The sequence below is a fragment of the Sebastes fasciatus genome, chromosome 10, assembly GCF_043250625.1.
Source record: "Sebastes fasciatus isolate fSebFas1 chromosome 10, fSebFas1.pri, whole genome shotgun sequence".
Classification (NCBI taxonomy): Eukaryota; Metazoa; Chordata; class Actinopteri; order Perciformes; family Sebastidae; genus Sebastes; species Sebastes fasciatus.
Window position 1 is genome coordinate 7,639,086 of NC_133804.1, and position 71,805 is coordinate 7,710,890.

Here is a 71,805-nt window from a genome sequence, read left to right on the forward strand (position 1 = left end):
AGAGTCCTACTGCTTAATGGCTTTGATGGAGGTTGGATAAATGAAGAGGTAAAGGGAAGGAGGTTGACCAATAAAATTAGAGTGAATGGGGCATTCTGGTGGATTACCACAACGTCCAGCCCGTTCTTATTCCCAACTCATCACATACAGACCCATTGGCATCACTTAGGTTTAGGCAACAAAACTAATTGGTTAGGTTTAGGAAAAGATCATGATTTTGTTTAAAATAAGAATGTTTGTTACGTAACTGAAGTGTTGTATGTAAGTTAAAGTGGCAGTAGGCAGTATGTTTTTGGCATCATTGGGCAAAAATGCCATAATAACCTTTCAGCATATTGTAATCCAAGTGTTCTGAGAGATAACTAGACTTCTGCACCTCCTCATGGCTCTGTTTTCCGGCTTTAAAAAATCTTTGACCAATCACAAGTCATTTCATTGGGAAAGCCTTCCTATTGGCTGTGTTCCGGTCATGTGACCAGAACTTGGCGTTCCTTCAAAAGATTTTACAATAAACTGTGCACTACAAGATGATTCTGAAAACATTTGAGGGGAGAAATAGGCATTAACATAACATAACATTGATTCATATTTGATCAGCGCGGCCAAGTTTGACCCTTTAGTCAGAGTTCGCGAGTGATTGACAGCCGGCTCTCATAGATGGCAGCTGATCAGCTCTGGTTGTTTTCCTCCGGTCTGTGAAATCTTGCAGATGCCGTTAGGAGCACCGGACGACACAGAATCACATGATTATTTTCAGTTTACCCGTTTCATGTACTACTGTCACGATATAGCGACCGTTTTATAAAAACATATTCATATTTGCTCCAATCTCGCCTTCTTCAGCTGTTACATATGTTAACTAATGTAAAATATCTCAACGTTGATTTTTGGTTTCACATGGGACACGAACAACGGTCTTATGGGTGAAAGTCCTATATTTGTGTAGCCAGGTAGTCTGAGACAGTTATGACTATTACAATAACAGCTCCCTCAGTTATAAAGGTTCATTGGCGCTTCCTAGTGGTGTACATGAGAGGGGGAAGTGAGAGCGCATTTCAGCGAGTTTCTTTCCATCTAGTGAGAGACGGACACAAGCACAGTAGCGCCAGCAGGTAGCTTGTGTGCAGAGAGTGGAAAAGAGTTTAACCAGTGTGATTAAAGTAGAAAACTAGTGGTGATAAACGAGGAGAGATTTCTTGACAGTGTGAAAGAGAAGTTACAACAACCACGGAGCCAAAGAACGTATTGCTAAGAGGTGAAAATCAATTGTTCAATTGCAAAATTTGGGACTGAAAGCGACTACCGGACGCCAGTAAAACGTCCACCTAAAAAGTGCCGTACAAAAGTAAAACTAAATTATTTCTATTCTATTGTCATGATACTAATGTTTCTACCGAAACGACCTGTGTTGAACAATAAATATATTATAATAGGCATACTTTTATAACTATTTACTTATTTATTTATTCAACTTTTTTGCCCGGCTGCTTCCCAGAGGAGCATAAAATGAGCGATGGACATAAATGGAAGTTAGAAAAATACATCACACAGATTTTTTGAGATATTATTATATTTATTATTTAGATTCTGTCTCTCACCTTAATTTTCATCACCACCTTATCACTCATGGCTGGCTCTAGATAACCACGTGTGTGCATGGTCTGAAGTATACGTATGCACACTTTTTCAAAACATGTTCTTGTTTGATAAATACCAGATTATGTGTGGTGAATAGTGTATTTTTTGCACGTATGCATAATATTTATTCAACTTTTTTGCCCGGCTGCTTCCCAGAGGAGCATAAAGTGAGCGATGGACATAAATGGAAGTTAGAAAAATACATCACACAGATTTTTTGAGATATTATTATATCTAATAATAATAATAATAAATTATTTCTAGGGTCAGAATATCAATAAATAAAGACTCTAATAATGAATAAATAATATAAAGGCGTTGTGCCAGTAGAGATGGTTCCTGCTCCTCTAATCAGGACTCAGTCCACAGTATAAATACAGACTGCAGGCTGTTATTAACGTGCAGGTGTTTGTTAAGCAGGTAACAGGCTAAACAGAGAAAACACTGCTGCTCTGCCAACGATAATAACTGTGTCTCTTTATTAGTATTAGTGCAGTTCAGACATAAACAGCTGTTAAAGCCGACTGACAGCTGATCCAGTTGTGATCAGCTGCTGCTGTCATCAGAAACGGACGGCGCGCTTCAGAAGAAAAGGACGTCACATTTCTCTAAAAACATATTTCCTCTCTTCCTCTCTCCTCGTGTCTCTTCCTCGCCTCCTCCGCTCGCATCTCCCGTGGGCGGGACTAAGAAGCGAGGAGAGGAGTCGAGGAGAGGAAGGAATCGAAGAGAGGAATCGAGCCGTATAATATCAGAATTGGGAAAGGCCAATAGTCTCCCCCTTTGGTTTAGGTGTTTTAGGTTTCAGTTAATAATGTAATACACTCATTTAAAAAGGTAACATATTGTTAATCATTTGTACCGTACTGTTAAATTAGTGGCTGATGTCTAAAGCAAAACTAACAGCTGGGAGCAGTTCCCATTAACCCTGATGATTATTCAGTTACATGTTTTTAAATGTCACCTCAGTAGTTTCTCGGTTTGTGCCTTAATCAAATTCAGACTGAGTGAGACTGTTTGGACTATGTAATTTACTGTAGACTTCTATTTAAAACCCAACAGATTGGTTCCCAAAATCCAATCAATTCACGCTGAATTCTTCAGTGATTTTCCTCTTGGATTGGTGACTGAATGGATTTCCTGCATTGTGCCGCATGTCAATAACACTCAGAAGCAGAGTCAAGGAAGAGGGGAGGGAAATTAGAAGGCTGCTATTAGTATTTACAGGATTCAACTCGAAGTGACTCTTTATACTCAGCACTACAATTATTTGCTGGACTCTATATAGTATGATGTTCTGACATGTGGCCTTGTGTTAACTTTGAAATCGCTCTGAATATTTCAGCTTTGTAATTTGTCACTCTTGAGTTTGTAAAATGTTGTTTCACTCACATTCTTCACAAGTCCAATTGACCAAGTAGCCAAATCCTGACAGAGTGGCATCCCTCTCAAGTACACTGTGACAGTCATGCTGGTTGTGATTGCCAATGGGAAAAAATAACCAGCTCTGACATCAGTGAAGCAGCTCCAGGCCAAAACACAATACTGAACAGTGGGAGCCTCACATGCAGAATGCAGGAGTCACATTCGAATCATCCGGTGAAAGACCACCACTCATCAGAAGTCCACTTTCTGTATTTTATGACTCGGGTAACGCTTTTAAATTCATTCAGATTATGGACATCTCCAGAACAGTCACCGTGCAAGTGTGACTACACAGGCAGGGAACAGAGACTCAGCTGCAGACACAGACACCGGACGTGAGGTAAGGTAAAAAAAAAACAACTAAGTCTTTACTCAGAAGCAGGAGGTCCTTCACAGGTAATCATTCCAAACTGCAAACTATCACAGGCAAGGAGTAGGCAGACATCCAAAACCCAGGAGATGAAGCAAGAGGTCCAAATACCAAAAAACAACTAAACACTATAGGAAGGCAGGAAAGTGCTGTGCACACAGGGCTGGACAAAGACAGTCTAGGGGAGCAGGGAAAGCAAGGGAGTATATAAACGGAGAGGACTAATGGCAAAATCTGTAGCAGGTGAGTAATTGAGAGAAGGGCTGTATCCGAAACCGCCTACTACATACTACTGAAGGACGCCGTATGCAGTTTGCAACGGTTAAAGCGATGTATTTAGCAGTATATGCCAAATATAGATATAGATATAGATATGTCCATCCGTCCGTTACACTTTCGTTTCCGGAGCAGAACTCTGAAACTATTCAATTTAGGAACTTTAAATTCGATATGATGGTTGAAAGTGTGGTCTAGTTGTGCCTTTTGGGGGTTAGAAGTCCAGGGTGCCTAACATTTTTGAAATTTTTCCCAAAAAACTGTGATTTTTTCTACTTCTATTTCGTTTCCGGAGTAGAACTCAAACTCTTGTCTTCTACTGACTTTATCCTGAGGAAGGTGAGCTAATATCAAGCTAAAATGTGCTCAATCTGACTAATTACACCCTTGCGACAACGTAGTCGGAGGTATATAGCGCTATGCGTGTCCGTCCTTCCGTCTGTCCGTCCATCCGTCCGTCCGTCCATCCTTCCGTCCGTCCTTCTGTCCGTTCACGTGTCACACTTTCGTTTCCGTAACAGAACTCGGAAACTATTTAACTTAGGAACTTCAAATTTGGGATGATGGTTGACAGTGTGGTGTAGTTGTGCCTTTTTAGAGGTTCGAAGTCCAGGGTGCCCAAAATGTAAAAAATGTTGGCCTACCTGAACTTGAGGAAGGTGAGCTAATTACACGCTACATTGTGCTCAATAGACTCATTCCATTAGTTCCTAAAGGGCAAAACCTTTGGCCCTACTTTAGCAGGGGTCAAGCAGTGAGCGGGGGTATGTGAGCCATGCTCACTTTTGCCTTGTTATCATTATTTATTTATTTTTGTATTCTTTATTTATGATCCAATTGATCAAAGAGTAAAGGAAAAGTAAAGGAAAAGATTATCTTGGATAATAGAGATAGCTGTCTTGATGATGAATCTGATGGAAATTGGTTGGGTTTTTTTGCCTGCTTGTATGTTTCTTCCCTATAAGCACTTGGTTTTGTTGTGACGTATAATTGTCAAAACAGGTGGGAGGTAAAGTATTTGTAATTGTCTTCTGTAAATCCTGTGGCTGCCAATAAAAAACAAAAGAAACATAAAAAATGATGGTCAGAGGACATTAAACACACAGTGACATCATTCAGTAATAACAGATTTCTGTGAGTGTCATGTTTTCTTTTTTTATTCCTGTGGAATATCTCTACATACAGTATGCATATGTGCACGTTGGTCAGTGTGTGTGTGTGTGTGTGTGTGTGTGTGTGTGTGTGTGTGAGACCCAGCTGCTGCTGAGCTGCCCTCTCCCGTTCTCCAAGGACATTTGGCCAACAGAGTCAACCCCTTTGTCTCAATGTCTCTCGACCTCCTCTCTCACTCTGCATGTTGTCAGATGTCCTCTCTCTGTCTCTGTATCTTCTATGTCTTTGTCCATTTGTGTCTCTCCGTCTCTGTTTCTACATTTCTGTCTCCTCTGGCGGTCACTCTCTTTCTCCTTGTTTCTTCACCAACTCCCGTTATGTGCCTCCTTCTCTCTTATCTCTCTATCTCTTTGCACCTCAGTGCTCCTCAAGGACTAGCTGTCTGACAGCTTTTGGGATTTATTTTTTTATAGTAGAGCGCTATACTATCATCTCCCCTCATTTCCAAGGCTGGCCTGCCACCTTGTGGCAATACAGACAATATCACTGAAGATTTTCAAATTAGACCAATTTATGTGAAATAATATACACTGCAAGAAGTGGATTATTTTCAGGGTAAAATAAATAGATAAATGAAAAACATCTTGAAGGGAGACAGAGGACACAGAGCTGACTGGCACATTTACCAGTAAGCTTTTTCATACAAAACATATAATAAACATATAAAATATGATGCATTGTTATAGATGAAACTAATCAACAGTATATATTTTATTAGTTAAACTTATAGCTGGAAATGCAGGCACACTCTCCTGTCAGTTCCGCCCACAGTCCCGGCCCACTGGTCCTCCCAGAGCTGCTGCGCCAACCGACCCAGTCCACTCATCGTGTTCTCACAAAATCTCAATATACTATCACAACTTTTTTTTTCTTCTTGAAATTACAACTTTTCTCATAAAATCATGATTTTTTTCTCAAAATATTTTGACTTTGTTCTTACTGTCTCCTACTGTCATCGATGTGGAGCACAACTTTGGGTTTGGGTGGTTCAATGAATGTTGGAGTTGTTTATGGATCATGAAAGCTTAGTGTTGTTTACAGCAGTGTTGTATTGACCTGGAGCTTTTATTACAGTAAGAGAACTTTGTTTATCAGCTCAGTTTGCATTATACCTCTCCCTCTCTCTCTCTCTCTCTTAAATGGCTTTATTGGCATGCATACAAACTGTATGACAATACAAATTACACAATTATAATTAACAATAACAGTGCAAAAGGGATATGGATAAGAATAACATACGATATATGATCATTAATTATTTGTCATGTGAGACAGGGATCTCTCTCTCTCTCTCTCTCTCTCTCTCTCTCTCTCTCATGTCATGTTGGTCCCAAATTACACTTCAGTCGTGCATGATTTACGCTAAAAGAATATTTATATGGGGCAACATCATAATTCAAACAAATACATAAATATAAATACTAAGTAAAGCATAGGAAAACATAATGAAACTATAGAAGCACTCCTGCTGAAATGTGATCCTGTAGCTCAATTACAAGTCAGCAGTATAGCCCACTGCACCACCACCACAGACTGGACTCCCTGGTGACTTGAATGCTGCATGATGCAGGTGAAACAGTTCGCTGATTCATTTCTGTTGCATTAGAGTGGGCCACATGTCCCTCTTTTGTTACGGCTCTTTAATGTGTGGTGCAGAAATTTGGCTCAAACCCTGCTGTTCTTTTGAATCACATGCAAAAGTTGAAATGTTTATCTATATATTGTATTTTTGGTTATGCTGCACATTTAACAATGAAAGAAACAGACTGCAACTGTGATACAGTTTTTTCTTTTCTTTTACAGGTACCAGCATCTGCAGGAAACTGCCGACATGTAGAATATATGTTAGCAGTACAATTACGGCAGGCCCAGGAGCATTGTGCTCTAAAGTCATTTCAAAAGGGAGTATACATGCTTAAACTAAAGTCATCCAACAGCTTGATTTAGATCCCTGGAAGATTGCAACACAATAATTGCAAGCAAAAAGTCTAATAGTGTCATTCCATCTTGTATTTTTACACAATTTTTAATTAATCAAGCACATGTTATGCTTTTGTTTTGGAGGCAACATTGCCTTACTTCCAGGAAGGATCTTACGAGCTTGACACAGTTTATTTACTTATCTCCTTGGTAACCAAACTACATACACAGAAACACAAGTCATATATAGTCCCATAGCTACACATAGAAACACATGCTACACGTCAACCACAGGTATGTTCTAGACCTACATCTGTATGTGTGTTTATGTGTTTTACGTCACGTGTCCTCCTTATTGTGAAGTTTACAGAGTGTTTTCTACACTTTAACACAGGATTATACACTGACTATAGTCAGTTCATGAGTTTATCTTTTATTAAACTCTGGTCACTTCTGAGGCCGTATTAGTGGTGATGTTGCATTAGACATTATATTAGAATGTGTTACTCTCTGTTCCCTTCATGTATGTGGAAATGGGTCAAGAAATCCTTCGACACCTTTCATAATTGATTGCCTGATTTTTTAATGGTGCACAGAAATGTCAGTGTTACATGAGCATTACAGTGTGTGCGTGTGCGTGTGCGTGCGTGCGTGCGTGCGTGCGTGCGTGCGTGTGTGTGTGTGTGTGTGTGTGTGTGTGTGTGTGTGTGTGTGTGTGTGTGTGTGTGTGTGTGTGTGTGTGTGTTTGTGTGTGTGTGTGTGTGTGTGTGGTTCCAGTGTATAAAGATGCCACCAGGTGACGTGAAGAGTGACATGGAGCGTGTGGGTGTCTTTAAAGAGATGAGCTACATCTCTGTAGGAGACAAGTATGCTCCACCCATCAACCGTAAGCATCTGTTTCTTTATCTGCCTAAAAAACATCAGATCAGATTACAGATTAATTCAATTCAATTCAATTCAATTTCATTCACACACACAAAAACAGACATGCTGCTGCTTAGTTTTTGTTTTGAGTCTGTGTGTCTGTGTCATCATGTCTAAATGTGGTCCTGGAGACACACTTTACAGTACTTTAGCTTGTGTTTATAGGTCTGTCTGTCCGTCTGTGGAAAGATTTTATCACCGTACAACTGTGTAAAATGCAGACACAAATCTTTACAGGTCTGTAGTTGAGATCAAAATGAAGGCCGAGTTTAAAGATGGGGGTGGTCCAAGCAAGGGCGCCAGAAGTAGGGGGGTAGGAAGTGGGGAAGGGGCCATTGGCCCCCCCACTTTACGCCCCTGGTCTGATTTGGCATTGTGGCTGGTGTGACCCCGTCACATGATGGTCTCTAGTTTAAATGTAATTTTGAATGGAAGAGGTACAACCCTGTCTCCACCACCCATCTGACCTCCTACCTACACGGATTATTATTAGAAACAAACATAATCCGGGAAAAATTCCCTCGATATGTAATTAACAATGCAGATTTGTTTTATGGGAACGTCATTTTTTGGAGACCAGGCTGCTAGGTACCACCAGGTAAGTAAGTACAGTAAATATGAGTTTGGTGATATGAGTGAACAGACCTTTTGAAGTTGATACAAACATTAAACAGATTATGTATACACATATTACCTACATTCTAGCAACGTTACAGTTTGGTGACACATTTGCATCACTCTATAGAGATCATCATCTAAAATATTGCAGGTTACATGTAAATAATGTGACGTCTTCCTTCCTAATCCAGGTCCGTTCAATGAGTCGGCCTATCGTAGCAAGCAGATGCAGGCGGGTATCGCTAAGCAACGATGTGCTCTGCAGAACGGCTTCTTCGACAAGTCCTTCAAACGGATATTTGAACGTGAAGCACTGAGTGACCCGCTGAAACTGGCCCGACAGAACCGCATCCAGCAGGCCAATAAGAACCTGGCCAAGGCCTTCCTGCCCTGTAACGGGGTCAAGAGGCCGTGAGAGACATACACACACACACACACACACACACACACACACAAACAGTAATATACACAAATATACACACCAAGACTGGAGATAAAATGTAAAATATGTACTTTCCTGTTCTAAAATCATGAGTACTCTCACATCGACTCATTTGTTGTATTTGCAGTGACTCCTCACTGTTCTATCATTTCTCTCTGCCTCCAGCTGCGGTTCAGGTAGTTACTATGGGACTCTGTCAGGACCAGTTGAAGCCATGAGTCCAATGTCAGTCCCCCGGACAGCCCATCGTTCTCCTGGACGCAACGTTGTCACCTCACCTCCCAAGAAAGGCAGTGGTTACAGGTTCATGGCAAGAACTCTTTCTAAAGTAGCTCACAACCATAGCATAATGTAACTTAACTCTGTTCTCTATACTCTGGAACAACTACGATACTAGAGGGCGTAGATGCATTTTTACAAACTGGTAATCAATTATTTGAAGATGATGAATCATCTAACTCCGGTTTTAGGACAGCTTCTTATAACCTGTAAACTCATAAATCAGATCTCAAAGCTCAGATATCTGTTTTAAAATGTAATGTGTAAATAATCCAGAAACAATGAGGAATGTTGTGCAGAAGAAACACTTATATGTTATTTCCATGGCCTTGGAAAGTTCATTCAATATGTGTGAACATGAGCTACTCTCTCTCAAAGCCAGAAACCAGAGAAGCAAGTCTCAAACTTGTGACGTCATTAGGTATAAAGTGTGGCGCTGCTCCACAGACGATGAATGGGAGACCCACAGAATGTTTTTCTTTTTTATACCCAAATTAACTTTTTATTCTATTGTAGTTCATTGTCTATGGAGAAGTTCCACACTTTATACCCTATGACAAGTTTGAGTTTTAGTACTCTAGTTTTGGGATTTGGGAGAGAGTTGTTCATGATTACTAATACCTTTGGACTGTCTTAGACCATAGGAATGATTTTGAAAAAGGGCGTTGTTCCCCTTTAACATTGCACTGAGACCACTGGTGAGGGACTTGACACTCTGAATTTATTTTTTAATTATTAAAACATACTCTGTAACAAGGATGCTATGGCTAACTCATGATGATAACACAATATTTTGTACAGCTGACGTAAATGCCATGTTATCTCCTGCAGCTATCCCAATGTGACACTGTCCAAAATTGAGCTGTATGCTTCAGACCCCTACAACAGAGCCAAAGAAGAACTGGAGGTAACACTTGCGAGACAATTCTGAATTACGGTATTACACCTTTGGGCCTCATAGTCTTATTCAGTTTTGGCCATCATTTCTGTTACTGACGTTACTGTGGCCCAGGTCTCGGCAATTAACTTGCAGAGAGGACAATGTTAATATTAGCCTACTGACAAAATGAAAGCTAAAAAACTACAAAAATATGACCCAAATTATGATAAAGCAGAATTGCCCTTCAATTAGTTGAGCGGCGGTGTGTGTGTGTGTGTGTGTGTGTGTGTGTGTGTGTGTGTGTGTGTGTGTGTGTGCGTGTGTGTGCGTGTGTGTACGTGTGTGTGTGTGTGTGATGCAGAAGGAGACAGCAATCCATCGTTCCAAAGTAAGAGATGGCCCATTCCAACTCAACCTTCATCCCAGAGATTATTTCCAAGGCAATCCGTACCGCAGCGACAAGCCGCGCCCACCATCACACAAGCCCCTCCCAGCTGCACAGAGGGTCTCCGCCGTCCCCTTCAAGCCCTCGTCCCCCAGCAAGAAGGTCATCCCTCTATCTGCTCCACCACATCAGTGTCATTGACCTGCGATCGGTCTGATTGATGTTTTACTGCACATTTTAACAGTCGATCTGTGTGTTTATGTGACTGTATCTTATGTTAGATTGGAGGAATGAAAGCGGGGACGTTTGACACTTATCCCTCACATTCTGCTGATCCGTACGTCATTCGACGTTCCAAACCAACCAATCCAGAGCCAGTCTTCCGTCCCCCTCCTGGTCCTAAGAGCATACCTGTCAGGAGTATCGTCACTATCCATGTTAACAGGTTTGATCCCTGCATGAGCTTCCCTTTCTCTGTTCTCACACGGAGGGCTTTCAGGTGACACCAATCACCCTCTGGACATCATAATGGCTTCTCCTCATTAATAGGAGTCCCAAATTTAAGAAAGCATCATATCAAGTAGGACACAGATGAAGCTTCATTCTGAAGCTGCATTTACTGATGTTTTGAGCACTTGGAAGCAGCAGAAACAGGCTGTTAACACAACACTGACATAAAGTTATGGCAACTTGCGTGTTAGCAAACATGTGACCATTTACACATCCAGCAGACATGCAACATCATTAGCATTCATCTGGAGTTGTGTCCACCTGATTCAGTCCCATATTCGTTCTCTTTTAGCTCTTGTTTTTGGTCTCCACCATCCTGAGGGAAATATCTGTCTCTCTTTAGCTGCTAAATGCTCCACTATGTTCACCAGCTAGTCTCTGACTGTGTCTGTTTGCTGTTTGCTGCTGAGCAGCTGGTGAACAGTGGGTTTATCAGTGTTTTCACTGAAAAGAGCTGCCTGCTGCTGCTGGAAATGAGGTTCATGAGTTGATGATAATTCTCTGTGGGTTTGACATTTCAAGTGACACCTTTTACTTATTACACAATTTGATTATGTTGTTAGTATAGAAATATTGATCAGTGTAGCTTTAACACATAATACTAGTCTATGCTAACTATGTATCTGTCCTCCCGAGAAGAATGACAGCAAAATCCCAAATACATATGTTTATGTTCAAGTGACAACGCCCTCTAGTGGCCGTATGACACTTTGCCATTTTAAGGAGCCAGCATATGATTGAGGGCTGCACAGGAAAAATGCACACATAAAATAGCTTTTCCATCTCAATTTCATATTAAACTACAGAGTTGTCCACCAAAATCGCTAACTTTAGCTAGCGATTTTGCAGAAGCATTGATGACGGAACTTAAGTCCCATGACACTCACCAGGTTTCACTAGTTGCCATGCAACCAGTAACTGTCCACAAGTTGTCATTCCTAACCTGACAGATGCTTGTTAGGGAGGCGCAGTTTGACGAGGTAGCTGAGAAGGCTACTGTATAAAATGTAAGCTATTGAAAGTGAGAGTATCGAAATGGACCACGGATGATTAAAATACTATATATACTGTATGTATATCTCTGAAATCATGTCACATTCGGGTGCCGCCCAAAACATTTTCTGAGGGCCGCCACTGGCCCTCGAGCCGCACTTTAAGGAACTATGTTATAGAGGCACAGAGTCCACATGGGGGTAGTTGAGAGTGGATGGTTGGTTCAACAAAACATCAGACTTTGACATGGGAGTCAACTGTTTCCAGTTTATCATTGACACTCATTGCTGGTTTCTTTAAACCACTACCGCGGTCATTCCCTAACCATAACCAAACGGTTCTTATTGTAACCACGATGATGAGGGTCCACTAACTGTTGTGAGCTTTAATTTAGAGGACTTGTTGGCCGGGCATTATCTCAGATGTGGCTCAAGATATCCTGAAGTTCCTACGGTCTGACTTCAGTGTTATTGTTTTTTGTTCTTGAAATAAATAAATGAATGAATCAAAATAAAATTCAATAAAGTGACATTTGAGAGATTTCCCCAATCTTTAATACATTGACTCTGAAATAACTTTGACATTTGACATAACTTGACATTTTCAAGATATTAGCTGAAATTTGACATCATATTCCATTTCATCTGTACCTTGTCCCCGAGGAGAGCTGTAATACATAAATAGTCATACGTGTGTAAAAAAGTCTGTAAAACTAATTAGATTTTGACAAGAAAAAGACACGCTGAGTTGAATCTTTTTCTAACTTTGTTTCTTCTTCTTTTTCAGGAGTGTACACTCTGCAAACTACACCTCAACCATTCCAACCTTCTGACTACATTACCCATACTGCACCAACACTGGCTATCCTTTTCTCTCCATAGGATATCTTTGTAATGCTCTGGATGTCACACACAGTAACAAACAAGAGCTCAAATAAAGCTGAGAAGAGTTACTTTTGTTTTCCATTCTGTGACAAGGTGCTTTTATTATGAGACTTTATGGAAAGGAAGAATTACTCATGATCAGTGCAGCAGTATGTCTGTGCAAGTTGTTTGCAATGGTCTTTTGAAAAGAACTGGGCAATGACTGTTTGGTCATCCAGGATTTACTGTGTGTTGGTACTTGGTGGCTTGGGGCCCTTCTGTGTGGAGTTTGCATGTTCTCCCCGTGTTAACGTGTTTTTTTTCCGGGTTCTCCGGCTTCCTCTCACAGTCTAAAGACATGCAGGAAGTTGCTCTGACTTGTCCTTCAATTCCTGCTGAATGTTGAGATGTATGAGGTTGGCAAGGGGAATAACCAGGGAGAAATGGAGGAAATTGAAACTGTGGGTCTGTACTGTAATTGAGGTAATCCTGTGCTTTCTGCCTTTGCATCACCAATCCAACTTGTGAAGTGTGTCTCATTATGTTCCCAGCAGTCTGTTAAAACACTCTTGGCAGTATGCGTATCACATTGCCCCTGCAGATTAACCCAGTATGCTATGCCAGCATGAACTTCTCTTCTCCCAGTTCCACCTGCAATGCTGATACAGGAGAATTTTGAATGAGCCACTACAGATTCTCAGGGTTTGAGCTTGAGGTTTGATTCTGCTGCTGACATGTAAGCTTTGCACCCACAGTCAAAGACAGATCTCTTGAGTGTTTTGATAAACAATTTAGGCGAAGTAGTGGAGCTTGTCATTTTACACTGCCAAATGTAGACTACCAGAGAACAAGAAAAAATAATGTGGGAAATCAGAAAGCAATTGGAGTGGAAGAATTGAGTCTAAAAAATGTATTTGACATCGGGTTATTGGAGACTATTCCACTATTTGAAACAAACTGGGCTAATCAGTGTTTTTGCCATAGCTTGAATCCCAATTTACCTCCAAATTTTTCCTGTTTTGTTGTTCAGGGGGAGATAGGCTAGTGGTACAAGAAGTCTACAAAAAATAACGAAATTGATTTGACAGTTAGCTTCAGCAAAACAGAAATGAAGAGCATTATTAAACAGAAAATGAGGGAAAAGAGGCAGAAGCAATGGGAGGAAGAGAGGAAAGGAAGGTGGTTTTACAGAGTTCAAAGGAAAGTGGGAGAAATTATGTGTTTAGGAAGGAACAGGAGAGATTAGAAAATCATATCAAGATTTAGATTAGGACACACTGGACTAAACAGCACACTATTTAAAATAGGTAAACATGACACAGGTAGATGTAATTACTGTGGACAAGAGGAAACGGTGGAGCATGTCATATTGCATTGTGAGAGATATGAGGAAGAAAGAAGGCATTTGAGTCAAGGCCTCAAAGAGATTTAAGTACACTTTGATTTAATAGATATTCTACAAAAGAACTCACTAAATGAGTGTTATAGAACATTATTTCAGTATCTTAGACAAATTAATATGATTGGAAAAATATGAGGTGGTTTGTTTTCTTTTTCTTTTCTTTTCTTTTTTTTTTTAATATAGTAATTATTAGCCAGAATGATCCACACTCCAGACTAGTTGGTGGCGGTAATGCGCCAAATCGTTGTTTGTCAACCGCCAATAAACCTCAAAGAAGAAGAAGAAGAAGAAGAAGAAGAAGGCTAGTGGTTCATCTGCTTGTAAGACGATCTTTGACAGAGCTTCCCTTCCCACAATGCACAGCGGCATACTGCACTATATAAACCAATGCGTGTCTTCCGCTCTGCCTCTCAGTCTGCTGGAACCATGGAGATCAGAGCGGTGTGGAGGTACTGCTCAGCTAAGGTAAGCATTTCACCACTAGTAACCACTGTTTGTGTACAAAATTACTAAATAGAGTTTACGTTATTGGAGGAAATAATACCCTCACGAGTGAAACACCAAAAGCTGACCTAAAAGCTGCACAAGAGCGCAACCTCGACCACGTGGTTCAGTAAATGGACTGCTGTTAGCTAGCAACGTTATTGTGTAGCACCCTGATCACTGGATTACAGGTCAAAACTAGCTTTAAGGAGAAACAACTAACCCACCTGTTGTAGGGCTAACGGTAGTGAGGTTTGGGTTTGCCCCGTTATGGAGACGGTCCTCCTGAATGAGGCTAACGTTAGCATAAGGCACCACATGCTAACCCAAATCACCCAACATGGTCCAAAACCACCGGGATTAACACTACAAAGGCTTCCTCGGCGCATCCTTGCAAGATAAATGCTGTTTCTCAATACAGGAAGATAACTTACATTTCGTTTTGTAACGTTAATGTGATAAAGTTGGTTCCCGCTCACTTTTCAGTTTATTCTCATAAAACTAATTTGCATGATGCATACTGTTGACAGCATCGACGTTGAGCTAAAATGCACTTAACTAAACTTTGATGGGATTTCTTTATGTACTTTGTTACAAACACGTGGGCTGTTGCACATTTAAGTGCAGAAAGTATTGAGCAACTGCCTCGCTGTAGACTGCCTGCCCACTAATGTGGGCCTGATTGTGTCCCCTTTATTGTGCACCAATGTGACCTTCATGTTCTGATCCTTTCAGAGATGCTGGGTCTCCTGATGAACACGTGCCATATCAGAGTGGCAGCTATGGGATAGAGCTACCAAGAGTCCTTCCTTGCCTTTGGTGCTAACGGTAAAAAAATGGTGAGTGCTGCACTACAGAGACTATTATATACCATGTCATCAAAGGGGAGCACAGGTTTAGTTACATGTTAAAGGGGGGGTGGGGGGGACATTGTTCATGAATGGCCCTCTGCATGAGTCTCTGCTCAGGTTTCAGCCACCTTACATTCAGTTATTGTAGGATAACTCCTGTGGTTGTTCCCTTCCACGCCACTGCTAAGTCAGCTGACCAGGTGACGTGTCTGGCTCAGTGTTACAGCGCTGGTAGAGAGAGTCTCTGTACCGGCTCTCAGCTTTGCAGGTTCTGTTTTAGAGGCTGTTGCTGCTGAGCTGCTACAGGGGCATGGCCCAACGAGAGTGGCCTGTCCTGATCCAACAGCGGGGCAGGCCTAGTGTAGGGCCGCACATTCTCACACTGACACCACAAGGGGTGCTGTTAGGAAGGCCACCACTGAGTTACTCTAGTGGAGCCTAGTTTGGTTGCAATTTAGATCTTTTTGTAGGTTTAAGGAAATGTCTAATTGTGATTTTTCTGTCTTATTTTCCATACATTTAACTACTGGTCTGTATCGGTGATCTACATAGTATTAAATGCAATCAAACATTGTTTGCACAAGAATAGAATGTGATAAAATGATGCAGTTGCTTGTTTTTGAGGTCTTAACAGGGTTTTGTTTTTAAACCAGTGAGGTCAACTTCTAAATAAACTTGCCTTGTGTTGTATTGAAGACTCAAACGGTCACTTACTATGGCTTGTTCAAACACTGATGCAATTCTTTTTCTTTGACTGTGATACAGGTGGAGCCTCTGATGGGCTGCTCAGTGTGGGACTGACAAGTCATGCTGCAGGCTGACTGAGGGTAAGTGTGACAGAACCTTAGTTACCTTTTTTGTTAAAACAATCATGTTACCTGCAGTGATGACTCAAAATGTAACACATCATGCTGACAAACACCGTGGTGAACCATAAACCCTGAGCATAGCAGCTGACTGCCAGCAGTGATCTGTAGTGTGGTTCTTTTTTACTGACTTTACTGCTCTGCATTTCTCTACAGGAGCATGTGGAGCAGCTGGCCTGCGGGGGGGTAGAAAACGCCTGCAAGGAACCGAGCCAGACCTAGGTATGTATGATGGCTGCAGTATATAGTGTGTAGACAGTGTAAACCCAATCGTGTACTGCCGGGGCAGAGACCTCATCTCTGCTGTGGAATCGTAATATTGGGAGAGAAAATTCAGGACTTGGCACAGGTTTAAGTAACGACAATTTACCAAAACCTGACTGAAGACCAGAAACACTAAAACTATAATACTGTTACACTAAAGCTGCTCTATGGGCTGTCTGGTAATACTTGTGCTTTGTGTTTCTATTGTGTTCAGGCTGATGTGGAGGAGTTCCTGTCTCGGTCCACCTGCTGGGATGTCACTGGGCCAACCCCGTGTTCCAGCCATGTCTGCGCGACATGTTTGAGGCAACTTGTCAAACTCATTTTGTTGGATAATGCCCTGAAGGCATCAACTACATTTAACATCTACAGGAAAAAATGTATCTAGAATATAAAATCTGAGCTTTGAATTGAGTCTTGTATCGTATACATATGTTTGAATAACATTTGATTTTGCATCACCACAACATTCTTGACATTTTTACAATGTTTCCCTGCTGTTTGCTGACCAGCAGGTGATGATGATTTGAGTAGATTACTTCCTCTACAAGAGGCACACTTTCCTGTAGATAAGATGTTTGATTTTATAATAAAGTATTAATTTGCAGCATAACGTTGTGCAGACCTCCTTTGTGCCCGCTGGTGATTTGGCTCTAATTTATCAGAGGTGAATCCAAGACAACAGATAAATCACATGTAGTAATAAGGTGCATCAACAAATGCTTTGAAAAGACAAGTTAACAATGTGGTGGTCTCAATAACTTCTGACAGTCTGCCCTGGGAATGAGAACGGGCTGAAACGTCACAGCCAGGAGGATTTATTAATACCATTAAAGATGTTTACTAAAGGTACAAGAAATCAGTCTTGTTTTATAATCATTAGCTACTCTATACAGTTTGCTTAGGAGTTACTCATTAACTAATGGTTCATTAGCAGTTAGACCCTGGTTCATTTTTTTTAATTAAGTAATCATTACCTACTCTTGACAATTTGATTGGGAGTTACTCATTAACTAATGGTTCACTAATAGTGAGATTCACATTCATTCCCTATTAACTACTCACATTTTTGTCTACCTTATTACATAGTAAGTGTTACCGAATAGGTTTTGGGATGCCAGGTTGTGGAATATCCTTCATCAGCTAGCTCTTTAATTCATCAGGAAGATGAATGTTTGACCACTGACTTTGAGAAAGATCTGCAGGGTATTGCAAACAAAATCAATTCATAAACGACTACATTTACAACTACACAATTGATGGATTACTATGAGAATTCATTAACATTTATAATTTTGGTTGACTGATGGATTATCAGAAGATAAACTAAAGTCTTACTAGCATTTTCAACTGCAGACATGATGACTTGTTAGGTGAGACACACAAGCATTTTCAAGCCATTAAATACCTATAAACCCTTCATAAAGGGCTGAGTTCAGACTAGTGAGAGGAAGAAGAGCTCTTTCTGTACCATGAAGTTCAGCATCAGTGTCAACAAATGGAGTTACCTGTGAGAAGGAAAATAATTTAATTTATTATTACAGAGCTATGTTTTTGATATGTTGGGTTGTATTTACAAGTGTATCTCTGGTCCCTGCTTTTCCACTTAGATCTCCACATGGCAATAGGATAAGAGGTAACTGGGCAGGTTGCTGGAAGAGGCTGTAGGTGGAGACCTGGCCAGAGCTGTCTGGCAGAATCTATCTGACAATGTTATTTACACATTTGAAATTGAGTGTTATTTAGTTCTCAGCTCTTTCCTTTGGATGCTGTCTCCTGAAGTGTCCCCATCATAAAGGGGAGGACAGACTCTAAACGTTTTAGTCTTTATATTATTGTATATTAATTTATTGTGTTCTGCTGTAATGTCCCTTCAATAATTATGTAGAACGTCTCATATATATATCATAAATCCTAGTAGCCTAATAATAATAATAGTCATAATAAATTCTCATAATAATATTTTTTGTAATCAAACCAGCCAGAACTCTCCTCTATATGAATTGCATGTGATGTGCAGTTGGTTTAGACCTGATACATTATTCATATATTTGTGAAATATAACCTAAAGCCAGCAGGTGGCAGTGTGGTCACACACACACACACACACACACACACACACACACACCATCAGTGTCTAATGGGTGACAACTCTTCACCACAGAGTTTATTAAAAGTGCTAGTTTTGACAACATGACTTAAAACACAGTATTATGATTGTTGTGTTTTAGATACACAGCAGCAGCACAGCTATAATGCACAGAAGGAGTTTAATCTGGGTCTTAATACTCAAAGCTATTTATTGGATGCAGGTATCCCTCAAATAATAAACTTTTAATTAAAAGTAGCCTATTGGCCTTTTTAACATAAATCATGTGATTATACCGTCGCTTCAAACTACTGCAAAAAAGAAAAGAAAGCCTGACAGGATCATTCAGGATGCAAAACCCCTTTTGGGAAATGCCAATTAGCTGCAGCTCCTTCAGGTTGTTATTTCATATAGCAAACTTCATCCAAAAACACATACATTTAATCCTAATTGCCTTGCAACGATGAACATATAGTCTGTAATTACCACCAAGGTCTTGACCAACATTTAAGGAGCAGCACTTTAATTCGGCTCATATAGCCAACCAAGAAGCATTTATAGGAATGTGTATTTTAGAAATGCCATAAGGTGCTTCTTAGTGTTTGCAGCTCAGTGCAACACAATAAAACCTCCACATTTTAACCGTAGTCTGGCAGGAGGCTGTCTGTCTCACAGGAGAAGGGGGCTGGTTGGTTTGAAGAGGGAGGCGGAGTTTTTTATGCTGGAAGTTCACAGATTTGTTTCTCAGAGAGGAGCAGAGTGTTTTAATGTGAAGGAGAAAGTGGAGAAGAAGCCAAAGGTAAGTCATCTAATCCGATATAACGGTTACTGGTATACAAATGAGCCTAACAACGTCAGCCATGACGCACTAACTTCAACCTTCAACCCGCAGTTTAACGTTACTGACAGTAAAAAACGCTTGGTTGGCACAAACGAATAAGACGGATGTTTTATCACGAGTTTTAGTCCAACTGGCCGACAGCTGCGAGCCCTATAAGCACAAAACACCACTAACTAAAACAGACACAAACTGCTGCTGAACTATATATCTGCTAAATCTGGTTGAATATTCTCTAGTTTATTATAGTGCTGCAGACCAATCTGTTATTTTACATTTCAAAATTTCTCCATAGCCTATATTCATGGAGGGATGAATGTTTTATTATGAAAATCTACCTTTGGTGTATTGTTTGTAGTTGGCCTATATGTATAATTAGACTTTTAAAGGTCCCATATTATGCTCATTTTCAGGTTCATACTTGTATTTTGTGTTTTTTCTAGAACATGTTTACATGCTGTAATGTTTAAAAAAAAAACTTTTATTTTCCTCATACTGTCTGCTTGAATATTCCTGTGTTTACCCTCTACTTGAAACGCTCCGTTTTAGTGCATATCAACGGAATTGCAACAGAACTGCATTGCTATAGGCAACAGTTTGGGTTCATGTTTACTTCCTGTCAACTAATGTTATTTACATACACTGCAACCAGGAATAAACTGGAACACATAAAAATGTTTTTGTTTAAACCCGTGTAATGGTCTAAATATTGTATATTTGTGACATCACAAATTGACAGAAATCCTAACGGCTTGTTTCAAACGCCCAATTTCTGAATATGGGCTGTGTGTATTTCTCCGTATATTAAGCGCTTCGATACTTTCACAGTATTTATAAAGCACATAAACTTGCTTTATAATATAAAAGACATGAAAATCGTACTTTTTACAATATGGGACCTTTATTTGAAACGCTCCGTTTTAGTGCGTTTCAACGGAATTGCAGCGTAATTGCGTTGCTAGGCAACAGTGTGCGGGTTCATATTGATCTCCTGTCAGATGAGGCCTGTACTACGAAAGCGATTTCAACATACCCAGGCTATCTCTTCTCGTTATCTGGCTTCACTAACCCTAACAAACGAGATCACGCTAAGCGGCCCTACGAAGGTGGTTATCAACTCGGTAAATCAACCCAGGAGGGTTTCTCAGTCTGGTTATGAGCGCGTTCACATGAACGGGGCGGTGTTTACAGCATCCGACCAATCACAGTCATGGACATGTCTACAGACTTGCAGATAGACAGACAGGCAGAGTGGCACATTTTACAAAGAGTAAACTATATTAGACAAATACGAAGAATTTAAACACATAATCCAGTAAAAGTAACACAGTTGAAGCTGCCAAATGCAGGAAGGACAGCTGGCAAGAGAAAAAAACTCCCGATATGTGAATGCGTAAATTAACAGCTATTAATTTAAGGGAACACTCAAAAGTAAGATATACTTGTCGAGATATAAATAGCTTTTAAATGTATAACGGATGACTGGATTACACCTAATTTATGCCCACTAATAATATTGTGGCGTGTATGACTATTTGAACCTTCTTTCAAACACCGTCTCAGGCGGTGTGGAAAGGACTCAAGAGGAAGTTAAAAAAAAAATATGAAAATATAATTCAAAGCGGGAAGCACCTACAGCATGCCAGCTGTCCTTCCTGCATCTGTCAGTTTAATCTGTGTTAAACTGTGTTGTTTTTAGTCTGGATTATGACTTAAACTTCTTCGTATTTGTGTAATATTACCATACGATCTGCGCACCGAGCTTTGATTGGTCAGTAGGCGGTGCTTTCATACGAGTTTATCTCTTATCTGGAACATAACCTGCTCCGAAGCAGGTTAGCTGTTCAGCATCAGTTACCATGGCGATCTACCCCAGTAAGAAGTGATCCACCTTCGTAGGATGGAAAACCCTGAAGGGTTAAACCTGAAGTTACCTCGCTAACACCAAATCCTGCTTCGTAGTACAGGCCTCAGGTGTCGTTCACATACACTGAAACCGGAAATAAACTGGGACACATTTAGAATGTTTACGTTTAAAACTGTAAAAATGGTCTAAATATTGGACATTTGTGACATCACAAAATTACAGAAATCCTGATGGCTTTTTTTCAAACGCACAGTTTCTGAATACAGGCTGTGTGTATTTCTCTGGGGAGTGAGCGATTTGATACTTTCACAGTATTAATATAGCACTTAAACCTACTTTATGTTATAAAAGACATGAAAATATCACTTTTTACAATATGGGACCTTTAAAAAAATCATGTGCTCTTCTAGCCAAAGAATTGTTAGGCTGGTAAATTCTAGACTCAATACTCCCCACGTCCTGACCTCATCTAACGGAAGGAAACTGAGAGAGCATGAACAATCTCATGACTTTCTTCCTTCAGCTAGCAGCTTCCTACAGCTTCCTTTTGACATCAGAGTGAGATGGTTTGCTTTCTCAATAATATGTTGCAAACCTAAAAAAAAAAAAAGGAGAAGTGGAGAAATCTGCCCAGATGCTGACATGTATTACAGAGCTCAGTGTGGAAGAAAAACAGTTTGTCACTGACTTACATTAGTCTGCAACTTTTCGAACTTTTGGCTTTTCTGTTATCGAGTGGCACAGCCAACCAGAGGGGTTTCCTGAAATAACACAACATTTGTAAGTTGCAATCTATGACGTAGTACTGCTGTGTAATCTTGCTGTACAGCTTCTGATATACATTTAAATTGAAATGCACACTTCCATTCTTCTGTCTGAGGTGACCTGAGGTGGGGCTTTGGTCCAGTCCTTTCGTAGAGCGTGCCGCCATGGCTCAGTACCTGGGCTATTTCACCAGTGTGGGCGATAAGCAGCGGCAGCCAGTCGAGTGGGAGGATGAAGAGCTGCATGCGACCAGCGAGGAGCTGAGTCCGGCCACTGGCCAGTTTCCAACTACGATAACCTTCAGGGATTCACTGCAAAGGCTGTACAGCTCCGAGCGGTTCCAGGTATGCCTCTCTAATCTTCTCCATGCATCTGTTGGTATATCAGTCCAAGGTAACCTCTTCAAATCGCTTGTTTTGTCCAACCATTGTCCAAAACCCAAAGATTGACAATGATATAAAACAGAGAAAAAGCATAAGATTGTCAAATAATATGAGAAGCTGAACCAGCAAATGTTTGTCATTTTACTTGTTTTAGGATTGCACTCTATAACACTGTCAGACTCATGACTGTTTTAAAAAAAATGGATAAAAATGGATGACGCTGAACCAGAGATAATGTCTTATTAATGCCATACATTCTTCTTCCTTGCCAAAACCTGGCGCCTACATTGCCCACAATGCAATTCAAGTGCTGACAGTACAGTCAGATATTCTGTATGTTATGTTAGTAGTAGCTGATGTAGCCTGTAAGCCTATAGCCTTGATGTGTTCTAACTCCACACCTCCAGATCTACTCGTATTCTTCAGACCCAGCCGACGCTGACTCAAGTGACATCACTTGAGGACATTTGTCAGCCTTTTGTGTCTCCCTCTGGAGACTTTATACTACTTGTTCCACATTATGCAGTAGTTCTCCCCAGCTCCTGTAAACAGACTTTGATGTGCGAGATCGGTGCAGTTCCTCTTTAAGTTGCTGTATGAAGAGAAGCACCTTCCACTGGTTGTCTGACTTTGCTTCCAGGTGCTGGTGGTGTGTTTGGTAATCCTGGATGCCATCTTTGTTCTGGCGGAGCTGCTTATAGATCTGTCTCTTATAAAAGTGAATCATGGCCACATTGCTGAGGTGAGACACACATTTGTCCACTCACTCCAGGCACACTCATAGTTCTCATCTATAATACCATTTACTGACACATGAGGTTTGTTTGCAGGTGTTCCACTTCCTGAGCTTGGCTCTTCTCACATTCTTCATGGTGGAGCTGGCTGGGAAGCTGTTTGCTTACCGCCTGGAGTTCTTCCAACACAAGTTTGAGATGTTTGACGGATTGGTGGTGGTGATTTCCTTCGTGTTGGACGTTGTTTTCATCTTCCATGAAGACGCCTTCATGGGGACGGGTCTCCTCATCCTGCTGCGACTCTGGAGGGTGGCCAGAATTATCAACGGTCAGTGACACTTTGCTGCAGTGACTCACTATCAGTGACTCACTATCGCCTTTCAAGGTACAAGTGGTATTACCAGACAGGACAGGCCGTGGCTAGCTGGTTAGCATGCTCATTTCAGTAAATATCTCTGCAACACAATACATAGACGAAGAGTCAACACTTTAAAGGTCCCATATTGTAAAAAGTGAGATTTTCATGTATTTTATATTATAAAACAGGTTTAAGTGCTTTATAAATACTGTTAAACTATCAAAACGCTCAATATACAGAGAAATACACACAGCCCGTATTCAGCAATGGTGCGTTTGAAACAAGCCGTTAGGATTTCTGTCCATTTGTGATGTCACAAATATACAATATTTAGATCATTACACGGTTTTAAACATAAACATTCTAAATGTGCCCCAGTTTATTTCCTGTTGCAGTGTATGTAAATGACATCCGCTGACAGGAAGTAAACATGGACCCAAACTGTTGCCTAGCTACGCAATTATGTTGCAATTCCGTTGAAATGCACTAAAGCGGTGTTTCAGACAGAGGGTAAATACAGGTATATTCAGACAGACAGTATGAGGAAAATAAAGTTGTTTTTTTAAACATTACAGCATGTAAACATGTTCTACTAGAAACCCAAAATACAAGTATGAACCTGAAAATGAGCACGATATGGGACCTTTAACCTCTTCAACATTCTGTTGAGAATGGTAGTTCATTTTTTGAATGTTTTAAACTAAAATTCTGGCCACATCTTACACTTTGCACCTTTAAAGCAGGACCCTGCTTGATGTTTGTAACCAAACGGTTTTCGGTTGCTATAACTTAAAATATTGTGGTTTATCTGAGCTTCAGTAATGTAACCTTTGGCCCTGTTCAGACCTGGTATTAACATGCGTCGTGGGTGATCCGATCACAAGTGGACAGCTCTGAGTACGTCTGTTCACACCTGGCTTTAGAATGCGTCTCCACCTGCATCTCCAGTGGCCACTTGTGATCGGACCGCCGCTTTTCGTACAGGGCTTCAGAGTATAACGGTTACAGATAATGGATGGATGGATATACCTATATACAGCTTATAATCGTCAGCTTCTGACACATCATGGTAATATTTGTGGTGATGATGCAATGGATTGTATTAGATTGGAAGGTGTTCTTGTTACTTTTTCCACTGGCTGGTTGGTAGGTGCCCATGGGGGCCCCTTAGCGGGTTAATCTGGCCCTGGACTTTAGTAGTCCTGGTGGCAAATCTGTGGAAAATGGTCACAACAAATTGTAAAGTGCAGATCTGGCATGTCTCAAAAAAATATTCGGACTTTATTATGAATAAATGATCATATACATTGTATAAAGAGGTATATCACCCAGAAAAACATATTTATTTGTGGCTAAATAGATCTTTTGGTGAAATAAGTTAAAACAGGGTAATTTAGATTGGTACAGTATATTTGCTTGACATGGAGATGATGACTGTGTTTGAATGTGTTGCAGGTATCCTGGTGTCAGTGAAGACCCGTGCGCACCAGAAGATCCACAAGCTGAAGGAGAGCTATGACCACCTGGTTCAAAGAGTCACAGAGCTACAGGAGCGCAGCGATAAACTGGTGAGTTTAAGAGTTTATGAAACTTAGGTTTGACTTTTGCAGCCCAGGTAATTGGTCCTATCAGTCACGATGACATTGTACTCAACCAAAGTAAAGGCCGAGGGCTCCGAATGTGGCGACGGCGCTAAAAATAGGTCCAACAGGGAACAAACAAACAAAGATGAGTAGTCAGACGATCAGACCGGTTGTGCATAATGCATCTTTCCTTCACAAAACCTTTGGGAATATGGACACAAGGATGTCTAAAATCACAGTACCTCACCATGGCTAAGACAGAAATCCATGATATTTGGGCTAGCACAGTTGAGCTGACAGTGGGTGGGTACGCTTTGAATGACTGACTCCTCTCTCTGTCTGTCTCCATCCACCTTAGGAACAAGAGAACCAGAAACTTCAAGACCTCCTGAAGAAGCACGGCATAGACTTATAACTCATCAAGCTAACTGTTGTGGAGCTACTGTTCAATATCTTTTATATCACGTACCTTTCTGCACTATTTTCAAATTATACATTCCATGATAAACTTGTATTTTAGACCTGATTTCAGTATTTCTACTGCTTGTTTACAAATCCTTAACCGTTACTATATTAAAAGGGAAAATCTTCTTTTTTTGAATACCTGTATCAGTAGATCCATATCCAGGTTTCTTGTCATTATAGTGATGGAAACCAGTTAAAGGGCTGCATACATTGCATTTCTAATGAATGTCAGATATTCAGATGCTACTGGATATCACTCCATAAAGCTACAAGGTCATGGCCTTGATTTCATAGTAAATATTTGAATGATTCCTCACACTGATGACTTGCACATGTAACTAAATGTACATCTGCTAAGTGACATTTAAAAGTATTGTATGTTGTGTAAAAAAACAATGTCAATAAATTAAGTGATTTCGTTTATTAAAAAAACATTTGTTAAATAATCTTTTTACAAACATCCTATATACATTATTCACAGAATATACAGGAACACATTGATCATACAAACAGTGCTTGTTGTCAAACCAATGAGTATGGTAAATGTTACCCTACACTGGTGAGTGGAGCCCTTATGGACTGTTTGGACAAAAGGGAAGAAGAGTCCTTGTGGGCTGTTCAGACAAAAGGGAAGAAGAAGTCAAAGGGCAGTTTGGCATCGATGGTGGGCGTCGCTCTGTAACCAGGAAGAGCAGCAGCAGAAACTGGTATGAAGGCCACAGAGCTCCTGATTGACAGGATGCTGCTGCCTCCAGACAACATGTCCTGTGGGAAAACAAGACAGTCAGACACAGTAGAAATGATTAGATTCTGTTCTGATTCTGATCTAGAAATTACTAGATCTGTTAAAGTGTCCTGCCAGTATTTATGAAAAAGCGAGTCTTACCAAACTGGTGGTGTTGGTTTGGATTACTTCTTTGATGCTCACAATCTGAGCTTGGGGGTTCACCAAGGATCCATATTTAGTCCATCCGATTTCTAAATGAAGTGACAACGGGATGATGCAACTCTGTGCTTCCTGCAGAACACAAACATACTGCTGGATCGTGGCCCCACAACATAAAAGCAAATATCTCTTACTGTGTTTTCAACTATGGAAACATGTACAGGGTGGACTAACATTGATTTAAAGATCAAAATAAGTAGCACAAATTATATTAAAAAATTATAAGCCAGGTGGATTCCACCACCGTGTCCACCAGCTGATGTTTTGTGATTTTGTTAGGAACACAGATTCCAAAAATAAAATTACTTTTCTGTCAACATGAAGTATCTTTAACTTATTTAAGGGAAAATCCAGCGACCTGAATTTTGAATTAGAATCCAGAGGTGACATGACGTGAAGAGTGATTGATGTCACAGTTTTATTTAAAAAAACACTAACCACAAGTAAATGAGTGAAATGAATAAAGAAAAATAAAATAAATAGATAAATATAAAATAATTAAATAAAAAATACTAATAAAAATACAAAAAAGGAAAACAATGTTCAAAGAAATACAAAAATAAAAAACTTTTACACTTGATGTAAGGACTCCAAACAAACTGTCACAAAAGAAATTGCACTGGAATATTATATTGTAGACATAAAATAGTTATTAATTGCTCCGATTTGGCTTAAACATCTCCAATCAGATTCAGGATTTGATTAGACCTTAGTCTCTGTTTCTGTTTTCAAACTGTGCTCACCCCGGGATTAAAGTTGTTCTCGATTGGCACCCAGTCCAGTGGATAGTCTAACGGGGTGTTTCCAAAAGAAGCCACATACTGGACACGGTTTGGTCCTCTCAGAACATCCAAAAGCACCTGAAAGACCAGGGAGCAGTTGGCAGCATCCTCCAGTCTGCAGGGACAAGACAAGTCACCATCACATACAGTATGTATTTCAGACAACGTGATCAGATTTGAAGAGTGTAAAGAAGTCCTGCCTTAATGTGCAGCCGGACACAGAATCCAGACCGAACAGGACAGGAAGATGCTGATGTGATCCCTGCAGACAGTCCTGGTCCTCAGCGCTGTGGAGAAGAGACAGTGTGTCTCTGGGGTCGATGCTTCGAGCAATCCCCGTGTCAACGACTGTTAAGGACAAATCCTGGGCCTCGTAGCACATCAGAACGTCATCCCCTTCTCATCAAACACTGTCAAAGTAGCCTTGCTACTGCTGTCTAAAGATATGATTAAAATGTTAATATTCACACTGATTCCTACCGTCTATAAATCTAAATATAAAGGGAAATCTAGTATCCAGGCCGGTAAAGGATATCCTGCTGTTCTTGTTCCAGATACAAGAGGTAGTCCAACCACGTAACCTGGATTTCCACCGTAGTGGACGGCCACCTCCTGCCGACCCTCCTGTTTAATAGACACAAAATACATCACACGCAGTTAGTCTAAAAACATAGCCCACAGCCAATTGTCTTTGCTACTGTTATATCAAAAGGGTCAGTAGTTTAAGCACACTAAGGGTGCTAAGGATGTCTACATCATCGGATTAGATTCTAATACATTTTACAAATCTGCAGTCTCACATGAAGAGAGCCGGTCCACTCACTAGTTTTTTTTTACAGAGCTTTCAGTCATATCTGACAGTCTCTGCTTTGACCACGGCAGAAGCTTTGTCTCCCCTCTGAACACCATGGTGAGTGTATTCATATGCAGGCGTATACAGGGCTGTAGCCAGGGCAACATTTTAAACGTGGTCCAGGGGCAGCCGTGGGGGGTAGTTGAGAGATTTCCTGAAGTCCAGCAGAGCAGTAGCATCCATCTACTCTTAAAGGCCCCGTATCATGCTCATTTTCAGGTTCATACTTGTATTTTGTGTTTCTACTAGAACATGTTTACATGCTGTAATGTTAAAAAAAAACTTTATTTTCCTCATACTGTCAGCCTGAATATGCCTGTATTTACCCTCTCTGTCTGAAACGCTCCGTTTTAGTGCATTTCAACGGAATTGCGTTGCCTGGCAACAGTTTGGGTCCATGTTTACTTCCTGTCAGCTGATGTAATTCACTTACACTGCAACCAGGAATAAACTGGGACACTTTTAGAATGTTTACGTTTAAAATTGTGTCAAGGGTCTAAATATTGTATATTCGTGACATCACGAATGGGCAGAAATCCTGACAGCTTGTTTCAAATTCAGAGTTTCTGAATACGGGCAGTGTGTATTTCCCTGCGGATTGAGTGTTTTGATACTTTCACAGTATTTATATAGGACTTTAGCCTGCTTTATAATAAAAAAACGTTTTTATAATATGGGACCTTTAAATGCATAGTTAATATGTCTGATTCTCTGCTGCCTGTATAGCATTTCCTCCTTCTTTCTCTCAGTCTAAGACTGACTGACTGAGTCTGAGGACCCTATCTGACACCTGGCGCACAACCATCATCATTGCTAGTTTCAAACCAAGACAGCTGTCATTTTCACGCCCCGGCGCACACCTTGTGTAAGTAGGAAATGTACTTGCGCCAATCTGTGGTTGCAAGTACATGGGCGAGTTGGTCTTAAAATGAGGTGTAGTCAGGTGCTTTGTTGACACATTGCTATCTTGAGGCAGTAGAAAGCCACAGAAAAGGACTCGCTTCCTCAATTTGCTGAATCCACCATTTAAAAAGCAATGTGCCAATGTGCGGGCGCACCTGTCTTTTAAAGGGAATGGGAGATGCCACTCTGATTGGTTTCATTCATGTTATACCTACTACACCCAGCAGGGTCTGAAATTAGCACCCAACACCCGCCAAATGCGGGTAAATGTTGGCATTGGCGGGTGAAATCATCAGGACACTTGCCACTTTGTCAGGCAGGGAAAACCCTAGAGGTGGGAATAGAGAACCGTAGCTGTCCTCTTTCTTGGCATCGCATCCCTCCGTGACTATCGATTCCTCTTTCATTAATGCTTTCCGTCAGTTACGCTGCACAATGACGCACCCTGTTTTTCCCCTGATGATCATGCGACAGTGTGATCAACAAATCTGTGTTGAAATCAACAGGATGAGAGTTAATAACAACGTAACCTGTCAGCAGCAGGTGGGCAGCAGCACAGTCCTGCTTGGTTAAATAGCGGAGATAGATACTAACGTTAACGGAGTTGCCACTCAGTTGTTATTGTTATGAGGCGTTCAAAGTTTGCTCAGGAAAAAGGACTATTATTGGGTGAAGGTAAATTACAACGTTATCATGATGTGTTCAAATGTAATCTCGTAAAATTGAGTTTTTGTGCGAGAAACTTGAATAAATCCAGTTGTTTGAAGGAGATGTTTTCACAACAATATAAAAATAGATATTAAAGAGAGAATTATGACCTGTTTAACTTCCCTAACAACTTTCCAAGATTTTTTCAATCAATCAAAGCAAATATTTAAATATTCATAATCATTTGAATTGTGTGTTTTTATGCAAATAACCACTATAGATAACAATAACAAAGTACAGTACAGTACTGTGTACACTACCCTCCCTCCACGGTGAACACTGTAATTTACCATGTATATAATGTTTTTTTGTGTAAAATATATCGAACATTGAATGACATCAGATCTAAAATGTTATTCCTTCATTTATCGCAGAGATTTCAAAAGTGGCAGATAAAATTTGACTGCCACAGTGGCAGGTAGTGAAAAAAAGTTAATTTCAGACCCTGCCTTCACCTATGATTAATTAAGAGACTAAATCCAACCCTTTTGCCCCTTGCGCCTTACTTTGTGCCCAGATTATGCGTCGTCTAACCAGCAAATGTAGAGTTGGACACGCCCTAAATGCACTTGCACCATGCACTTTATACCATTCGCTATAGATTATTTAAATAGGTTCCCTGAGACACTGGAGATGTGATTCTTTGGCTTTACTCACTCAGATCCTTCAAAACAAATAATAAAGCCAAATACTAGCTACTAAGTATATCACAGAAAAGTTGTAATAAATGTGTTAAAGGGATAGTTTGGATGTTTTGAGGTGGGGTTGTATGAGGTACTGCTCCACAGTCAGTGTATCACCTACAGTATATGGAGTTTGGAGAAGAAGACAGGAGTACCAGCACGGGAGCAAAGCAATGTAGTGCTGTGGACATTTGCAGCAGAGAGGCTTATTTAGGCCGCAGATTTGCTATTTCAATGTCAAGGTGAGGAAACTGAAAAAATTTCTTTTAGTTTCAACGACTGAGATGCAAAAAAAAACCTATTAGACTGCCCTCACAATGCAAATTTACCAGCAAGGACCCAATCCCTCCCTTAGGCTATGACATCATTTAGTAGTTCTGAGTGCAACATACAGAAGCACTACAAAAATTGTATCATCTAGAAAAATAAACCTTTGGTGACTAACACTCCACGATACATAGACAATGTCTTGTTGAGACACTACCTGGACAAATGTGATATGGAACTCCTGTTCCAAGGACAGCGCTGCCTCACGGACAAATCCAAGTACCAGACACACCGTCACATTCACTATCTCACCAGCTGGGTTGTACCGAATCACATAGGCAACCTACGGAGACAAAACAGTCTAATAGGTCCAGCAGACAATGACTTTTATTTGCAAGAGTTTTCATTCTATGGCCACAATTTCAGCTATGAATCCAAAAATACAGGTTCAGACAGTCATGTGTTTGGAGTCTGGTCAACTCACCTTCAGCACCACATTAGCACAGAGGGTTGGATTCAGGAGAACAGGGTTGAGGTTTTCTCCACCGCTGATCTTTAGCTCTGTCTGAGTCCCATCAACAGACTGCAGGATGACTGAAGCCACCTCCACAGGAACAACCTCCAGCAACGTCACAAACACCCACATTAGTCAACTCTTATTAACATTTATTTCACCCAAATCTTCTTCAGACTCATCCTGTGCTCTTATTTACAGCAGTTTGTTTACTGGTGGTCCAGACTGAAATATCTCAACAACTAATGGATGGATTACCATGACATTCATGTTCTCCTCAGGATGAATTATAATACGTTTTGTGACCCTCTGACTTTTAATCTAGCGCCACTATCGGGTCAAACATTTAATGTGTCCAATACCTTGGTTTATGACCACACACTTGCTAAATAATGATATTCCCAACAGCCTCAGCTGTACTTTGTGTTCAGTGCTAGTTGGCATATGTTAGCACCCTAAACTATGATTGTGAACATGATAAAAAAAAATAAATGATGCCTGCTAAACATTTGCATGTTAACATTGTTATTGTGAGCATGTCCTCACAGATAACTGCCCATTTGTCCGACAGCCCGTTATCCTGAAAGCAAACACCCACCGTTGCGCCAAAAACACTCACTCTCCCTGCAACAAACAGAAGCATGTGGCTAATTATTATGCAGAATTATATTTTTCCGATTTCTTTTTTTCCTACTGGCAAAGGCATCCGTCCTGCTCTGCCTCTGATTGGCTGGTACTCATAGCCTTAGTTGTGTTGGTTGGTTAGGTTTAGGCATGAGGAGAGAGAGTGGTTAGGGTAAGAATATCAGGGTAAGCCAATCAGAGGCTGAGTAGGACGGGTCATGCCTTGCTATGGCAGAAAAAAAACCCATTTTGCATAATAATTAACCATGTGCTTCTGTTTGTTGCAGGGAGAGTGTGTATTATTGGGAGTATGTTTTCAGGATAACAGACTTTTTTCAGACTATTGGAGTTTCGGGAATGATGGGCCATCGGAATAATGGCATGGCACCTTTGCATGGCTGATGTGAGCACTTAGCTCAAAGCACTGCTGCTTGTTTCAGTGTGGTACCAGCATTCCAGCCCGCCATTAATTTCCATTGGCGTCTATTTTTTTTTTACAGATATCTTATCATGGGCGTTAAACGTTAAAAGCAAACAGGGTGTTCACTGTGGTGATTAGATATCACAATCAAGTTTCAAGTCCCCACTGTTTGTTTTTCATACCATACTAAAATGAATCCATGGATGGTAGGAAAAACCTTTCTGAGAAACCACCAGTATAGTTTGATTAAATAGTTTGCAGTAATGTAAAAAGCAAAAAGCAAAGTGTGACAATAACTGAATACTTCCTTCTTCTTGGTAACTGAGCATAAAGTTGTTAGAGAAATGTGAGAAAAGTGTTTTCCTGTCCTCACATTGCAGCAGTTAACCTCAACTTGTTGTCTGTGCTAACTTATTGCACTATGTGCTGTGTGACAAGTTTTTGTCTATTCTTTGCGCAAAAGGAATGTCAGTGTCTTGCTAAATTTCCTGGTTAGGCAGGGGATGTGAAGGCATGTGAAAAAGAGGCAGTGTGACTATATACACATATATGAAGGCATTCTTTTGTATTACATGTGTTTCAAGAAGTTTGTTATGAAGTTGTGGCATTTAACCTGATTTAATCTGACTTAAACGGTTAATCAATTATCACAATAGTTGTCAATTAATTTTGTGTCGATCAACTAATTAACTGACAGATCGTTTCAGAGTTAAACAAAAAAAGCAGGCATACTTACGGCTGCATCTTCAGTCTTCCCCTGTAGAGTGGAAAAGATTACTTTAACATCTTTAACTTGACATCAGCTGATTCTCTTTTTGTAGTTTCTCTGTGTTTTAAGCATTTCCAATGCAGTAGCTCATTCATCTTGTGCGTTTGTACAAACATCCACGTTACGTTTTTTCTCTTATCCAAAACACTTTCCAGCTACCTCCAATATTTCTGTTAAGAAGATAATAGCTGGAGCAGATTCAGAAAAGAAGGTTAACAAAAAGGGGAACTCAGTTATATCACTTCAAAGAGTACTTGAGCTATTAAGTGTTGCACTTCCATAAAGTTAGGGAACTCACAAAAGACTTGTGTGCTGTAAATCAGGTGGATTGCTCCTTTAATCCCAGTATATCCCCTGGAGTACATTAAACATCCCTCACTGATGATGTCTGAGAGTGTTTGAGGGTGGACAGCAGTGTGCGGCAGAGTAAACTTGAGACTCACAGCAAAGAGCCGGATGGTGGTATAGGTGTCCATGCGGAGGGCCGGCAGAGTGCTGCAGTTCTGCTGCAGGACCACACGCCGGGAACACCGACTGCTCTGATCCTTTAGGAACGCTGGGGAGACAAACAGGAAAAAACTAAAGCAAAAACGCGCACACAAAATGAAAAAATTATATTCCTTTAAATTCTTTTAAGCATGTTTGAAATATGAAATTACAATACGACATAAAGAGGAATATTTCCTAAAATGTCAGACTCTTTGAAAGCTGTGGATTTGAAAGAAATATTTAAAAAAAAAATAATGGCATACAAAAGATGAAATAATCTTAATATGATTACATAAAAGCATGATGGATTTTCTCTGAAGTTTCTGAAGAAGCGTAACTACACCACTCTCCTGTTACAGGGTATAATTCAGACTTATCAACCTTTACTGGGTTTGTCTTTTATTTGTGTTGTACTTTGTATCATGTATTATGACAGCAGTCATGCGACATGTCCATGAGTGCTGGTCAAATCTTAAATATAACATTCATAACTGTCCTGTGTTGTTAGAAGTTGTCATAACACTGTTGAAGTGTTCAGCAAATACAGTTTTGCATACGATTTGCAAACGTATTCAAGTAATTTAAAGTCAGTTCTCCACATTATGCATGGTATGGTGTTTATGGGGGTGACATGTTTACAAAGATCTTTCTATTTCTTATCCTAACAGTGTTTCAGTGAGGACCCATTCAAATCAGTCACTACCTGTCAAAGACTACCAAATGTAACAAAAATCAAGCACATTCCATTTCAGTACACTATATAAACCCAATTCAGCTTTTATACTGGGGAACCTTTGTATTGTGATACACTACTTAAACCTTGTGCATCACTAGGGACGTTTTGGGCTTTTTAGTTTTTAATTTTTGATCATTTAGGCTTAATGGATATGGTATACATTTGTGAGTTTTTTTATGTTTTCTTTTCTAATTTTGAAAGTTCAACCTCAGCTCCTATAATACGTTTATAATAAACAGTGTAGCCAAAATACAGACACTCAGACCCTTAAAGGAACAGTGTGTAACTATTGGCAGAAATGGAATATAATATGTTTGCTTTAGTGTATAATCACCTGAAACTAAGAATCGTGTTTTTGTTACCTTAGAATGAGCCGTTTATATATATACATATATATATATATATATATATGTATATATATATATATATATATATGCATATATATATATACATATATTTATATATATATATATATATATCCATATATATATATATATATATATATGTATATATATATATGCATATATATATATATATATGCATATATATATATATATATATATATATGCATATATATGCATATATATATATATATATATATATATATGCATATATATATATATATATATGTATATATATATATATATATGCATATATATGCATATATATATATGTATATATATATATATATATATATATATATATATATATATATATGCATATATATGCATATATATATATATATATGCATATATATATATATATATATATATATATATGCATATATATATATATATATATATATATATATATATATATATATGCATATATATGCATATATATATATATATATGCATATATATGCATATATATATGCATATATATACATATATATATATATATGCATATATATATATATATATATATATATATATATATCGGACTGAGGCTGATAAAAGCGCTGTATTTTACCATCTATATGTACAGTATGTAACTGATATTACTGAGTCAGCTTGCTGACTTAATAACTCTACTTGTGCTACCATTACACTATGTTTTAGCATTTATCATTATCCCATAATAGTCACACAATTGCCGCAGTGACACCATAGTTCAGCAAAAGTGACACAGTCCCATCTTCCAGTGAGTAGGAGTTACCTGCAGGACTGGTGTCCATACAGTCAGCAGTGAGACCAGGAGCTGGCACCCAGAACATCCCTCTCTGTCCACTCTCTCCTGCTGTCACCATCACATCGCCATACTGAAACCAATAACCATCAGCACAGAATGAACATTGCTATTGCTTCATGATAATTACAAATAAACAAGTTGAGAAAAAACAGAGACAGATTAACAGTTAAAACAGAGACTCGCCTGGTATCCAGACGAGGCCTGGAGCTCTGCAGTGGACACCTGACCACTGTTCTCCTCTGAGCCAAAGATAAAGTTGGTGAATTCTTTAAAGAGTGAGTCAAAGTTGCTGTCAGTTGGCAGAACAGGAGGGGGATGAGATAATCCATCAACACCTAGACAGAACAAATAGTCAGCAACTGAGACGGACGTGGAGATGGAGAAAGAGTTTGTGACATGGCTGCATACAGTTCGTGGTCTATATTAGCCTACAAGTGGCCATACAACAATATTCTGTATAATATACTCTAAAAATTAGGAAAATTACACCAATCTTATCCTTTAAATTCAGCATCAAAGGGATAGTTTTGAAGTGTGGTAGTATGAGGTACTTCTCCATAGTCAGTGTATTACCTACAGTAGAGGGAGTTTGGAGAAACAGACAGGAGTACCAGCACGGGAGCAAAGCAATGTACTGCTGTGGACGGGGGCAGCAGCTAAACAGATTCTAGACACCTAAAAAAAAAGGCCCACGCAGATCACATAGGCAGAACACAACTTTGATGTTTTAAAAGGTTCACCAAAATCACACAATAACACAAACTAACTAACCGATCGAGGCAGCGGTAGACCAGCCACTCCTGTGGTCTGTGCGGTAAAATTACTGTTTTTATCAAAGGAGTCTGGTGGCTTTGAAGAGAACATAGACGGATATAACGGCTTCAGTTCCCCGTCAGAAAGGGCTATCTGACGGGAAGGTAAATTGGGGAAAATATTGTAAATATAGGATACACTGATATCAATTTTTTAGGTGTCCAAAATCTGTTTAGCTGCTGCCTCCGTCCACAGCAGTACGTTGCTTTGCTCCCGTGCTGGTACTCCTGTCTGTTTCTCCAAACTCCATCTACTGTAGGTGATACACCAGCTATGGAGAAGTAACTCATACTACTATACAATTCTTAAGTATCCCTTTAAGTAATAAGTGATATTTTCTTAAAAATGCTTTATTCATAGGTCGTTTCTAATCCAAATGAACACCATTAATGACTTACGGTTCTGCGACTGAATGCAGAAGATGTCATAATTAGTCTCCTTCCGGACAGACGACTGTAGCTCGGAGTAGCCATCTACTGTGCTCCTTAAAGAGTAGGATGCTACGTCGTGGCTGCACAGCTGCTTTTCGCCACTGCAAACAAAAAAGAAACACCAAAGATGAGCCTGTACATGTACTGTATGTAGACAGATGTTACTTTCATGTGTAAACCTGTTTGGAACATTAAATTGAGGAGTCCTATTCATACTGATACGGAATGGAAAAGGAGTCATTAAATATGACCAGAAGCAAGCATGTAATTCAACATAAATGTACAAGTTAACTGTGACTTGTGAATAAAATCATATTTCAAATCTTTTATATGAATTCAAGTCAAACTGAATTAATTTACTGTAAATTATAAAACACTGGCCGGACTCGTAGAAGTGATGTACTGCAGAGAGAACTAGATCTTTTATTTGAAACAGCTTTATTACAGACATGCCTTTATTTCTAATTTCCCCTGTTGCATATTTTATCATATTTTATGAAGAGGCCTCCCTGTTTTCTGATTAGATCCTATTTTAACTTGCTGTTAATACAAACTCAACACTTCCCATGTGTTTGCCCTTTTGTCTTGATTAATTCAACATAACATATACAGCATTAATTCCAACTACGGAGTCATGTCACACATAGTGTTTTCAGACACTTCCATTTTGCTTCGCTCCATCTATGTATGTTGAGCTACTGTCACTGAAACAGATATATTTCACATTCAAAGCCTTCCAGGGACTCAAAGGGTTTACTGTAATCCCTCCCATGTCCTCTAGGCTTTTAATTTGAAATGTGTTGAAGCGGTGACTTAACCATATACTCGAGAGTGTAAGTGATTGTAATTAATTTTTGTATTAAAAACAGTATTTCTGTTTAAAAAAGAGAAACTGAGCAGCAGAGTGGTGAGTATGACATGACAGTGTTGTTGTACTGATGTAATTAGTGCGGTGTAATGAACATCACACTGAGCTTTTAGAGTACAGGTGATTCTACTCCTCCTCAATGTTTTTTACCCAGCCTATACTTGTCCATGCTCTGTCATTATTTCAATAGTGGCTTTTGAGAATTGACAGTGAGTGAAATCAACTGTCTTTTCTGTTTCCTGCCGACTTACAGTGCCAACACTTTGCAGCTCCTGGATACTTATGAATCATTGGGACTGAGATTTATGAAAGAGGCTAGTAAGCAGAAAGACCCCCCCCCCTCCCTTTGGACCAGGTGGGAGACTTGCCTGATAGTGTCCACTGAGCAGCCGGTGAACAGAGCCACCTCCTCACTGCACGCTCTGTCACAGCAGCAGTTGATGTCACACACATCCTTGTGCTCGTCACAGGGACACAAGCTGTCAACTGAAACACACACATCAGCTCAAGTTAGACAGACATCCTCACAACAAAGCTCCTTTATCCAACTTCTTCCATCTTATTGAGAAAACAGAACATTTACTCAACAAAGCTACCCATCTTCTGGACTATCTGACAGAGCTATATGACCTCAGTGTGGTTATATGCTGTATGAATATACACTGATCACTGACCGGTCTGTGGCTATGCAGCCCCATACGCAACAAACTGCGATGCACTGTGTGTTCTGACACCTTTCTATCGGAAATAGCATTAACTTTTTCAGCAATTTGAGCTACAGTAGCTCTTCTATTGGGTCGGACAACACGGGCCAGCCTTCGCTCCCCACTTGCATCAATGAGCCTCGGGTCTGACCCTGTCGCTTGTTCACCGGTTTTCCTTCCTCTGACCACTTTTGGTAGGTCCTGACCACTGCAGACCGGGAACATCCCACAAGAGCTGCAGTTTTGGAGATGCTCTAACCCAGTCATCTAGCCATCACAATTTGGCCCTTGCCAAAGTCGCTCACATCCTTACGTTTGCCCATTTTTTCTGCTTCCAACACAAAGTTCAAAGTTCAAGATGTTCACTTGCTGTCTAATATGTCCCACCCACTGCCAGGTGCCATTGTAACCAGATAATCAATGTTATACATTTCACCTGTCAGTGGTCATAATGTTATGATGTTATGTTTCAAAGCACAGCTGAAGACCCACCTCTTTTCTTTGGCTTTTGAATGTACTTGAATTGTGATTACTAATTGGCCTTTTATAATGCTCATTATAACAGTCTTTTACTCATGGATTTTATCCTGGTCTCTGTCTGTGGATATGTGTGATTTTGTTGTCTGCTCTGTTGACCTGTTTTTATTCTGCCTATGTCTGTAAAGCCCTTTGGTCAGCTCATGTTGTTTTAAATGTGCTATAGAAATAAATTTGACTTGACTTATGGCTGATCAGTGTACATTACATGGCCATTATGTGTATGAATGTGTGTATATTATGCATTTTGCAAAGCTATGCAGGATATGTCCCAGTACCTGTACATCTATGATATGGTTGTGTGTGTGCAGGTGGATATTTGAATGAGCAGATGTGTATGCACAACTAGTTATTATTTTCTATATGTGTTTATGTATAAATAGTTGTAATGTTCACATATTGTTTCTAAAGCATGTAAAGTATTTCTTCAGTCAGAAATTTGAAATGCTAGTATGTAAACATAACACAAATGTAGCCTACTTGTGGTATTTTAGACCTCCAACTTCCACACCAAACTCCATGTAAAAACATCTCGGTTTAAAGTTGTCTTTATTACCATCAGAGGATTTGATTTAACTTATGTTAACTGGCACTACAAGAACTAACTAACAGAGTGTAAAGCTAAGCTGGATAGCTATTTAATATAATACTAATAATTGAGAATAGTACCGTTAGTGACGGGGGTGAGCAGGATGCCGGAGACGGGCAGTGGGTCAGCGGGCACGGTGGGCAGGACGGGCTCCTCTGTCGGCTGGACGGGCTCCTCGGTGCTGCCGGATCTTGGTGTCGGCTGGACGGGCTCCTCTGTCGGCTGGACGGGCTCCTCGGTCGGCTCAGCGGGCACGGTGGGCAGGACGGGCTCCTCTGTCGGCTGGACGGGCTCCTCGGTGCTGCCGGAGCTCGGTGTCGGCTGGACGGGCTCCTCGGTGCTGCTGGAGCTCGGTGTCGGTGTCGGTGTCGGCGGTGTGGAGTCAAACTCTGTCGTCTGTGTCGGTGTATAACTGTCCGTAACGTCGTATGTGACGTCCTGGTCACCAGGCGTCGTACTCAAGTTGTCGCTTGTTGTGTTTTCGTTCGTGGTGACGTCAGTAAACGAGAGGAATAAACAGAATAGTGTTGAACTGGACCAGAACACAGCAGCTGACACCGCCATCTTTGTTTTAATCGTTGCTATGGTTCTTCTTCTTCTTCTTCTTCTTCTGTTCAGTAAACGGGTTCGTGCCTTTAATGAGATTTACCGCCGCCTGCTGTCCAAGCAAGGGACTGGAGTTGTTGTTCCTACATTCAGTGGAGGCAGAAGAACTCAAACACTAAAACACTGGGGGAGCTACTCTGAAAGCAGAGTTTTCCTCCTTCACAATGGAGGAAGTTGAACTACAGCAAAGCTACACTATGGAGAAATCTAGTTTGGTTAACTACTAAGATATTTAGAAAAAGTGGTTCAAGATTAAAGATTAAAGCCCTTTATTGTCATTGTGTAGTACAACGAAATTAGGTTGTGACAATCCCATAGGTGCTAATGAAAAGATGATACATAAAAAACAGATAGTGCAATATAAATATAAAAAATATAAAAGATCATACAATATAAAATATAAAAATACAATATGTATATTGATGAGATGACAGTTGCCAGATTACAGTTTTGCCAGATTATTGCACAAAGTGTCCGTCAGATAATAATATAATTATTGCACAGTGGTCAGCATGTTATTGCACATATCCGTAACAGTAGATTTACAGTATTTACGTTGCAAAAATGACACAAAAGTGACCAAGGTGTTACTGCACATTTACATTGCACGTGTTCAACTCAGACAGAGGAGACGTCAGAGTTCAGGAGGTTTATGGCAGTTGGAAAATAGCTGTTTTTAAGTCTGTTTGTGCGTGTGCGGATTGATCTGAAGCTCAAACTACTTTGTAAAAAAAAACATGACAGCAAAAGATGTCATTCAATTGAGTTTATTTCAAAAAGTGCCCACTTGTTCACAGGACATTGGCCTACATAAACCTTAAAAATAAAACACTGTGTTCAAAAAATATTTAACTTGCACCTTTTTTAGACCGTTTGACCAACTTCAGCTGTGGTCTAAACAAATAGGGCCTATTGTCTCACGTGTCAGTTTTGTAACATCTGACTTGTACAATCTTAACAACTAAAACAGTCTTCAACTTGCTGAAGATGATGACGCTGTCGCTGTGTAAGCACTGAGCAACGGACGCTCTTTTGTCCATGCGGATGCTATACAAAGGTCAAAGATCAAGTGCGGTTGTGGCTGCCAGACTCATAAACGTATGACTTTATTCTCATAATATTACGACTTTTTTCTCATAAACTTATGACTTTATTCTCATAATACGACTTTTTTTTCTCGTAAAGCTCTGACTTTATTCTCATAATATTACAACTTTTTCTCTCGTAAACTTATGACTTTATTCTCTTAATATTATGACTTTTTTTCTCGTAAACCTATGACTTTATTCTTGTAATATTATGACTTTATTCTCGAAATCTACGATTTTATTTCCCCTTCAATGTGGCCCTAATACTACGTCGTACAAGAGAGAAGCAATGGTAAAATACAAATTTAAAAAATCGTTCCTTTAATTTTATGGCCCTAAATTGTTTGTATTTTCAGTAGTTAATTACACAAAATTGGGAAAAAAGTAATTGAACTACTTGAATCACTATGCAAATATGAATGTAGTTGAACTACCAGCAAGCTACTGCAAAATGTAGTTAGTTTAATTACATGTAGTTCATTAGTCCCCAACACTGCATATCATCACCTCATCAAGATGTGTTAGCAAACAGTTGTCTATTTACACATCCAAGCAGACCCAGAGCAACACCAGCATTCAATGGAGCCGTGTTTCCAGTCCAACGATCACTCTCCTCTTAGCTCTGGCTTTAGCTCACTTACATGCTCTTGTTCCCTTCTTGCTTGGAGTCAGTTTGAGATCTTAAACTGAGACTACATGTAAGGGTTCAAAAGCTCTCATAGTGTTGCCTAATTTAGGCTACTTAGTTGTTAAAATGTCTAGTTGCAGTGTTTTGGTATCCACAAGATGGCAGCACAGGACAGTGAAACACAGGAAGACTTCAGTTTACTGGAATCATACTCTCTTTCCCCTGGCTTTACTCAAAGAGACAACAGTGATATCAATTTACTGTATTTACTACAAATTAATATGCTGTATTAACCTGATGTATTATGCTGTTTTTGGTGGAAACTCATCCTGTAATTGTTCATTTATATTTATGATACAGGATCATTTTAGTAAACCTCAAACATTTTACATTTAACTATTGAGTGTTGAGTTGATGTAGGTGAGTGGAAGAGTAGTAATGTCATACACAAGGAAATAAATTATATTATAATGAGCATCATCTGTGTAATATATAGTATATGCTCATTATAATATAATTTCTTTATAGAGATAGATAGATAGATAGATAGATAGATAGATAGATAGATAGATAGATAGATAGATAGATAGATAGAGAAAAAAGAAGAAAAGGCAGATGAAAAAATAGAAATAGATAGATAATAGATCAATTGGATAGGAAGAATATGTAGTAAAACGATTGGACGATTGGAACTTCCGCTCTAGCTTCATAAGTCACTCTGATTGGACGGCTGATCCCACAAATAAATTTCATTTCATGTGTGCCAGCACTACAGAGACCTTAAGATCTAAAATAAAGCATCATATTAAGTCTAGACCAGCTGGTAACACAAAGGTATGGCATTCCAAATTGTAATCTATCAATCTATAACATGTGTTATTATAAGAGATATTCACATATTTACAGTGAACTAGAAAACAGAGAAATGCAGTAAATCCTCACATTTGAGAAGCTGGAACCAGAGAATGACATGTATTTTCAGTTGATGCATGACTTTATGCATATGAATTAATTGATTATCAAATTTTGGGAAATATATTTCTGTAAATAAACTAAACTACTTCCCTCCATAGCTGCTAAATGCTCCACTATGTTCACCAGCTAGTCTCTAACTGTGTCTGTCAGCAGGTGGTGAACAGTGGGTTTATCAGAGCGTTTTCACTGCCTGCTGCTGCTGGACACCAGGATGAAACTGTAAATTTACAGCCCTGAAACCAAAACAATGAGCCAAAAGCTGCTGAAACCCTCTGCAGATAATTCACTGTAGGGCTGACCCCTTTCACAGTCATTTGAAATATTGTGACTATAAAGATATTGATTAATGAAGCTTTCATTTATGTCCATAGAAAAAATCAAGAAATCAAGGTGTACCTGAGTGAAAGTGACATAATCAGACCAGACTATTAAACCAGGTCGCTACCACAGTGGTGCAAGGTCTGAGAGTTGTTGTCTTACAACTTTAACCCTTTCACAGTGTGTTTTCAGTTCATGAATGAAAACAAAACTAGAGTGCTAAAACTCAAACTCGTGACCACTGACAACACTACAATAGAATAAAGCTCATTGGGGTATAAAAAATAATATTCTGTGGGTCTCCCATTCATCGTCTATGGAGCAGCTCCACACTTTATACCTGATGACATCACAAGTTTGAAACTTGCTTCTCTGGTTTCTGGATTTGAGAGAGAGGAGCTCAAGTTCACAAACATTGATTGAACCTTCCATGGAAGTAACATATTAGAATTCTACATTTGGTGTTGTTTTCCTTTAAATGTAACATTTTGGTCGCTTTTTTTGATCGACGCTTATTCAGCGTCGGTTGTACTTAGCTCCACCCTCTCGTGTCAATTGTGGTTGCAAAAAAAACAAGATAGCTACGGCCAAAATGCCAAACTCGAGGCTTCAAAACGGCAATCCACAAATCAATGGGTGATGTCACTGTGACTATGTCTGCTTCTTATACGGTTTATAGCAGCATTAAGTCCAAAAATCTCTAAATCTTGCGAGAATTCATGCAAATTCCAACAAATACAACAAAAAAAGAAGAAGATAACCAACCCTAGCTTTAAATGCCATAAATAGGTGCTTTGCAAGAGTCATACACTTCTACATTTCACTTTGAAATCCAATAGTTTTGGAGGTTGCCCGTTTAGCCATCCTGGTAAGGACGGACACTTTCCTGCAGCTATACAGCTCAACAAACCTGTACTCTATTTCCTTTTTATAGGGCTCTAACACACACACATACACACACAGATATTATACTTCAATTAAACAAACAACGAGCGACCTCAACTACAAAAGTCAAACGGGGTGTGTCACCTTTTCTCGCTCTCCTGATTCAGATCTGACTCCTTGACCTCTGACCCCTTCCTGTCTTTCTCTCTCTCTTCTCTCTCTCTCTTGCGCAGCTTGTGTTTCCTGTTACATTACCCCCCCCCTCTCTCCCCGCACTGTCTCCCGCCACTCACACTCATTAATTAATTCTCAATGGCCATTAAGGCGGCGTGGGCTGGACCACTGATGAATATATTCAATCTGAGTCTTTGTGGATAATATCCAACATGTCAGGGGGAGGCACACCTGTACTGGATGGTAATGTCCAAGGTGTGTGTGTGTGTGTGTGTGTGTGTGTGTGTGTGTGCTGGGGCATGGTCATTGAACGATGAACACAGGTTATCACAAGGTCACCACCTCAATTGCATTGCATGTGTTTGTGTGTGTGTGTGTGTGTGTGGTTGGGTGGCAGTGAAAGGAAGGAAGTCTAATTAGAGCATTAATTAAGAAGCAAACGGTTTATTGAATAAATCCCGGGGTCATTAACAGAACACACAGCAGCCAGTCGCCTCCTCTCTGTGTTTTCTCCCTCTGCTCTTATGTCACCATGACAACGCTGCTGTAACTTTGAACTAATAGACCAGGTATACCTCTGATGAGCTCAGTGTTACTGAGAGGCTTTTGGACTCTCAGATGCCATAAAGAACCAAAGTCATGACTTCATCACTTCCTGTCTAACTGGTAGCTTCTGGGACTCACTTCAATCTCTCATAAAGAATTTTTTTCATCGGTTTTCTGTACACTGAGGGGGTTGGCTACCATCTGCAGTGAAAAAACGAAATATAAAGGACCTGGAAACAAAAGTGAGTCGAGACGAGCCGAACCATGCAGTGGAAATGAGGCATCAAAGTCAGGTTTTAGGTTCCTATAGCTCTGGTCATCATTTTATCAGATATAATAAATTGTACTCACCGAGTGAATTGCTGAGTTCTGGGTACACAGACTCACTCATGCTGTGTGCCCTTCACTGTGCTTTGCACCATGTACCACTGCTTCACAGGAAACAGTGTCCTTAGCTGTAAATCTGCTGTATTTCTGCCTGCCTTCAACTGGCTGTAACTCACAAAGCATGTGTGCGTGTGTGTGTGTGTTTGTAGTGTATCATGTCCCAGTGCTACAGAGCACCACCTCTGCTCCTCTAATCCTCTCGGCCTATCCCTCTCTCTGTCTCTGTCTCCATCTATCCGTCCATTTATCTGTCCATCTCTCATCAGGTCATCGTCTCTACTGTTTCTGCCTTCAAACATCAACCCCTCCCTCTCCGCCGAGACCGGTGTCCTTCACAAGCACACGTGCACAGATCACAAACAGTTTTGCAGAAGCCTTGGGCTGTATCTTCAGGGTTCAGAATCTACACTTTGATACTTGGACTGTCTCTCTATAAAGAAATACATTTAAAAAAAAAAAAAAAGTAAATCCTCTACTGGCTCTTGTGTAGTATTCTGCAGAAACCTTGAATGTCTGTCACATATATACAAACATGTTTCTGCATAAAACAGTGATTGTAAATAATAAAAAAAGAAAGAAAATGCAGTGATTCAAATATTAATATTATCTGGACATGTTGTCTATATCTTTCTGGCTCTCTTAATCCCTTATTCTGTCCACTTCCTCCGTCTGTCAGTCTGTCATCTCTCTGTCCTGATAACATCATGTTATCTACTCTACCAAATTAAAACACCAGCCTTATGCCCTTCGCTGACACATACCTCTGTGTGTCTTTGTGTGTGTGTAGGTCACAGTGTTGCCATTGTCTTGTAACAAAGGTCGGGGAAGGGGGGGCACGAATACACGAGACACAATACTTTGATAGACTTTTAATGTGTACTTTCTTTAGTTCTAGTTTTAGAAAAGTCGTGTTACCGCAAATGTTAAAGTCTTAGTACCAAATTGTCTTGCGACACAGAGTGGATTTTTTAGCCCCTCGTGTATTTAGGCTGTGTGTTTTCCCTGTTTCAGTTGTCAGGTCGTCCGCTTTCTTTTCCTTGTGTCCAGCGTTCAGCCCCGGTTCTGCGTGTGGATTTTCTTCCGTTTCTGTTTTTGGACACTCAGCTGTAAAATATTTCATCGTTAAATCACTGAACTCTGCCTGCTGCCTCCTCATCAGTTATGCGGTACCTGAATTCCAGAGATTGTGACAATACCCTTACTTTCTTTCTTTTTCGCAAAGAAAGAAACTGGAAACTGGAAAGAAATACAACGTACGTAGAGTCATTGCATGCTCAACAACAGGAGTTATCTATTTAATCAAGTGTAGCTGCACTAAGGCTTATGTTGGAATGACAACAAAAGTGTTAAAAGGCCGTATGGCGGAGCACCGGTCAGCTATCTGCAACAATAATTTAGATAACTCAATAGCAGTCCATTTCAAACAGGCAAATCATCCAATCTCAGCTTTCAGCTACTGTGGGATTGAAAAAGTGGTCTTGTCTAGACGTGAAGGTGATCTAAAGGAAGCTCTTCTTAAACCAGAAGCCTTTTGGATAACAGAGCTCCAAACTTCTGGGACCCACTTTGGGCTCAATGATGAGCTAGATTTGAATGTATGTCTGTGAAATATAGAATTTCTACTTAATTGTAATGATGATGCCTTGGCATTTTGATCTTGTTGTTAAAGTTGCTGTTAGTAAATTGATCAAGCGATGTTTTTAATGGTGCAATGGATATGTGATGATGTCACTTCCTCAACCAATAGGGATGGCAGACACTTCCAATCATCCAATCGCATTGATTTGGTGGTGTTTAAAAGAACACACAACACCATTTTATCCTCCTAATGTCCTGATGAAGGTCCTTTGTGACCGAAACGTTGACTAATAAAGCAGAGAAAAGTGTGTGCGGGGGATCAAGTAATGTTTTATTTGGAAAAGTACACGTTGGAGGGGATCTACTCCCAGAACCACAAACAATTTCTGCATTTTTTTCGCTATACTTCCTGCACTGGCACTGCATGTTGGCATTGGATGTAAATTGTGCTTTCTACTAGGCTGTTTTCCTTGATAACTGAAAATACTGTTTAAAACACTTCCGAAAGAGCATAAATCTCACATTTGTGTTGCTTGTGCAAGTATATTTTCAATGTGTAACTATACGCTTGGTTTGGAGTTGTAGAGGGCGTTTAGCTATACGTTAGCAGCGTGGCTCCGTAGGGCAGGCAGCCAGTGGGTTCACCACTTTGGTCCATACTGAAACATCTCAACAGCTATTACATGGGTTGCCACGATATTTTGTACAGACATTATGGTCACAAGATTATGCATCCTAATGACTTTGGTGAACTTTTCCTCAGGTTAACATATATGGTTTAGAGTGAAATGTTAACGACAGCTAATGGATGGATTGTCGTGAAATTTAGTAGACACATTCACGGCTCCCAGTGCTTAAAGAGACAGGACCTTTAAACGGAGGGTTTCAGACAGAGGGTGAATACAGGTATATTCAGACAGACAGTATGAGAAAAATATAGATTTTTTAACATTAAAGCATGTGAACATTTTCTCGTAGAAACCCAAAAATACAAGTATGATGTTCCAAATACTTTACCTGTTAAAGGAATGTCATTCCATCAGCCTCAGCTGTGCTTTGTGCTTCCTGCTACTAAACTAAGATGGCAAACATCGTACGAAATACGAGTACACTTATACCTGCTGACAACTACAGTACAGAGCGTTATAAACCATTCATTAACTGTTTATATACTGCTTATGAATGCTAAATAGGGGAACTCAAAGAAAAGTGTTAGCGGTCTAACTTTAATTTACATACAGTAGATGAACAGACATTCATATCATATTCACTCTATCAAATGTGAATTATCCATCATAACAAAGACCTTGGCTTTGCCAGATTTCCATCCAGTTATTACTGGTTATTACTGCCAATGAAAATAGAAAAACCCAACCTCCTGATTTATCCTCAGCAGCTGCGTGTGCAGAGCTCAGCTCATTTCAATCACAAATGGCAGCATCTTGATTTACACCGGCCACTGTTTTAATAGAGCTAGCCACGGCCAAATTTAAACTAGCCCGATTAATCAACCAAACATTCAATAAGTCCCATTCAGCAGGCGAGCGGTGAGCACACACAACTTCTCAATATGAATTTTCCAGGAGATTTCTCTATTGATCGACAGACAGATGATTTGTGAGATACATTGTGTGGAGATCAATAGGCGGCCAGTCAATAGCTCATGGGGAGAAATGAAGTGTGGTGACGTGAAGGCCACGAAGTCAAGTCTGCATGTCGTCTCCCATATAGAACATGTGAAAATGAAGACGTTGCGTAGTGTTTCCAGGCGGGACAAGAACTCGAACCAGCAACCTTTCAGTCACAGTCCTTGTAACACTGCTCGGCTACAAGCAGCCAATGAGGTTTAATAAAGTAGAGAGGCACAGAGCCTGAGGAGACAGCAGGGTGGCCAGTGACTTTTACAGCAATCGCACTCATGTTTCTCTCCTACACACACACGCACACACACACACACACACACACACACACACACACACACACACACACACACACACACACACACACACACACACACACACACACACACAGCTTCATACACTCTGCTATTTTACTGGTTCCACTTTGCTGCTCTGCTCTGTAGGGAGACCTCTGTCTTTGGGGGGACTGCTGTGTGTGTGTGTGTGTGTGTGTGTGTGTGTGTGTGTGTGTGTGTGTGCACCGAATATATGTACACTCTATGTGTTTCTCTTTGTTGGTGTGTGTGTGTTCAGCTATTCAACCCACTAGGTTTGGCTTGTATGTGTGTGTGTGAGGGTGTGTGAAAGAACAGTGAGGTTAGAGCAGTGTCAAAGCCAAGCGGATGATGAATGGCATTAGTTTAGTCTGTCATTACAGACTGGTGTTTTATGTAGGGGTCAACTCTAATGGAGGAGAGGAGAGGAGAGGAGAGGAGAGGAGAGGAGAGGAGAGGAGAGGAGAGGAAAGGAGAGGAGAGGAGGAGATGAGGGGAGGAGAGGAGAGGAGAGGAGAGGAGAGGAGAGGAGAGGAGAGGAGAGGAGAGGAGAGGAGAGGAGAGGAGAGGAGGAGATGAGGGGAGGAGAGGAGAGGAGAGGAGAGGAGAGGAGGGGAGAGGAGAGGAGAGGAGAGGAGAGGAAAAGAGAGGAGAGGAGAGGAGGAGAGAGGAGAGGAAAGAAGAGGAGAGGAAAGAAGAGGAGAGGAGAGGAGAGGAGAGGAGAGGAGAGGAGAGGAGAGGAGAGGAGAGGAGAGGAGAGGAGAGGAGAGGAGAGGAGAGGAAAAGAGAGGAGAGGAGAGGAGGAGATGAGGAGAGGAGAGGAGGAGATGAGAGGAGAGGAGAGGAGAGGAGAGGAGAGGAGAGGAGAGGAGAGGAGAGGAGAGGAGATGAGAGGAGAGGAGAGGAGAGGAGAGGAGAAACAAACAACAATCCACACACGCACTCAATACGTTAAAACGTGACGTTTTTAGGGGTCCTGACCAAGCGTCCGTATGTGACGAGTTGGGAATGAGAAGAAGGAGTTGAATTGTCGCACACTGGTCATGCTTACAGCTGTGTTGTAGATGTGTTGTTGGTCCTGATCACCTTTCCCATGCGACATGTAAGGGATAATGTAGAGCGAACCGGTCATTGTTGTGAAAGAATCCCCGACAGGGCGATGCTGCACCCGGACGCAAAGTGTCTGGCTCAGTTGCCCTTCAGGTCGATGAGAGACCTCGATGCGAGATGCAACATTTCCCTGTCTGGGATTCTTTCTCAACAATGACCCGCTAGCTGTGCATTATCCTGCTTATTACACAGCTTAAGAAATCAATATTATGACACAAAAACAGCCCGCCAGAGTCCAACATCAAAGTTGCGCCCATAGCAACGGTCTGTTATACAGAAATAACAGACCACAGAACGCCGTGATTGACCAATAAGAATCGAGTATTCAACACAGCCGTGTAATAAGAATGTGAAAATGACTGGTCTTTGTAACTGAGAGGACGAGGGGACAGAAAGAGAACACAGGATGAGAAGATAGAATGACAGAGAAGTCACGGAGGAGGAAAGAGGGATGACACAGAGGAACGAGTGGAGGAGAGAGAGAGCGAGAGAGAGAGAGTGGTTAAAGGACATACTCCCTGTGGTCACTTTGGGTGATGGGGCATGACTGACCCCAACCACACACACACACACACACACACACACACACACACACACACACATACACACACACACACACGCATCCTGTCAGAGGGTTGGCAGGGTGCTTCTGAAACAGGCAGGATGTTTTAGTAATCTCCACCAATCAGCTGCCTGCTAGTCTGTGCAATAAAGAGAGAGAGAGTGAGAGAGAGACAAAGAGGGAGGGGATTTGCTCTAGTTGTTTTAAATTACAGCCTGCACTCTCTAGGTGAATAACCCCTCACCTACACACTTTATACGCTGTCACACACACACACACACACACCACCACCACCACCACCACCAATGGCCAATGAACGCTACAGTATATTAGCCACCTTAAAAGGGACACACACGCTGCCTTGGCTGGGCTGAGCTGCTGCTTGGAGACAGAAACATGGAGGACAGCAGGGTCCTGCTGGCTGACCAACCTTGTTATTAAGTCAGGGTGGCCAAACACAAGCTAGCAGTAACATGAATTAAAGTGGCCCCACAGCAGCCTGTCAGCGGGCTGGCTGTTTCACTCCAGGCCACACCAGGTGACACCTTGATGTATTTTAACCCTGCAGCAGGTGAACAACAAATACTTGTTTCCACCAGCAGCACTCTGGGGATGCAGGGTTACATACGTATACGTGCATGAGACCTGGGACCTGCCCAGTACAACTTTCATTACCACTGAGTTACTGCGTCTGGCTCGGTGGCCCCTCACAAGCAGCTGTTGACGGGGAGGGGATATGTCAGCAACTATAGTCTGGAAATAGGAAGCAGCAGCTCTGTTTCCTCTTTTATAACCATTAGTTTTGTCTATAAATACGCAGAGAGCAGGCACATTTCTCAAGATCCTCCACAAATCAGTCTCTCAGGAAGTAAATCATACAGTAATGACCTAATAAAACCAACTGTTATTTGCTGCCATTTGTTCATTAAAATTGTCGTCTCAAACATGCTTCCTATCAACAGTTTAACCACATTTCTAAATGACGTCATCCATCAATTAATAATATCTGGTTGTCTTGTGCAGGGTTGCTGTTTGCAGGAGACTATCCCAGCATGCACTGGGCAGGATGAGGGTTACATCCTTGACAATGTTGCCTGTCTATCAGAAGGATACCACAGTTCAAATCAGTGTGCAGGGTATATTGAACTGTTCATGCTGCATCATTACCAGTTAACTCACTGGTTAAACTAAACTAACCTTAGCTAAGTGAACAGTAACAGATTTACTGTAATCGGTGCACTAATTGTACTGTTGTAAATAACATTTCAAAGAAACCGTGCACACTTCATTTTGCAGGCTGTGTGAGGGTAAAGATAATAACTATCATGGCTTCACTGTCTCTGGAGGGGCAGAAATTAGACATGGCCACACACATTTCAAGCATTAAAGGGTAACTTATAGTATTTTTCAACACTATCTCTCCTGTTTTTCAAGTGAGTAAAGAAGACAACAATTCTTGAAACTGGTCCAGTATTGAGGGAGAACGCTGCAGTCGCTAAACGGGCTGTTATATAATCGTAACGGGCAATTCCGCACCGTCACTGTACGTCCACTAAAAGTGTTTGGTTTGCCAATGACAAGGCTCAGATTGTTATAATATAAGTGTCTGACAAAATTGTGGAAAGGAGCCAACAGAGAAATAACATGTTTTTCTTACCTTTCACTTGATCCGGTCTGTTTGTTATTGTGTCTAAACAAGTTTCGCTCAGGAGAAGTCTTGTTCTGAAATCTCGCAAGAGATAACTTCTTGCCAGAAGACAACGGCGAAAAGGTGAGTGAGACTGGAGAGAGGAGCACCACGGGACACAGAGTCAGAGTTTGTTGTGTTGGAGTACAGAAAGCGTATAGCTTAGTGTTATCTAAAAGATTTTCAGTGTCATGGCTGACTATTTAGCTGATTTCCACCATGTGGACGAGGTCTAACTCTCTCTACAGGGCATCATTGTTTTGCAATTACTGCCCACGACTTCACTGTTTTGGTTCACTCTCACAGCTCAACCTTATTTCCAGCAGCAGGCAGCTGTTTTCAGTGAAAAAGAAGATAAATCCACTGTACACTACCTGCTTAATAGCAAACAGCAGACAGACACAGTTAGCATTTAGCAACCAAGAGACAGGTATTTCCACTCAGGAGTTGGTGGAGACCAAAACAGAGCCAAAAGGAAAGGATATGCATTCATCAGGTCACCAGAAACATAAATTTAACTGAGTTGCAAACCAATAGCCATAACAACTCCATAAACTGATAATATGTCACCGTTGTATTTACAGTTTAAAAATCAATAAATACATACTTCAACCATGTCTTTTCATTTGTGTTGACACAGGCTAGTTAAATTAATACTCTGTTGCCTGACCTGAAGTGTATAGACCTCCAATGTGGCTTCCACAGGGTATCACCTGAAAGTCGTCTATATTGGCCCCATATAGTGTTTTTGGATGTGAGGTGTGTGTTGGTGTGTGTCCTGGGTGCTCTGTGGGTTAGCGCTGGATGTCATCCCCACTCTGCCTGCTGGGCTTCAGCTCAGCTAACCTCTGCCTGTGGAGGGTCTACAGGGTCAATATGGTGTTTTACCAACAGGAAAGTGATTCTCCGCAGCTGTCAACATCTATCAACCTCAATCACACACACACACACACATACACACACAGACGCAAACACACACAGGTCAGCCACTCAGCCACACGCACACACCCGCGAAAACACAGACACACTGGGGGTCAGCCACTCATAAAGCCGTAAACAACAGAAAATGGTATGTGGCTGAAAAAGTGTCAGCTCAATTGGATTCTGCAAACACTGCTCTGTTTTTCCACAGCTCCTTTATTTTCTCTGTCCATGTTGATATGTCTTCTATCTTCTCGGCTTGCCGAGAGGTTTTTACTCCATCTAAAGGCTATCTGAGTCGCTGATGCTTATGGCTCTGTATTTTTCCCCTTTTACTCACCAGTTGGCTCCCTCAGACTACAGCACCACTTTCCGTCTTATCTGTGCTGAGAATGTGAATGCTTGGATTGGAGAAAAAATTAGCCAAGCATTCTCAATTTTCTTCTTAATTGGCTGGATAGTTGTGGCCATCGGTTTTAGATGTGTCCTTGCAAATAAAGCAATTAGGAATATGCATGTTTGTAAATACTATTATTAGTAATCCGTAACTAATTTTTTCACGTTTTCTTTTCCTATTAACAAGTTTTAACAGCCTTGTTAGTGGCCCCTGAAAAACATACTAACAATCATATTATAGTAGCCATGAACGTGGGCACCTAGTTATGTTTTCAAATGGGGGAGCAAACTGGGAAAGATACATAATTGTAAACAAATTATAGAAAACATATTTCCTGCATGTCTACCAGGCCTCTGATTCTGTAAAGTGAAGCCAATGCCGAAGTGCCTTAAAGCTGCATTCTTTCTAACAGCCAGCAGGGGGCGACTCCTCTGGTTGCAAAAAGAAGTCTGATGGTATAGAAGTCTATGAGAAAATGAGCCTACTTCTCACTTAATTCATTACCTCAGATTGGTCTCAATCACTAGTTTCAAGTCTTCTTCAACACAGCATGATGTTCATTTAGTAAATTATGGTCCCATTTAGAGTCAAATAGACCATAAAACAGGGGATGCTTTAGGGCGGGACTACCTTGTGATTGACAGGTCGCTACCACGGCGTTCTGGGAGTTGTTCGTGTTTTCGTCTTACAACTTTATGCATGCATAAATGCATATAATTAAATATATGCATATAATACATTGCGATTATAAATGAATATTTCTCTATGCTGCATCTTGAAGTATATTTGGACTGCAGTGTGTATTATATAAATAACATTATTACTGTAACAGTGAGATATGTATTACAGGTCTCTCACTGCTCACTATATTCTCTCTTATCAGGAGTGTTCATGTGACATATGGATCTTATTGGCACTGTATAAACTATATGTGCATGTGCGTCTCCGTGTGTGTATCTGTATTCACAGGATTGGTTTGAGGGTTACATCTGTGTTGTCTAATGGGATGAATTGTACTGTGTGTGTGTGAGTGTGAGTGTGTGTACTGTGATTTAGATGTGCAGCCCTATATTCTCTCTGCCATCTTCATTGTTTTATCTCCCACACACACACATACACACACCTGACAGGCCTATCCAGGCTAATAGATAGTATTTTAAATCATATTACCTCCATTACAAACTGTTTTATTGTCCTACCACATCTGTCAACCTACTGAGTGGCTACGACGTGTGTGTGTGTGTGTGTGTGTGTGTGTGTGTGTGTGTGTGTGTCATGCCAAGAAACCAAGCTTTCTCCTCTCCTCTCCTCTGATGGTATCTGTTTAAGGGGAAATGAAGCCACGCTGGAGGAGAGCCTCGGTGTTGGTGCTAAAAGATTGAGCTGTAGGACATAGATCAGAGGGAGGAAAGAAAGGGACAAAGACATAAAGACATCGAGAGAGAAAGACGCAAGGAAGAGACAAAGAATAACATATAAACTGGTGGTGTAATCAGCGGTCCTGACCCCACTTTGTCAGCATCGTGTGTGTGAGAGAGAGATAATGAGAGAGAATGATGGCATGTTTGGCCCATCTGAATCTAACATCTAGTAAAGGTTAGAGGTGGATAACTGTCATTGAACTGAGCTGGTCAGTTGACCCAAATAACAAGAAACATATTTGTTGTGAGCAGTATGCGGTGGAAGCAGAAAGACAGATACATCAAAACCAAATAAAGTAAAGTAAACCTTTCTGCATGCCTTTAGACCACTAGAGGTGTTGTTTACTAAAAATTTTGTTTACTAATTTGGGTAAACGTCTCCTTTACTGCACAACGAGTACTATTCAAATTCATACTTTAAGTACATTTTGCATTTTACTTGCATTTTCGCAGTGTGGTATTAGTACTTTTACTTCAGTAAAGGATCTGAATACTTATTCCATCCCTGATTATAACATTATTAAAACCAACAGTTAACTAGAGACCGTCTTGTGATTGGGTCACACCAGCCGCGACACCAAATCGGGCCAGGGGCGTAAAGTGTGGGGGCCAATGACCCCCTTCTACTCTTCCTATCCCCGTACTTTCAGCACACTTGCCTGGACCACCACCATCTTCAAACTTTGCCATAATTTTAATCTCAACTACACACTGCTGTGATGCTATCGCGTTGGCAACACCAGGCAAAATCATGATGGACTCAAATGTTAATCGATGTCCCTTCTTAAATAAAATGAACATAAAACATAAAGTTTGTAATTGTAAAAAAAAAATATGTTTGACCAGATTTGTTGGGATATTCTGTAATTGCTAAATCTGCTGAAAGAAATTGTGCATTTTGGTATTAAGTACAGCGGCTACAATGATTATGGTTTTGGTTCCTCACCTTGACCCGGCCCTGGATAAGCAGAAGAAATGGATGGATGGATGGATGGAAGTTTGATTTCATTCATAGCTCTTTAAAGTTCCAAAAGTATTGGACTATAGGCTGTATAAAAAGATGGACGACATGACAGCTCCCCAAAAGTGAAGCCAAAACATCTGGATTGCCCCCTGGTGGCTGGCTGCAGTATAGGTCATAAATCCCGCCCCCTCCATGTAAGCAGATGGGACATGGGCCAAACCAAAAAGTCAAAGTCACAAATATGATGTCTGTCATTTTAGGTAGTTCTTATCACACAATGTTGTATGTTCAAGTGTTCATTGTTCTGATAAGGTTGTTTTTATTTAGTTATTTGATGCTAGGAAAAGGGGGTGAGATGTCATGATTGACAGCTGCTCTGAGTCAAGTAGTCGCGGAGCTAGAGGCTCGGGAATTGTACAAGTTGTGGCCATACTCGGCTCGTGATTGGCTGGAACCATTTATAAATGGTTTGTAAGTTGTAATTAATAAATCACTAATAATAATGATTAGCTAATATTACCTCATTTCCTAGCTTTTTCTGGAGCACTTATTCTAGTGAGTGGACTTAGAGTTGATCAAATATTACTAATGCTTCACAGATCAGTTATAAGCATAATAACAACTTTTGAGTGTGACAATGCCCTTTGACCGGTGTTTATACTCCTCCAGCATGACACTTGCTCTTATTAGTCCACTAGGAAGACATCTCCACTGGACTGTGTGAAGATTCATATTCTGGGTATCTGGACCTTGAAACATTTGTTCACAATTTATCAGAATTTACCAGCTAATTAGCCTATTAGAAAGTTTTGTTTATCTTAATAGTTGTCTGGAGGAGGATGAACACCAGGGAGTGAACTCTGAGTTATTAATCTGTGATATTTATTCACCTTTAATAAAAACTAATAGTTACAACTTGTAATCCCTTTATGAAGAGAGACTCATTAGAAAGTATTTAGTATTTCCTTGGCACTAAATCCAATCAACAAGAATGTGTTTCTGCAAAGCGATGGCTTCGTTGGATTTCATTAACAGCTTACATGATTAAAGTGTCAATACATATGAATGGTTATGCATGAATGATTCTTGATGTTGAAGACAGATGGTCCAGCAGAGAAACCAAAACAAAGAGCCAGATCTTTTTGAAGAGCCACAGTGGTGCTTGTTAGTCAAACTCATATCACTCCTTAACATTACGAGTACCTCCACCTACACTGAACTGTGTCTGTGTCCGTGTGTGTTGTTCTGGAAACAGGCAGCAAGGTCACGGCGGATGACAGTAGTGTGTGTGCATGTGTGTGTGTGTGTGTGTGTGTGTGTGTGTGTGTTTCAGTGTTAGGGGCGAGCATTGATTTAACCAGTGCATCCCGCACATACAACATGGAGGTGGAGAATGCCTCAGTGTGTTGATGCATAAAGCTACCATGCAGAACACACTCTGATGGGACACACACACACACACACACACACCACACACACTCACATGCTCTGATACACACATTGACGTTTGGCTCACTTCATCCAGAACGTTCTCTGATGGCTTTATCATTCTCCCTGCTCCCATGCACCCTGCTGATCACTGTGTGTGTGTGTGTGTGTGAGAGTGTGTGTGAGTAATATAGAATAATATTCATGGGGAATATTCAGATTTATAGTTGGGTTATTAATTGCAGCGGCGCTTTACGTTATTCCTATTTTATGGGGCGGAAAGATAATAACCTAATAAGTTTCCCCTTGTGTGTGCGCGTGTGTGTGTGTGTGTGTGTGTGTGTGTGTGTGCGAGGTCAGTGAGGTCAGTGTGTGTTTGTATTGTTTCCAGTCTGAATATTCAGTATGAGGTCCAGAGAGGCTGAACATATAGCTCATCATTACCAGCAGTATTTGTCTGATTTATTCTGTCACTGATAGCAACTATTAGCTCAGTCCAGAGAGCTCTAAAGGGACAAACCACTTATTTTAAGAATGAGTAATTGTCACTCTGATAGTGCAGAGCGGTCCTATCAGTAACTGTGAATGTGAACAACTCTCCTTTATGGGATGTCACCCACAGGGAACGGATTAGGAAACATTATGAGAGTGACTGTTTTAAAGGGAAGTCATATGTGTTAAAAAGCTCTTTCTTATTCCACAAAACTGAAGCGCATAAATGCAAATAAAAAACATACAAAAATAAAAAAAGTGTAGTAGTCAGAGATGACTGGGGTTTGACAGAGGGTGTTTTTTTTATATTGAACTAGTGTAACTTTCTTCAATGAAAGCAAATATTCATTGAGATCCATTCATTTATCCATGACAGAAACTAAACGAAAACCAAATAATAAGTAACTTTTGAAAAGGAAAACTATGAAAAAAGCCTAAACCATAATGTGAAAGGTGAATGAATAGACAACTTAAATATCTGCTGATGTGATTCAGTCTCATTCATTGACTCACATGCATGTGTGGAATCACACATTGTATCTTCACCAATTGGTTAAACAGTTTCCTCAACCACCAGAAATATCTCTTCTTCGAAGGCTAATTTAACTGCTTGAAATTCTGAGCTGATCTACTCCATTTCAGTGATATTATGTCTCTGCCTGTAATGTTAGTGTTACTGGTTACTGACTCTGACAATTAGACAAGAAGCAGAAACATGGCAAACTTTATAAAAAGGTAAGCTAACATTAATGTAAAATTTCAAGGGCTGTGAGTGTAACATTTCAACTTTCAGTTGGTTATGTTTCATGTCTAAGTAGGAATTAGTGCAGAATGAACATCCAAGTATCCCAAGTTATGTTAATATTGGATAATTTGACACCTCAACATTCAGGGCCAATTCAGAAAAGTAGAGTGCTCTTTATGGAGTGTGGGTGTGGAGCTCTGGGTGGTGGACAGACCTGTGGCCTCTGAGTTCACTCACCTGTAATTAACATTATCTTTACCTTTTCATTAGCTGTAACAACAAGTAACAGTAAGCTGTCAGCTATCTAAACCTTCCTGTAGATGTTCACTATGAATCTAACTGTGTTAATGTTGTCCAACATTAGCTTATCTCAATCCACAGTGGGCAGTATTAAGTGAGTGAATCCAGCTTGTGCTCTGCAGCGGAGAAAACAGGTAGCTGTGGTAATGCTAGGAGACCAAGAACAGGGTGTCCTTCCAATGGAGAAAACATGATGCAGGGCCTTCTACGGTCCCCTACATGGTAGATACCATCCGGTACAAACAGGTGAACAGTTTATTTTCCGCTGACCTAGCAATAGATGAGAAGAACACCTTTAACCATGGTAACTGTACAGATCAAAGATGGCAACAGCTGTAGCCTCAGAATGGTTAGTAGAACTAGACTAGACTAGTTGTTTGGACAGAGCCAGACTAGCTGTACCCCCATGCTTACAGTGCAAAGTCAGGCTAACCACGTCCTGGCTTCATCTCTGCACCGACAAACATGAGCAGAGTGGCAAGAATCTGACCATCTCTACTCTCTGAAAGAAAGAAAAAGAAACCATCCCAAAATGTTGAACTGTTTCCCAGAAACATCCAGTGTACTATTGATCAGTTCTCGGCTGCGTTTGACAGCCTTTAGTGGTCAGTGTTCTTTTTCAGTTCTCATGCAGACAGGGCCAATTAGCAGCCAAATGAAGACTTATCGACCCAACACCATCAATTCACATGGGCAGGAAGACCAACTCTATTCCCCCAATCCTATACTGTTAGTTCTACTATTACTATACTACATCTGCTGCAAAAAGAGCTCACTGTTCTGCACCCAAACACACCTCTGCCTCTCCACTGGTTGTGCTGCTCTGGTATCTGTATCACTACAGACTACAATGATGTCACTCAGTGATATACTGATGCACCTTTGTCACCTGGTGTGTGTGGCTGGTGTTCATAGTATTGGATATGTAGATTTATCTCTCCTGTGTGTGTGTGTGTGTGTTGCAGGTCAAGCGTCCTTCTGGCCTTTCCATTTTGTTTGCCATGTGATGGGTTCATTAAATCTCGCCACCATCACAGACGTCCAAGAGGGATGCTTTAAAAAAACGTTTAATTTGATCAATACTTAATTTTTCCTCCTCCATGCTTTTTTTTCTCTGTTAAACTGTGATAAGACGAGGAAGGGGGCGGTGCTGTGGGCTTTAGTGTGTGTGTGTGTGTGTGTGTGTGTGTGTGTTTGTAAGACATCTGCGACTGGGTGTTTATTATCAGTGTGTGTGCATGTGTGTGTGTGTGTGTGTGTCCCTATCACAGCAGAGTGTGTATCAGTGCTGGGAGCTGCCACAGTCTCTGGCTGTAATTTCCACGTGGCCTCCTATTACCTGTGTGTGTGACTGTGTGTTTGTGTGCGTTCACGTGTGTGACTGTGTGTGTGCAGACACTATCGGGCCATCTGGTAAATGGATAGGTTGGTGAGGTGTCGTCATGGCAGCCAGTTAGCCGGGGGATCCAAATGATGTCATCCCTCACCGCGGCAACACTTAAAGAGATAAGTTCCCTAAAGAGGCGGCCATTTATCAGCAGCCAATACACTGATACACACCGCAACACGCACACACACACACACACACACACATATTGAAACATAACAACACAAACACACACAAACTCTATTGTTGAACCATTTGACCGCTCGAGCCCCCGTTCTCCATTTGTAATCACCCTGTCATGGCACACACTGAAGGAGTGGGGGGGGGGGGGGGGGGGGGGGTATTGGTCACATCACTGTGTGTGCATGTGTGCGTTTGTGTGTGTGTGTGTGTGTACGTGTGCATGTATGTGTGCAGCCTATTATGTCTTGAAGGAATTCAACTTACGATGTGAGACATTCTCTCAGTAATCTTGTTTCCTACAGTCACACAGTGTTTCCAACGACTGATAATGATATTTTTATTAGTTTAAAGCCGCTCAATATTTTCACTTCTGTGTACACATGTGAGCGTTTTCAGAAGTGTCCTTTGAGAACTCCTCTCGGGGTGAAAAAACCTCTGATAGAGCATCCATGTTGAATCGGATAGTAGGAGACTGAAACGTTGATCGCGTTGAATTAGATGAAAAAGTGTAAATGAGTTGCAGCTGCATGGAATTCTCACTTTTTGTAGACATGACTGAATAAAACAAAAGTGATCTTTGTGTGGAAAAAGAAATCTGCAGTTAATTACGCCAAGTGAGTCAGAAATACTAGCAGGACATCCCATATCGTGTCACCACTAGGAGGCATTGAGCCTCGCCGTATTTGGAGCAAATTTGCAGAGAGGCCCTGGAACATGCAGCTACACAGGTACATACTGTACATGAGCTGTTATCAGGGAGTAGATCAGTTTTTGTGTCAGCTGGTTGACATGGAGTTAATTCAACACTTAATTAATTTAATTTACTATAAAAAACTCTCTAAAAATTCTCAAGTAAGTATAAATATAGTCTATATAGTATATTGTATTATATTATATTTGTATTTTTTGTAACCCTGAATGTAAAAAATTAAAGGAACCCTTTTACATTAATTACTATGCACAGAAGTACTCTAAGGTGTGTCTGTCTACATGCATTATCTATGAAATAGTGATAATACTGTAATTATTAAGTTCTACTAGCAACAACAGATGTTCACTGACTGTAAACATAAACTAGATCAGATGAGTGCAGATTACAGGAGGGGTTAAAGGTCCAAATAGCCTATTATTTATGTGTGTCAGAGATCAGCTGAGGCTAAACATGAGCAAAATGTTCTGGTGTTTCTCTGCTCTGGAGACATTCACACAATGTTTTATTTTCCCAGCATCCACTGGGGTCTCCTGATACCCCTGTGTATGTGTGTGTGTGCATGTGTGTGTGTGTGTGTGTGTGTGTCAGTGGCAAGATGGCCTCTCTCTATTAGCTGTAATGGAGTCAGACTGAGATGTCAAAGAGAACAGGCTCTTATCAGAAAGAGTGAAAGAGAGAGAGATGGGGAAATGGGGGAGAAAGGGATGAGGAGAATTGGAAAGTAGGGAAGGAGAAGAGGAGAAGGAGGTGGAAAGGCACGGTGAAGGAAAAAAAAATGTTTGATAGAGGAAATGGAGGAGAGAAAGAGATGAGGGGAAGAAGATGAGGAAGAGAGGCCATTCACTCCAGAGCATGTTCATCTTGTGTCCCATCGACACCGGCAGCCCTTCCCCCTAGCTGCTATATCTCTATCCCTCTATCCCTCTATCCCTCTGTTTCTGGCTCCTGTAAATGGCCGGCTGAAGTCAGTATATAGCGAGGTTCAGTTGAGCTTCAACAGCTTCATGGAAATATCAATGCCTGCAGCTCTGTCCTGAATGATTCTTTGGAAATAAAACAAGACAAAGCGGGATCGAAAAAAAAAAAAAGGCAAAGCTTTAATTGAAGTCAGCAGAGGGCGCTGTGAGTGCAGTGAGAGCAACATGAATTATGGTTCATGAGAGATTTACACCAACTGACTGTTTCCTATTCAGAGCTAACACGAGTCATTATTGTTAGTGGATATTTAGTCTCTTTTGTAAAGAGTGTTTATAAAAATGGTAACTACACAATTAAATAACTGTAGCATAATTTAATCATGAAGGCAAAATTAGCAGTAGCTCAGTCCGTAGGGACTTGGCTTGAGGACCGGAGGGTCGTTGGTTCAAGTCCCCACATGGACCAAGTACTGAGTGTGGACTGGTAGCTGGAGAGGTGCCAGTTTGCCTCTTGGGCAGCCCCCCTCGCTCTGACATCTTTCCATTAATGCATGCCTATAGGTCCTGTTTGTGCATGTATGTATTTCAGGCCTGTGTGTAATGTGTAAAAAAAAAAACCAGAGTGAAAAAATTGAATTTCCCCTCAGGGGATCAATAAAGTATGCCTTCTTCTTCTTCTTCTTCTTCTTCTTCTTCTTCTTCTTCTTCTTCTTCTTCTTCTTCTTCTTCTTCTTCTTCTTCTTCTTCTTCAATTAAATGTAATTAATGTAATGTAACCTCTTGAAGCACCAGTTACAGAGTAAACAGCATCCAAGTCGGTTAAAACTGAGCTTTTTGTGAAACGTCTGCATTAATTGATTTTAACACGTTGACATATTATCATCTCGGCTTGTAAAGTTGTTAGCGAAGGTATTTGCAAACATTTGACTATTTAAACATCAAGCAGACACAGAGCAGCCAGTTACCAGTGACCCGTATGGGCTGATTCACCTACTTCACATGTTGTCAGCCGATTGAAAGGGCGTTATCGGTGGTTGTAAGGCCCACGGATATGGGTTAGAAGGGGCCTGCTACACCTCGTAGGGTCAGAAGGCTGTTATCATCTATTGACATGGTGGATCACCGATACGAATACTAGAAGACATCGTTGACCTCTAGTGGCCGTAGTAATTATGACGGGAGCAAATGAGGAAGTCAGGTTACCTAGTATAAAGAGTAAAGGGTGATGATCGGGGGTGATGGATGACCCAAACAAACACAGGACTTTCACCCGGGAGACCGCTGTTTGTGACTCACGTGAAACCAAAAGTCAAACATTGCCTTATTTTACCGTACTTTCTTTTCTTAACCCAAACCGTGATCTTTCCTAAACCTAAACAAGTAGCTTTGTTGCCTAAACCTAAAGTTGCTTTGTTTTAATTCACAACATTAAGTTTCACTTTCACTTTCGCAGGTGCAGTTTGGCCTGTCTGTAGCAATAGAATGGTCGTGATAACCACTGATAGTCAGTCGGCTGATAACATTGAAAATGAGTGTCAGAACTTTCTCTGCATAGAGGGTTTGTTTTGATCTTCTTGCCTCCACCGGTCAGTGGGTTAGTTTCTGCTCTGTGTGCACGAGAGGACACAAAATAAGAGAACACTGGATTCTATGTTTTAGTTGCTGTTGGACTATTTAAAGTGAAGGAATGTGCTATTTGTTTGTTGTTTTTGTTGTTCTTCGCTGATTCTGATCTGATATCTGATCTGACCCACCATGTTTTTGGCTGCAACCTATCAAATAGAAATATTATTTTATTTTATACAAAGGAGGTTATAGCTACTAGAAAACACTGTTCACATCTGCTTCCAGATGTTTAACACTTCAGGTTTTAATCAACACAGAGTAGTGATGTTTGCACTCAAACCAAATGTTAGCAGCCACCAGTGCTCCCACTGCTCATGTTACCGCTCTTCCCAGCTGTGTCGCATCATAATTCCTGGTAATCTCTTGGATGTCAGAGCAATTCCCATTTAAAGTTAATCTGTCTGGTGTGTTACGCACCACGGGAGCTTCAGCGTTCCTTTCATGTGTTTCAACTAAATGGCTGAGTGAGCCCTGAAAACATAAAACAGATAGAGGAGTAAATGATGTGTCTCCATTATAATTTAGTCGGGAGAAAAGATTCAGAAGGCAGCATAACCTCTGAGATTTCTGTAGTTCAGTAGTTACTGAACCAGCAAACTGAAGAAATCTGCAACCCGCCCGTATTTTCTTTTGATAATCTCATTAAACGTATCAATGTTGTCCTTTTTTCTTCCTAAAAACCTGTTCTGTTGATTAATTCAGATAATTAGACCTATGATGTGCATGTTATCTCTATGTGAGCACAGTTATTTTAGGTTTGTCATCTGTTATCAATATATATTTATGTTGTGGCATTATGATGGCGTGTTAGGGCCATTGTAGGTAAAAAAAAATAATAAAAAATGATGGAGCCAGAGAAGGTTGTAAAAATCAGAGAAAAAACTCTCTGAGGTTAAAGTTGTAAATTTACGAGAAAAAAAACTCTTTGACGATGAGGTGTGATCTAACCTGGTAAAGTGAAGCGATGTGCTCCCTTGACAAAAAAAAAACACTAAAAGTTTCTTTTTCTCGTAAATGTATGACTTTAATCTCGTAAATACTGAGTTTTTTTCCCAGAATATTATCCTCCCTTCCCCAACTCCGTAATTTCATATTTTTTTTTACCTACAATGGCCCTAATATGCCATCATATGGCATTACTTGTCATATATATATATACCATATATATATATACCATCTAATAAATAATAAAATGTGATTAAATTGGTTATCTTGCTTTTCATAATAACGTTAGAATATGCCAAAAAAAGACACATGAATTTCTGCATTATAATGCACAAACCCAATAGTCACCTATGGAGGTGGGGGGGATGGCAACAATATTGCCTTTTCCACTGTTTAGTTCAGTCTTTGAGAAGCCTTTAGATTGCTGATTTTACTGGTATGCCCCTCTCTTCAAATACATTTTATTGAACTAAAGGATCATGAATTAAAGTGACACTGGTGGTTTGTTTACAACATAACGAATTTCAGTTCATTATTCATCATTAATCAGGTTCACTCAAATATCAAACAGTCTTCACCTAACGTTTTTCAAGTCGAAGTACCACTTCTACTTTTGAGACAAATTACTTGAAAACCTTGTAAACTGTACTGTCTTAAAGGGGCATTCCACCATTTTTACACATGAAGTTCAGTTCAAGTAACTCGAGTATTGCGTCTCAGCCAGTAAAAACAGTTATATAATGTCTTCTGTGTTTCTCTGGAGGAGCTTTGTTAGAATTAGTGTAGTCAGAGAATAGAAGTGGGTGGATGTTCATGTGTTGTAATGTTTAGAGTTTATGTCTGTTTGCATGAGAAGCCAGTGTCATTAAATATCTAATGTATGTCTGCAGCACAGTGGCAGTGTGTTAAGCTGCCACACCACCTGGAGCTCATCATACACACACACACACACACACACACACACACACACACACACACACACACACACACACACACACACACACACACACACACTCCCTCCATATATCGTTCCCTGGGCTCAGTGCCATGCTCCTCGTCATGTTTGTCTAGGCTAATCGCCCAGTCGCCGCCTCCTCCCTGCATTAACTTTGTTAGAACAGAGACACCTTGTTAATGACGGTGCTAATTGAATGAAATGGCCATACTAACGAGCATAAAACCTCCCACTCACATTTTGCTAATTAACAACACACTGGCTTAATTACAACAGTAGAAACACATGCAGCGCTGCCTCGTTACTGTTAATTGCCGCGGCTAACAGGGATTTATGGTAATTGGCTGTATAAGCGTTGTTAACGAGAGGCTGAATTAGCTAGACACACAGAGACAAGAGGAGAGCAGAGATGTACCAGTGCTAATTAACACTGGGCACTCTCGTCTGCTATTGGTTGGACCTGGGGGGTCTACAAGGCTATTGATCATCCGATTGGCCAGTTTAATATCATACTCTCCTCTTCTGGGTACCAGTGAGTGGATATATGATGCTGTGAATGATCCAGTGTAACAACAACACCAGTTTACAGACATGAAGTATGGAGCAATGGTTCAGCCGTTTGAATGAATGAACCTAGTCCACTGCTGTTACTACAATTACTAGTAGCCTACTAGTATTATCATTACTACAACAGAGTATAAACACTGATTATTACTGAATACAGACAGGCACACACTACAGCAACTTGTAACTCTACACTATGCTGATCATGGCACTATTCCTTTTGCCATCTTTATGTCTCACCATTTTATTACCTCCAAGGCCAAAGGCCTAGGGCCAAGGAGGTTATGTTTTCACCGGCGTTGGTTTGTTTGTCTGTCTGTCTGCGATGGTCGTTCATGTCTATGTAGCGCGAACGCAAGCACGAGCAACAGGACGCTGACTTTTGTTGACTTAACGGCCACAGGTGCAGCTGTTAACAAGCAATTTGTGATTCTTACATAGAGTCCCTTTAATTGATTGATTCATTTTGATAGAGCACGCCACATATGTGAAAATAGTCTCCAACAAAATACACAATTTCCTCCTGTTTGAGTAACGTTTGATAAAAACTAATCGGCTGCTTTCGAGCCACAGACAGGGTAGGGAAGCAGCAAAGTATTGAGCGACACATTGTTGGTTTGGGTCTTTTCATGGTATAAAATATAATAACCTATAACTTTAACCTTTAATTCTAACGGTGTACTCTATAATTCTACTGGAAATACTCCGTCCTTTATGAATGAGTTTTTCGTTTTTTTATTCTTCCAGCAGCTTTCTCTCTCTCTCTCTCCATTTATTTCTCTCTCTTCCTCCCTTATTCCCTCTCTCATTCCTCCCCTCCTAACTTCTTAATTTGCTCCTTCCTCCTCCCTCGCCCTCTCAACTCCTCTCCTCCTCCTCCTCCTCCTCCTCCTCCTCCTCTTCTTCATATTCACTGGCTTTTATTCTCCTCCCTCTGATAAAGTGATTATGGTTATGTGTTCAGTTGAGGAGCATTCAGGCAGACACAGTCTAGATTGGTATGCATGTATTATTACACCGTGGCACTGTGTGTGTGTGTGTGTGTGTGTGTGTGTGTGCGTGTGTGTGTGTGTGTGTGTGTGTGTGTTCCTTCAGGCCCTGGCAGATCTCTCACAGCTCATTGGTTGTATATGAAGGAATGTCAGTTAGTCATTGGTTAAAAGATCTGGTTAGCATCCATAATGGCCTCTTATTACTGCCTATGCTCAATGAATACAGATATCAGTGTGTGTGTGTGTGTGTGTGTGTGTGTGTGTCAGACCAAGCGAAACAGACAGACAGACAGATAGAGAGGTAGAGTGGCAGAGACACTGAGCAGACTGACAGAGAATTAGATTTTGACTTGTTCAAGGATGTTAGAACTTAAACACGTTAATACTCACAAACACTCACACATGGAGCCAGCGGTTCCCAAACCTTTTCTGCAGACTTTCTCCCAGAGGCCGCTGTTCATGTCTCGTGTGAAACTCGTGTGAAAGTCAATGTTCACTTATTTCAATCATGATGTTTTATTACTAAACCTAACCAAGTAGTTTTGCTGTGTTTTTTGTTTTGCTGTGTTTCAGTTTACAACATTAACCACGTCTTTAAACCGTTTAAAACTACGACCATAATCTGGGAGAAAATATGTTTCCCTCGAAACGTAATTGAGAATACAGTTTAGTTCTATGGGAATGTAATTTTTTTGTAGGAAACATCTAGTGGTGTGGTTGCAGATTGTAATTGAGTACCCCTCTGCTCACTCCTCCTTTTCCAAGACTGCAGTAACGTGAGCCACCGAGTGCAAAGCCGTGGTAACGCCGTTGGCCTCGCTCAGAGGTCATCCATACCTTGATAACACTTTAGGAGCACTGGAAGTCAGACGGCGGCACGTGGTACCAAAGTTTAGCCAGCAGTGTAACATAACTGTGATTGACCCCAGTTAAAAAAAAATGATTGGGCCCCCACCCTAAACACAAGCGCACGCTCGTGCGCACACAACCACTCCAGACAATTACAAAGCAGACAATTGTTATGCCACCCTGGAGAGGCTCACCATGTAACTCCCATCCGGCAAACCAGCCTTAGATCAGCACCACGGACAGCAGCCAAATGTATCAACGCTAATTTAACAGCCTGCCCTGGACTCAGCAGCCACATGTTCTCACAGATTACAGTAGGTGTGCATTTTCCAACATATGAGATGTAACAATCACAGTGCTACAGATTTAAATCCCTGATCTCACTCCATAATAACAAAGATAAACCAGTACTCACCCATTGGAAGTTTATCCTACAGGTCTTGTGCTCCACAAAGTCATTAACAACACTGCTTAAGAACCATGTCCTTTTTTATTAGAATGTCCTGGCCATGAGCGAGGTGGCACGCCGTTTTGAGCTGAGCGTTTGTCAGACGCCCAGCTGTTTCTATTTATTCTTGTCGCTCGCCTTGAAAATCACCTCAATAGACCAGGAGAGGCTGATTGGTGTAGTTGAAATGAGGAGTTATCTATACGATAACTCCTCATTTCACTACAAAAACCTTAATAAAGTGGCAGCTGGCTGGAGGGAGATCACCAGAGAGCTGAACGTTTCCTACTGCTGTTGGCTATAGTGTATGTCATTTCTAGTAAATATCACAATATTAAATGTGTGTTTTGTGTTTAAAAATAACAAACGAAAGAAGTCTGATCTCGAGCTCACAGCTGACAGGTCGCCAACAGTACGTGGTGTGTTTATATGACGTAACAGAAGTGCATATAACGGATTCAGTTTGGACACGGTGAAGGTCATTTTTGGGCCCCTGACAGCTTCTGGCCCCGGTGCGCCAAACACATTCTCAACTTTTCACATACTGATGCTTTGTCGGACCTCTCTGCGTCACTTTTCGCTCACAGTAAACACGTGCTTTGTCAATTAAATGAAAACGCTTAGGTTTATAGTTAGACATGGTTTGGCTCAAAAATACTACGTTTCAGTAAAAATGTGACTTGACGTTGTGAACACGGGACCCGAATGAACAGCTGATTGTAAAGTGAAACTTAACGCACAGGACACAAACAGCGGTCTCCTGGATGAAAGCCCTGTGTTGTCGGCCTGTGCTTAGTGCTTATAGCCTCAAGATGCTTTTGGGAAACAAGGCCCTGGATAGTTAACTTGAACAGTGATAACTACCACGGCTGAACAGACAAATGAAAGAGGACTTCAACTTTACGTGATCTGTGGACACCATTGCAATGTGTGCTCAGATGAGGAAAAAGAGACTGAAAGAAACCACAGCAGTGAGCTGTGAGCACATTATACGTAAAGAGCAAAGAGTTTGTGGATTATCAGTTTAAGTCAAAGTAAAACACTGACTCCAAAAAACAGTGCTGTTACAAATTAGCTCCTCAATTACAGTACCAAAAGCAGATTATATGTCATTTGTTACTTACGCTCTTTCTACTTGTATATGTGAGTGTGTGCTGTGTGCATATGCAGATGAGCAGTGTGTGTGTGTGTGTGTGTGTGTGTGTATTGCGTTGTGACAGGGACTAATGTCTAAATCAGCCAGACTCCATCGCCCTGTCGCCCCGCTCCCCTACAAATGTCACCTGTTCCCGGCCAGTGATTTGCATAATGCAAAGCTTCTCAGTCGTAACGGTCCGATTAGCGCCGGGGAGCGCCAGGACCATTCCTGACGCACCAAGCCGTTAACGGCTCCTTTTGCCGGGAACAACTGTGATTAACTGAGGGGGGCGACGGAGGGGGGGTGTTGGAGGAGAAGAAAGAAGGAGAGAGTAGCTGGCCTGAAAATGTTCACACTCTGGTTGTATTAATTACAGGCAGACAGGTCGGCTGCAGGTGACATAACCAAGCGATGGTCACAGTGAGCGCTGAGCTGAGGATGAGAGGATGGAAAGATGAGAGGAAGGATGGAGGGAAGGAGGAAGACAAGGAGGACCTGATAGAGTGCAAGCTTTTCAAAGACAAAGCTGGAGATGCAACAATAAAAGCTAAACACAAGCCTAAAAGCTTAAAATGGGAAGTAAAATACTGATTTCATAAATATTTCAGTTGCCGAGAAATGAATTGGAATGAAGTAATTGGAAGAGTATGAGTGAAGATTACCAATATCTCTATTTACCCCATAATTACTATCTAATTAGTATTAATATTAGTGTTAGTATTAGTAAGTTTGTAACTGTAGTATGTAAACTCCCCCAAGGTTACTTTAACCCCACAACAGAGTGCTGCAGGGATGACGTATTTTTGTCGGCTCGACAAAAAGTCATCGGGATTTTTACGTTGGAATTTGTATTATTGCAGTAAATCAGCTCTGTGGCAAACAGACGTTTATGATACATTTTGTTCAGCAAGATAATCTTCACAAATGAACGGCACTTTTATGATTTTTTAAGCATGCATGCATTGCCGAAAGTAAAAAGCTAACGTTAAAGGCTATAAACAAACTACACCGCGGTCACTTGACTTCAGCGTCACCACTAAGCTTCCAACTTGTAACTTGTTCGGAGTGATGAAGTTTAATGTCCCCGACAACATCTGTCGTCTCATTCAGCCACTTGTTAGCAACTGCCTTTTTTTTAAGACACATAAAGGCTTCAAAATTCACCAGTGGGATACTTACTGACAAATTTTATACCGTAGAACAAAACTTTAAAATCTCTTCAGCTCGTGTTAACTACACTACAGACCTTATTTAAGGCATCTAACTAAAACCACATTCAATTCAAGAGGAACTGGAAGTGCTTAATGCTAACTCATTTCCTGGTACGTTCCTGGTCACAATAGTTTTTATCAAATGGCTTGAAAAATTACATTTTCATATTTATATCTTCTATGTAAATCCAACCATCTCCTAATCATGAGATGTCTCTCCTAAAAAATAGCATCTGGCCTGAGCTATAAAGTTAGGTTAAGTTTGGGAATTCTTCAAATTGGGCCACACACGCCAGTCTCTCCATGAAGGCATCCATGGTGTTAAAGGGTTTTGGAGGAGTTTTTCCTTCCAAATCAGGGCTTTAAGGACATTAAAGCCCCTTGCAGCAAGTTTGTGATTTAAGTATTGGGCTTTAAAAAAAAAATAAAAAATTATATAATATAAACTTGACTTGACTTGTTGCAATTCCTTTTACACAAAAAGGGATGGTATTGAGGCCTTTACATGCCGGGGGCATTTTTTTTTCGCTGTCGAATATTTCACATTTTTGTTCTGTTTATTCGTAAAGGCCTTTAGTTGAGTGAAAGATTTAAAAAGAGTGCTTGAGAGAGAAGCATACCTGGCCAATTACTGCATAAAGTATATTTAATTATGGAGTTGTCAGTTTTGGAAAGTCATAGAAATTGTCAGATGCAGACCCACTAGTCCTGAGAGGCCTAATGACACAGCATTTTATATCTATTTATTTAACCTTGATTCAGTCCTCACCGTTTAATGCAGCTTCTATTGTGTATTATGTTTTTACGTAACGTGTTTTAATGTGTCCTGTTTGGATATGATACAGTTTGGTGTGTTTTAATGTAGCCTTTTGAACAGCAGATTTGCAAATGCAAACCAAGGACAAATTTCTATCTTTTGCATGCAAAAAGTAGACAATAAAGTATTTTCTATTGAAATCTATTCTATTGTGTGAAAAGATAAATAAATCAATAAATGTAAAAACAGAAAGAGAAAAGAAATAACCACTGACATGAGTAATATTAATTTATATTTTCTTTGGTGCTGTCAATCGATTAAAATATTTAATCGTGATTAATCACATGATTGTCCATAGTTAATCGCAATTAATCACAAATTAATCGCACATTTTTTATCTGTTCAAAATGTACCTTAAAGGGAGATTTGTCAAGTATTTAATACTCTTATCAACATGGGCAAATATGCTGCTTTATGCAAATA

The 71,805-nt window shown here is 40.5% G+C and overlaps 3 protein-coding genes, 1 long non-coding RNA gene and 1 other non-coding gene across 10 annotated transcripts; 4 read left to right on the forward strand and 1 right to left on the reverse strand.

The window, feature by feature from the left end:
- Positions 1-7,014: 7,014 nt before the first annotated feature.
- Positions 7,015-14,264, forward strand: cfap96 (cilia and flagella associated protein 96). Of its 2 annotated transcripts, XM_074647833.1 has the most exons (8): positions 7,015-7,096; positions 7,580-7,688; positions 8,536-8,755; positions 8,952-9,089; positions 9,897-9,972; positions 10,307-10,492; positions 10,612-10,775; positions 12,620-14,264. In XM_074647833.1, exons 2-8 carry the CDS (start codon positions 7,589-7,591, stop codon positions 12,663-12,665), a joined length of 930 nt encoding a protein of 309 aa, XP_074503934.1. In that variant the 5' UTR covers positions 7,015-7,096; positions 7,580-7,588; the 3' UTR covers positions 12,666-14,264. The 2 variants fall into 2 exon arrangements, with proteins under 2 accessions (XP_074503934.1, XP_074503933.1); XM_074647832.1 differs by lacking the exon at positions 12,620-14,264 and having other exon boundaries at positions 10,612-10,906.
- Positions 14,265-14,383: 119 nt separating this feature from the next.
- LOC141774973 (uncharacterized) lies at positions 14,384-17,175 on the forward strand. Of its 3 annotated transcripts, XR_012595530.1 has the most exons (5): positions 14,385-14,563; positions 15,317-15,420; positions 16,198-16,259; positions 16,455-16,520; positions 16,777-17,175. It is a non-coding gene; the product is annotated as an uncharacterized LOC141774973 (long non-coding RNA). The 3 variants fall into 3 exon arrangements; XR_012595528.1 differs by having other exon boundaries at positions 14,384-14,563; positions 16,455-17,175; XR_012595529.1 differs by having other exon boundaries at positions 14,390-14,563; positions 15,317-15,409; positions 16,455-17,175.
- LOC141775959 (small nucleolar RNA SNORA74) lies at positions 15,609-15,808 on the forward strand. The gene has a single exon (XR_012595707.1). It is a non-coding gene; the product is annotated as a small nucleolar RNA SNORA74 (small nucleolar RNA).
- A 2,120-nt stretch (positions 17,176-19,295) lies between the features above and the next one.
- hvcn1 (hydrogen voltage-gated channel 1) lies at positions 19,296-26,076 on the forward strand. 3 transcript variants are annotated; one of them, XM_074647846.1, is made up of 6 exons: positions 19,296-19,450; positions 22,237-22,465; positions 23,145-23,246; positions 23,335-23,566; positions 25,052-25,164; positions 25,538-26,076. In XM_074647846.1, exons 2-6 carry the CDS (start codon positions 22,286-22,288, stop codon positions 25,592-25,594), a joined length of 684 nt encoding a protein of 227 aa, XP_074503947.1. In that variant the 5' UTR covers positions 19,296-19,450; positions 22,237-22,285; the 3' UTR covers positions 25,595-26,076. The 3 variants fall into 3 exon arrangements, with proteins under 3 accessions (XP_074503947.1, XP_074503946.1, XP_074503948.1); XM_074647845.1 differs by having other exon boundaries at positions 19,336-19,450; positions 22,247-22,465; XM_074647847.1 differs by lacking the exon at positions 19,296-19,450 and adding an exon at positions 22,031-22,136.
- Positions 26,053-40,096, reverse strand: tctn1 (tectonic family member 1). The gene is made up of 16 exons (XM_074647844.1): positions 39,800-40,096; positions 39,711-39,763; positions 39,553-39,629; positions 38,011-38,128; positions 36,742-36,875; positions 35,714-35,865; positions 35,498-35,600; positions 33,558-33,670; positions 33,082-33,102; positions 31,271-31,405; positions 31,004-31,129; positions 27,908-27,996; positions 27,573-27,710; positions 27,334-27,487; positions 26,531-26,662; positions 26,053-26,409 (listed from the first exon to the last, which is right to left on the reverse strand). Exons 1-16 carry the CDS (start codon positions 40,034-40,036, stop codon positions 26,263-26,265), a joined length of 1,929 nt encoding a protein of 642 aa, XP_074503945.1. The 5' UTR covers positions 40,037-40,096; the 3' UTR covers positions 26,053-26,262.
- Positions 40,097-71,805: the final 31,709 nt, after the last annotated feature.

What these genes read in the sequence shown, in the direction of transcription:
- hvcn1 (XM_074647845.1), top strand. Translation starts at nt 19,370, where the DNA reads ATGCTGGAAGTTCACAGATTTGTTTCTCAGAGAGGAGCAGAGTGTTTT. An exon ending in ATCATGGCCACATTGCTGAG is followed by an intron (nt 23,247 to 23,334) that starts GTGAGACACACA and finishes GTTTGTTTGCAG; the next exon opens with GTGTTCCACTTCCTGAGCTT. An exon ending in GGTGGCCAGAATTATCAACG is followed by an intron (nt 23,567 to 25,051) that starts GTCAGTGACACT and finishes AATGTGTTGCAG; the next exon opens with GTATCCTGGTGTCAGTGAAG.
- tctn1 (XM_074647844.1), bottom strand. Translation starts at nt 40,036, where the DNA reads ATGGCGGTGTCAGCTGCTGTGTTCTGGTCCAGTTCAACACTATTCTGT. An exon ending in TCTGGAACAAGAACAGCAGG is followed by an intron (nt 27,711 to 27,907) that starts ATATCCTTTACC and finishes AGTCGTTGACAC; the next exon opens with GGGGATTGCTCGAAGCATCG. An exon ending in AGAACAACTTTAATCCCGGG is followed by an intron (nt 26,663 to 27,333) that starts GTGAGCACAGTT and finishes TGTGTTCTGCAG; the next exon opens with GAAGCACAGAGTTGCATCAT.
- cfap96 (XM_074647832.1), top strand. Translation starts at nt 7,589, where the DNA reads ATGCCACCAGGTGACGTGAAGAGTGACATGGAGCGTGTGGGTGTCTTT. An exon ending in AAGAAAGGCAGTGGTTACAG is followed by an intron (nt 9,090 to 9,896) that starts GTTCATGGCAAG and finishes TATCTCCTGCAG; the next exon opens with CTATCCCAATGTGACACTGT. An exon ending in GAGCCAAAGAAGAACTGGAG is followed by an intron (nt 9,973 to 10,306) that starts GTAACACTTGCG and finishes TGTGTGATGCAG; the next exon opens with AAGGAGACAGCAATCCATCG.